Genomic DNA, 72,089 nt, shown 5'->3' on the forward strand with positions numbered 1-72,089 from the left:
ATTTTCACTAATTTTCAAATACTGTATGACATATCGACAAATAATTTTTCATAAATTGTTAGTTGCGACATATCCTTACTTGTATATTTTGGTTGAAAGGGTGCACATACAATAAATAAGAGTTTTTGCCCATCTTACATTTAGAATTATGCGTAAAGTGATATTACTCATTAACCAAACATATTAAAGACCTACGGTCTTTTTATTTAAGGTCCTTGGTTTGTGACCTTGAAATTGAGGTCAAGGTCATAGGTTAATAGGACGTTCTAGATTTTGAGCTTTACTTTAAATCCATATTAATACATCACAAAGCCATATGAACTAACATTTAAAACTGATTTTTTATATTTCTATATCAAAATAGATCTTTACTAGTGGAAAGACCTTCAATTGTTCACTGAACAATTGGTTTTTAATTATTTTTTTTTTCTTCCGCCTAATTTCTTTCTTGCGTAGTATTGATGTTTCAAAAGATGTCGCTTAGATATTTGGAATATGATATCGTATAGTTGATACGCTTTAAAAACTTACAACCACGTAACAAAATACTTTACGTTGTCAGAGTTATCTCCCCAAACACTGTTTTTCTTGTGGCCACTAATCCTTCGCAACCGTAAAAGATTACGACAAATTTATTTTGCCAAATTGCTCGTTACATCTAAAGAATAAGGATATTCATTTGGACCGAAGCTATATGGCGAGTCCATATGAGAGTTATTCCCCCTTTTTCATTTGATTCAAGTGATATGCATTTCTAACTAGTAAACCATAAGTGAAAGAGACCTAGGGTCTTCAGATTTGAGGTCCTTGGTCCAAAAAAATGAAAATTAGGTCATGGTCAAAGGTCAAGGTCATATTCGAAATCTTGATTTTGGCTTATTTTCACTCAAATCATTAATCTTATAAGATATTGACAAATTATTTTTACAAAATTGTTATTTGGGACATGTAGTAACTTATAAATTTTGGTTCAAAGGGTGCGTAGACAATAAATGAGAGTTTTAGCCCCTCTTATATTTAGAATTATGTGTAAAGTGATATTACTCATTAACCATACATATTTAAGACCTATGGTCTTTTGATTCGATGTCCTTAGTTTGTGACCTTGAAATTGAGGTCAAGGTCAAAGGTTAATAGGACGTTCTAGATTTTGACCTTTGCTTTAAATTCATATTTAAACACCATAAAGCCATAGGAACTGACATGTTGGACTGATTTTTAATACTTTAATATCAAAATAGATCTTAACTTGTGGAAAGACCTTCAATTGTTCTCTGAACAATTGGTTTTTAATTAGGTCTTTCAACCTTTTCGGTTGAAAGACCTATAGGTTTTGTTCTGATTATTATTATTTTTTTTTTTTTTCTTCCTCCTAACTTTTTTCTTGCGTATTATTGATGTTTCAAAAGATGTCGCTTAGATATTTGGAATATGATATCGTAAAGTTTATACGCTTTAAAAATTGACAAAGGCGTAACTAAAAACTTTACGTTGTGAGAGTTATTTCCCCAAACACTGTTTTTCTTGGGGCCACTACTCCTTCGCAACCGTAAAAGATAACGACGAATTTATTTTACCAAATTGCTCGTTACATCTTCAGGATTAGGATTTTAATTTTAACCGAAGCTATCCGGAAACTCCATATGAGAGTTATCCCCCCTTTTGTATATGATATAAGTGATATGCATTTCTAACTGGTAAACCATAAGTGATAGAGACCTAGGGTCTTTTGATTTAAGATCCTTGGTTCAAAAAAATTAAAATTAAGTCAAGGTCAAAGGTCAAGGTCAAATTCTAAATTTTGATTTTGGCTTATTTTCACTTATTTTCATTAACCTTATAAGATATGGACAAATTATTTTTACTAAATTGTTAGTTGCGACATGTCGTAACTTATAAATTTTGGTTAAAAGGGTGTGTAGACAAATAATTGGAGTTTTCGCCCCTCATATATTTAGAATTATGTGTAAAGTTATATTACTCATGCACCATACATATTAAGGAACTAGTGTCTTTTGATTTGAGATGTTTAGTCTATGACCTTGAAAGTGAGGTCAAGGTCATAGGATAATTGGACGTTCTGGATTTTGACCTTTGCTCGAAATTCATATTTATACATCATTTAGCCATAGGAACTGACATTTTCAACTGAATTTTAATATTTTCATATCAAAATAGATCCTTATTGGTTGAATTGTTCTCTGAACAATTGGTTTTTAATTATTATTATTTTTTTTTTTTTTTTTTTTCCGCCTAAATTTTTTCTTGCGTAGTATTGATGTTTCAAAAGATGTCGCTTAAATATTTGGAATATGATGTCGTATAGTTAATGCGCTTTAAAAATTTACAACTGCGTAACAAAATACTTTACGTTGTAAGAGTTATCTCCCCAAACACTGTTTTTCTTGTGGACACTTCTCCTTCGCAACCGTAAAAGATTACGACAAATTTATTTTACTAAATTGCTCGTTACTTCCTAAGGATTAGGATATTCATTGTATCGAAGCTATCCAGAGACTCCATATGAGAGTTATTTCCCCTTATGCATTTGATATAGGTGATATGCGTTTCTAACTGGTAAACCATCAGTGATATTGGCCTTGGGTCTTTGGATTTAAGTTCCGTGGTCAAAAAAATAAAATAAGGTCACGGTCAAAGATCAAGGTCATATTCTAAATTTTGATTTTGGCTAATTTTCTCTTATTTTCAACAACCGTGAAAGATATTGACAAATTATTTTTACTAAATTGTTAGTTGCGACAAGTTGTAACTTATAAATTTTGGTTGGAAGGGTGCGTAAACAATAAATGAGAGTTTTCGCCCATCTTATATTGAAAATCATGCCTAAAGTGATATAACTCATTAACCATAAATATTACAGACCTAGGGTCTTTTTATTTGAGGTCCTTGGTTGGTGACCTTGAAATTAAGGTCAAGGTCAAGGTTAATAGGACGTTCTAGATTTTGACCTTTGCTTTAATATCATATTTATACATTATAAAGTCATAGGAACTGACATTTTAGATTGATTTATAATATTTTGATAATAAAATAGATCTTTACTTGTGGAAAGACCTTCGATTGTTCTTTGAACAATTGGTTTTTAATTATTAGGGCTTTCCACCTTTCCGTGGAAAGACCTATAGGTTTTGTTCTGATTATTATTAGGTCTTTCCACTTTTCCGTGGAAAGACCTATTGATTTTGTTCTGATTATTATTATTTTTCTTCTTCCGCCTAAATTTTTTTCTTGCGTAGTTTTGTTGTTTCATAAGATGTCGCTTAGATATTTGAAATATGATATTGTATAGTTTATATGCTTTAAAAATTTACAACCGCGTAACAAAATACTTTACGTTGTAAGAGTTATCTCCCCAAACACTGTTTTTCTTTTGGCCATTACTCCTTCGCAACCGTAAAAGATTACGACAAATTTATTTTACTAAATTGCTCGTTATATCTTCAGGATTAGGATATTCATTTGGACCGAAGCTTTAGGGAGACTCCATATGAGAGTTATTCCCCCTTTTCCATTTAATTAAGTGATATGCATTTCTAAATGGTAAATCATAAGTGATAGAGACATAGGGTCTTTAGATTTGAGGTCATTGGTCCAAAATATTAAAAAGTAGGTCAAGGTCAAAGGTCAAGGTCATATTCTAAATTTTGATTTTGGCTTATTTTCACTTCTTTTCAAATACCGTATGACATATTGACAAATAATTGTTCATAAATTGTTAGTTGGGACATTACCTTACTTGTATATTTTGGTTGAAAGGGTGTGCATACAATAAAAGGGAGTTTTTGTCATTCTTACATTTACAATTACACGTAAAGTGGTATTACTCATTAACCAAACATATTAAAGACCTAGGGTCTTTTGATTTAAGGTCCTTGGTTTGTGACCTTGAAATCGAAGTCAGGTCATAGGTTAATAGGACGTTCTATATTTTGACCTTTGCTTTAAATCCATATAAATACATCACAAAGCCATAGGAACTAACATTTTAAACTGATTTTTCAAATTTCGATATCAAAATAGATCTTTACTAGTGGAAAGACCTTCAATTGTTCTCTGAACAATTGGTTTTCAATTTATTTTTTTTTTCTTCCGCCTAAATTTTTTTCTTGCGTAGTATTGATGTTTCAAAAGATGTCGCTTAGATATTTGGAATATGATGTCGTATAGTTTATACGCTTTAAAAATTGACAACTGCGTAACAAAATACTTTACGTTGTAAGAGTTATCTCCTCAAACACTGTTTTTCTTGTGGCCACTACTCCTTCGCAACTGTAAAAGATTACGACAAATTTATTTTACCAAATTGCTCGTTACTTCTTCAGGATTAGGATATTCATTTGGACCGAAGCTATATTGCGACTCCATATGAGAGTTATTTCCCCTTATGCATTTGATATAAGTGTAATGCGTTTCTAACTGGTAAACCATCAGTGATATAGGCCTAGGGTCTTTGGATTTAAGTTCCTTGGTCCAAAAAAATGAAAATAAGGTCAAGGTCAAAGGTCAAGGTCATATTCTAAATTTTGATTTCGGCTTATTTTCTCATATTTTCAACAACCATGAAAGATATTGACAAATTATTTTTACTAAATTGTTAGTTGCGACATGTTGTAACTTATAAATATTGGTTGGAAGGGTGTGTTAACAATAAATGAGAGTTTTTGCCCATCTTATATTTAAAATCATGCCTAAAGTGATATAACTCATTAACCATACATATTACAGATCTAGGGTCTTTTTATTTGAGGTCCTTGGTTGGTGACCATGAAATTGAGGTCAAGGTCAAAGGTTAATAGGACGTTCTAGCTTTTGACCTTTGCTTTAAATTCATATTTATACATCATAAAGTCATAGGAACTGACATTTTAGATTCATTTTTGTCGAGCCTGCAACTTTTGTTGCAGAAAGCTCGACATAGGGATAGTGATCCGGCGGCGGCGGCGTTAGCTTACTTCTTAAAAGGTTTATAATTTAGAAGATGAAAGACCTGGATGCTTCATACTTTGTATATAGATGCCTCATGTTACGAAGTTTCCGTCAGTCACATGTCCAATGTCCTTGACCTCATTTTCATGGTTCAGTGACCACTTGAAAAACAAGTTCAGAATTTTTGTAATGTTGAATTCTCTCTTATTATAAGTAATAGGATAACTATATTTGGTATGTGCATACCTTGCAAGGTCCTCATGCCCGTCAGGCAGTTTTCACTTGACCTCGACTTCATTTCATGGATCAATGAACAAGGTTAAGTTTTGGTGGTCAAGTCCATATCTCAGATACTATAAGCAATAGGGCTAATATATTTGGTGTATGGAAGGACTGCAAGGTGTACATGTCCAACTGGCAGGTGTCATCTGACCTTGACCTCATTTTCATGGTTCAGTGGTTATAGTTAAGTTTTTGTGTTTTGGTCTGTTTTTCTCATACTTTATGCAATAGGTCTACTATATTTGTTGTATGGCATGATTGTAAGGTGTACATGTCTAGTGGGCAGATCTCATCTGACCTTGACCTCATTTTCATGGTTCAGTGGTCAAAGTTAAGTTTTTAAGTTTTGGTCTTTTTTATCTAATTTTATATGCCAAAGGTAAACTATATTTGGTGTATGGAAATATATTATGATCTATATGTCAGTCCCGCAGTTTTTATTTGACCATGACCTCAAGTTTTTGTGTTTTGGTCTATTTTTCTTAAACTATAAGTAATAGGTCAACTACATTTGTTGTATGGAAGCTTTGTTAGCTGTACATGTCTGCCTGGCATGGTTCATCTGACCTTGACCTCATTTTCATGGTTCGTTGGTCTTTGTTTAGCTATCTTGGTTAATGTTAAGTTTATGTGACAGTTGTAATAAAGCTTTATACTTAGGACTATCAACATAATATCAATGATTAATAAAGAAGGCGAGACATTTCAGTGTGTGCACTCTTGTTAATATTTTGATAATAAAATAGGTCTTTACTTGTGGAAAGACCTTCAATTGTTCTTTGAACAATTGGTTTTTAATTCTCTGAACAATTGGTTTTTAGTTATATTTTTTTTTTTCTTTTGCCTTATTTTTTTTCTTGCGTAGTATTGTTGTTTCATAAGATGTCGCTTACAATTTGGAGTATGATATCACATAGTTTATTCGCTTTAAAAATTTACAACTGCATAACAAAATACTTTACGTTGTAAGAGTTATCTCCTCAAACACTGTTTTTCTTGTGGCCACTACTCCTTGGCAACTGTGAAAGATTACGACAAATTTTTTTTACCAAATTTCTTGTTACATTAGGATAAGGATTTTAATTTTGACCGAAGCTATCCGGAGTCTCCAAATGAGAGTTGTTCCCCCTTATGTATTTGATATAAGTGATTTGCATTTCTAACTGGTAAACCATAAGTGAAATTGGCCTAGGGTCTTTGGATTTGAGGTCCTTGGTCCCAAAAAATGAAAATTAGGTCAAGGTCAAAGGTCGAGGTCATATTCTAAATTTTGGTTTTGGCTAATTTTCACTTATCAAAAACTTTATATTTAACCGACAAATACTTTTACTAAATTGTTAACTTATATATTTTAGTTGAAAGGGTGTGTAAACAATAAATGGGAGTTTTCACTATCTTTTTTTAGAATTATGCTTAACGTGATATAACTCATTACCCGTACATATTCAAGACCTTGGGTCTTTTGATTTGAGATCCTAGGTCTGTGACCTTGAAATTGAGGTCAAGGTCATAGGTTAATTGGCAAATGACGTTGCATAATCAAATTCTGTTGATGTTTCATTGTCACTACACGTTGATCTGTGCATTGATGGCCAGCAACAAATCTTGTCTACTTGTATCGTTGTCGGAAGAACAGTAGAACGAGTTTCTGAAGTCATACGTTATGGTTGCAGCACATTTATGTTTTTATGTTTGCAGTATTCTTAAGGGCTAATTCAGTTCTTTGTTTTTTTTAATTTCTCAGATACTTGGCAAAATGGAGATGCAACATTTAAAATAAAAGTAAGTAAGGCAAAGGATTGATAGAACTGTTTCACGAAGCAAAAAAACTGAAACAATCTTTCAAGGGACCAAAATTTCGCTTTAAGAAATTCGTGCGACTCTAAAAATTCGGTATGTTCAATAACCACAGGTAAGTCAGATTTGGATTTTTTGTAAGGAGAAAGAAGCATGATAAGCATGAAAAGTAGTTGTAAGAGAATCAAAAACGATTTAGTAAAAAAAATCAACAAAATGAGTGTTGCGTTTCTAAAGTCGTTCAGTATATATACATTGTATATATGTAGTCACTTCGATGAAAGAATCATTCGTTTGTTGAATGGCTGTTCTTTTTAGGCACCATAATGCACCCAAGAAGGTATACACCATTTTGGGTCTTGCAAAAGAGGGACGAAAGATACCAAATGGACAGTCAAACTCATAAATCTATAATAAACTGACAACGCGTTGGCTAAAAATGAAAAAGACAAACAGACAAACAATAGTACACATGACACAACATAGAAAAGTAAGAATAAACAACACGAACCCCACCAAAAACTAGGGGTGATCTCAGGTGCTCCGGAGGGGTAAGCAGATCGTGCTCCACATGTGGCACCCGTCGTGTTGCTTATGTGATAACAAATCCGGTAAATAGTCTAATTCGGTAGGTAACAATCATGAAAGGGAAGGGGATTGTAGTTACGACGTCAGGAAAATATCCGATATCATTTATGAAACGGTTATTCCATAACGGTCAACCAACTCGTGATGGCGTCCGTAAAATTTACGAATGGATGATTTCAACTTCACCATTTAGAACTCTTGGTTTAATAGCTTCCTTGTGAACAGGAACCCTCTATCAAAAAAATCATGATAGGAAATGCAAGCACGGGAATAGCGTATCAATTGGGAGATATATGCCCCGTATGCAGATGCTGCTGGAATGTTGCTACTTAGAAATGGAAAGTTCACAATAGGAGAACTGAAATCATTTCTTTTGTCGTAAAGTTTTGTTTTCAACCGACCCTCATTGTCAATTTCTAGATGTAAGTCAAGGTATGGGGCCGACTTAAGTGTATATGTAGTATCCTTTATCTCTAGTTCGATGGGATAGATACGTTCCACATAGTCACCAAATTTTGAATTATATAGTGAAAGAACGTCATCTATATAGCGGAAAGTAAGGTTAAAGGATATTTCTAACTTCTTGTCTTTCTTCCGAAGAAGTTCCTGCATGAAGTCAACCTCATAATAATAAAGAAACAAGTCGACAAGTAGAGGGGCACAGTTTGTTCCCATTTAAATGCCGACAGTCTGTTGAAAAACACATCCTCCGAACGTAGCAAATATGTTGTCAATCAAGAAATCAAGCATCTTGATAATATCTATTTCAGAGAATTTTTTGTTGGAATCAGAGTGATCCTTTACAAAGAAGAATTTATCCCTCCCTAAGACAAGATACTTGTATCTACGTTGGTCATTCTTTTTTATGAAGCAAAGCAATACCAACTCTTTCAATTTGTCTTTTAGTTTGGAATGTGGAATACTTGTGTAGAGTAGAAAAGTCAAATGTTTTAATACTGTTACAAGATGAAAGAGAGTTAAATTGTATGTACTCTAAAAGATCTTTGGAATTTTTAAGTATCCACATCTGATTCACACCACCTCTAGAATAGGCAGTTTCACAATAAGCCTTTAATTGCTGATAACATAGATGTTAATAATTTAGAAAGAGGTTTCGTGGAGCACTTGGAAGACCCAGCAATATACCGTTGTTTGTAAGGACACTTATGTAGTTTAGGTATCCAATACAGTGATGGAAGATCCAGTTCTTCATCTTTGCAAGTTACATTACAGATTATAGTGTACACATACCCAGTGGAGAGGCAAGTAAACGTTTGCATATTAAGTATTGGTTGGCAAGGCAGACATCGTCTATTGATAAACGACTTGCACCATTCTGCAGTTGAACCGCTCTTATTTGAGGAGACGTCAGCTCTCAGAAATAAGTCTTTCAGACTTGCTAGTCTCCGGAAAAACAGGTGTATTCGGGAAAATCTTGGCTAACTTTGGGTGCTTGGAAATGATTTGCCAATTGGCACGGATCAAATGTGAATGGTCAGTAAAGGTGGGATTGCATGTAAAAAACAGCGGAAATATTTTGCTTGAGGTCATTGCGGCTGTCATGGTTAGCACGCACGCACCCCCTATCTATGTCCCATTACTTAAGTTATAACCTCGTTTGGTTGTATTTATATATATATATATATAATAGGTCAGTTGATTAGTAATCACGCTAAATAATTCTGTTAAATTACTGTTTTATATAGTAATACTTGTTTGAATGTTAAAACCGGTGCATTACGTTTGCGCGCATTGCCATTACATTTGCGCGCAAAAATCATTACGTTTATTCGATATTCAAGAGCTTGCAGCTCCTACTCAGACTTTGTAATACGTCATCAGTGTCTGAGTAGAAAGTTGATGAAACAGGGGTATGTCAAAGAACGTCTCGTTCTTTTTCTAAAAAAGTTCATCGGAAGGTACCAAGACCTTGTTGATAAATATTCCGTATCAACTTCTCAAATAATACACGATGGTCTTGGTGTATAGATTCTTCGTACTGATGTTGTTTATCATCTTAACAACGTGTTTTATAGTTCTTTCATTTGTCTTTGTTCTATTATTAATATTACTTTTACTGTTAAATGGTTTCATGTGATATCCGTTTCACGTGGCTCGGTACTTATACATCTCGTCAATGTGTTTGTATTGGCTTTCATTTTTTTGTGGTTTGTTTTGTATTTGCGACTTTTTGTATTTCTTTTGTTCTTATAACGTGACTCTGTACTTTAAAAGATCCCGTCAGTATGATATTGTTCTATTATATGTCATTATGATATATTTCTATTATGAATTACAATATACGTTGAACCACAAACGTCAAAATCATTCAATCGCGTAGTGGTATTAACTATTTTTGGATTCTTATAAATTCTATATATAACTTTTGGACTAGTTTAAATCTCGGTCTATTTCTTAAATTTATTCTTACATACTTTTGATTTTTTAACCCTGTATGCTAACATTCCCATGAAAATTTTAAAATTGTTTGTACGCACATTGAAAGACAAATTTATGTGACGTATAAAATTTTCTGACGTCAGACACTCAATAAATGTGTTCGTAGATAGTAGATGTTTTTGTGTTTTGTTAAATTGTTCCTTTTAAAATTGTTAAACGATGATGACTGATGTACCCATATTTTGACTATTATATTTATTGTGTCTGTTTATTTAACGCATCAATGTAAAAATATCGGAAATTGATGAGACTGTCATTACAAAAGTGAGAGGGTTAGCGCTATAGAACCAGGTTTAATCCACCATTTTCTACATTTGAAAATGCCTGTACCAAGTCAGGAATATGACAGTTCTTGTCCATTCGTTTTTGATGCGTTTTGTTATTTGATTTTGCCATGTGATTATGGACTTTCCCAATTGATCTTCCTCTAAGTTCAGTATTTTTGTGATTTTACTTTTTATACAACTCGTCTAAACATCAACCCAACAATGTTAGATCTGTAAATTTGCTTTCGCAAATTTTTGGATTCTCCCTCGCCGGGATTCGAACCCATGCTACTGTGATATCGTGACACCAAATCGCCTGAACTGCAGCCGTCCCGCTAGACCACACGACCACCTGGGCTCTTAAAAAGAGCTTTCGCTGGCCGTGTGTTACCTTTCCACGTCAGTTTTAATCTAGCGGCGTACTGCAGTACATGATATATAAGGCATGAAGTAATGCTAGAGTAGATCTTTTTCTGTACTTACTTCCCAGCCGGAGCCTGTACTTTGTCACTTTATACTTTAACGACAATACCGTCTTGCATTGCACAGACGCACTATCCCCTCCTCTAACTAGTTATACATCTGATGAAAATCAGTTTTTGTTGCAGGAGATGTTACCTTCTCGCATGAATTAAACAAGGACAGGTAAGCGCAATACACACAGTAACTTAAGTGTACAGGAAGGATCATCTCCTCATCTCCTCAGTATATAAACATTTATCCAGATTATGCACAGGTCAAAATAGTTAAAAAAACACACAATGAGATATATTATAGTAGCAATGTCTCTAGCAATTGTTTGCATGTATAATGAGGCAAACATTCACTTCATGTTCACTTTATTATGCGCTATTTTTTATATGTTAATAACTAAGGAATGTAAGGCAAATTTGTTTCTCATTTTCGTCCTCGTAAACGTGTTGACCCTGCGATTTTTTTTAAATGTTTGTTGAATATAACCCCATTCTACTCTTTCCAGTTAACGTCCATTTACTCCGTTTGTCGAGTAATCTGAATAAAGCATTACTTTGTCATATTGCATAAAAGCAGTATTTAGAAATACCATTACTCTCATTTTTCAATCATGGATATGTATGAGCATGTTGTTGATTACTCATTGCATTTGGGATAACTGCAACTAATAGATACATTATGATTTTAAAGTTTCTGATGATAGGATTTTATGGATTATAATGTACGTATTTAATGGAATTATACTGCAAAGCAAGTCATTATCACACACGTCAAGGACTAAAATAAGTGCCTAGGCGTGTAGAATTTTTCGCAAACTACAGTATGTTAGAAATTGTGTATTGCTGCGATTTGGAATTTAATGCACACTTATATATCTTTAATATTTCTTTACGGTTTTCAGCATACACAATCTAATTTTTTTCTCTGCATATAAAACATGTTATGCTTCAAAAATGAATTATAATACGATTGTCTGATGTATGCTTTTCTTTTATAAAACGTGATCAATTTCTCTGTGGGAGCATCAGTTGAAAACATTTATCTTTTAGAAACAAACAAAATGTTAAATTGAAAAAAAAAGTTCACCAAAAGGACTTGTGGTACCTTTTCGCATGGACTGGCTCATATACAATCAATACTAATGCACTGAAGTTTCTGTTAAAAAAAACCGCACCCGTCACGTCACTACCGTATGTTAGAAATTGTGTATTGCTGCTATTTGGAATTTAATGCACACTTATATATATTTAATATTTCTTTACGGTTTTAAGCATACACAATCTATTTTTTTCCTCTGTATATAATACATGTTATGCTTCAAAAATGAATAAAAAATGTCTCTTACGCATAGATTATTTTCGAAACACAGAATTTTTAACTGTGAATATATATCTCCCAGTTGACGAGATATTTCAGGGCTTGTGTTTCCTATACTGATTTCCTTGATAGAGAATGGTTTCTCTAAGGAAGCTACAAAACGGATAGTTCATATTGGGGAAATTGAAATTATTCCTAAGAAAATTTTACAAACGCATCACGAATTACTTTGAGTGGCCGTTATGACAGAGAACGAAGGATATGTCCCAACCGTATTAACCAAAGTCTTACCTGCATCTTCTCTAGTTTGATTTTTCGAATACGACTTACCATCAGGTTTGCATTTATATGAGCAACATGACGTGTTCTTTGTGTGTATCGGTATCGGTTTATGCTGTCGGAAAACCTGTAATCACCCCAAGGTGTCTTGAGGGTTTGGTGTAAGTCATTTCTTATTTTCCACGTTATTGTTATACTTAGAACTATTGTGTGTCTCATGACCGTGTTCTTGTTCGCCTTGGCGTTATCAGGTTGTTCCAACGTGTGGGGTTGAGTGTTCATTTGGTACTTTTGCCTTTCTTTGTCATAAGACTTTTATAACAAACCAAATTGTATCACATAATGATTTAAAAAATAGAGATCTACAATCTGCTTTGGAAATTGCACTTTATATAATGGATGTCGTTTTTTGTGTTACATCTATGTTATGATACTGTCATCTCTGCGATACAGTTCATGATTTTTTTTTATCATTTCTATATATACACACAGTTTCTGTTTCGACTTTGCAAAAACAAACACGTGTTACACTAAGCAGCGTTTAATCAAAAATCAGTTGGTCACAAAAACAGAATATAAGGGATACATATAATCAATTATGCAAGTCACAAAGTAATTATCGGGTATACAACATATATAGATATAAAAAGATGTGGTATGAGTGCCAATGAACAACTTAAAAGTAATCAATTATAAGTCAAGTTACGGTCTTCAACACGTAGCCTTGGCTCACACCGAACAACGATATATAAAGGGTCCCCAAAAAGATGCTAAATATGCTTATATTTGTTTATTATAAAACGATTGTCTGATGTATGCTTTTCTTTTATAAAACGTGATCAATTTCTCTGTGGGAGCATCAGTTGAAAACATTTATCTTTTAGAAACAAACAAAATGTTAAATTGAAAAAAAAAGTTCATCAAAAGGACTTGTTGCACCTTTTCGCATGGACTGGCTCATATACAATCAATACTAATGCACTGAAGTTTCTGTTAAAAAAAACGCACCCGTCACGTCTCTTCGTTGGTTAAACCAATGTAAAACAAAACAAAAATGGTCGGTTGGAATTGCAGCATTGGCGAAAATAAAGTGAGGATTTAAAAAAAAAGTACATTTATCTGAACCATTCAACCAAAACTTTTATTATTTTAAAATAGGTGTGTTTCTTACAGTAGTTGTTTATATACATTGAATTTTAAGCAAAATATTTATGACCTGTTACCCTCTAATTGACTTGTTACCCTCTAATTGATTTGCTACTTTTAAGAAGTAATTGTTTACATGGTTAAGTCGGTCTAGCTTGACACCTTTAAATGTCATTATAGGATAGATATATAATGAGTCACGTTTACTTTGTGTAAACCCTAAATTAGTACTATATCAAATTATTGATACATTAAATAATAAATGCGGTAAAATGCAAATAGAATCTTTTCATACATTAAAAAACTATGTTATAGAGTCATGATAATATGTACATAAAAATGTATGATTTAAAAACGAAATTAAAAAAAAACATAAATGCCTATAATAATAAGACGAGTCCTACTTAATTAATTGACTAGCACTTAACCATAATGTCTGTAAATAGAAGATAAGTAAAGATCAAGAACAAGGACAAACGTTGGGAAAAAGTGCCAACATTCGTATAAATTGAGATATATTTAACATAGTTTGCATGAACATTTTGTGTGTACCTTTTCGATAGTAAGTTTCTGGTGTCAATAAATTCAATGTAGTCCGGCGGCTACAAGCATATTTCAGACGAATTGTGCACATCCTGTTACAAGCATGAAATTGGGCATAGACCTTCCTCAACTATTGCTCTTTTATTTCAGATAATGAGGCATTTGAAAAAAATGTCTCACTTCCGGTAAAATCCAAAATGGCGGACGTCATACTTGAATCAGCCTAATATCGAAGGCTAGTATTTGAAAAGGTGTTATTATCATGCTACTAGCATAATATTTGGTACAAACCTTTGTTATGTACTACTTTTGGATATAATTTATAAATTAGATGTCTTCAAAACCCCTTCTTCCGTTTAAAATCCAACATGGCGGACATTGTACTTAAATAAGCTAATTTTTTAGGGAGGGTAATTGAAATGTGTTTTAACGTATTGCTACTATTATACCATTGTGCAGAGACCTTTCTTTGGTGCGTCTGATGAATACAATGTATAAGACATATGTCTTAAAAACCCTTACTTCCGGTAATATCCAAAATGGCGGACATAGAAATATCAATTAATTATTCAAATATTCAACTTTTTTAAAATGTAAAGAAAATGATTTTTTTTTGTGCTGGTCATTAAACTTTTGGCTTAAAGTTATCCCCAAAACCACTAATTCTATCATGTTGTAAGTTGTCAAATATAAAGTTGACACTTCCGGTAAAAATATGACGTAAATTTCAAAGATGTATCCTCAATCCATTTCTTCGATGAAGAGTTTTGGATAGATGGATTAAAACAAAATAAAATCACTATAGTACTAAAACATATTTAAAATTACTACAATTTTCGGCCAAAAATAACGATCACCACGACATGCACACATCGCAGTGCACGGGATACCCGATTTTCCACATTAAAAATGACCGCGGCATTCTTTCTTACATCCACAATGTACAAGCTTCTGACAAAATGATGAGGCCTCAAAAAGAGTTTTTTAAAAGTTATCCTCTTTGTCCCCGCCTGGAGTGGGTAGCATAAGAGCCAATCCCAAGCTCGTCTCCCTAAACACATACCTGAGTATATTGCATGATTTACATGCTTGAAAAGACTAAACCAAGTTGAGGGAATAGCCTCAAAAAGCCTTCCCTTTTGCGCAAATAGTTATTTTCTTGCTTCGTTATTCATGTTATACCCATCTGTTAAGTTTATGCGATCTTACAGTAAAACCGCGGTGATTTAGTCTGATCAATCATCATTCTTTATGTTAAAGTCACATCTTCAAATGCAATCAATGTCTCCCACATAGTCTTTTTTTCCCCTTTCAAGCAAAGAGAGAACCATATCACAACAGGTAAAGGCATGGATAACAATAAGTGTGTCAGATCACTCATTACCTAGTGCATTTGAAAGGTCATTGATAGATATTAATCCAAAGTATTTTGGCCTCCCAAACACAATCCATAGTTCGTCTACCCCTATGTCACGGAATAGCGAAACAGTAGTGACAGCATCATCATAAACGACTGTTCGACTCGTTTAAGTTGGTGTTTCACTGCATCAGACACATGCACCATGATTCTAGTGTCTGCCTCTAAATGTGAACTTGGTGCTAAACTTGAAATACATCACGTGGTGGATAAGACAGAATATCCTGACCATTTGTTGCTATAACTACCATACGCATCCAAGACTTCATCCACTCGTACTACATTCTAAATGCTTAAGTCACATCTTCAAACGCCATTAATGTCACCAACGCAGTTCCTTTTCCAGCAAACGTGTTATCTTTTAATGCCTAGTGCATTTGAAAGGTCATGGATAGATATATATCTTAAGCTTTTTCCCCTTCCAAATGCAAACCAAAGTGTGTCTGCCCCTATGTCACGAAATAGCGAAACAGCAATGACATCAGTATCGACTGTTCGAGTCATGACTCAGTTAAGTCTGTGTTTCACTGCATCAGACACATCGATCTTGATGCTAGTGTCAGTCTCGTGTAAACATGGTGCTAAAGTTGAAACATCATCAAATGGTGGATAACACTGAACATCCTGAGCATTTGTTGCTACAACTACCTTGTTCTCAAAATTGTATTGAGCAAGCTGCTGTGAATGAAAACTTAAAAGTTCTTTCTTATTGTCGTCATCTCTCAGAAAACTTTGCCAATTTGGAGGATGTTTTTAACCCTGGATTCGTCTGTGTATTCCCTTTCCCCGAAATGTTCCTCTTGCTTCTTTTAGCAGCTTTCAAACTACCAGTATTGTCTATGTTCGCATCCGACACTACATCCACTGTTGTTACAATTTCAAGGTGTTTCCGAACGAGTATGATGATTGGCTATTATGTCCTTACCTTTATAAAATATCTTGAAACTGTAACAAGAGTGGATGAAGTTTTTTGATGAGTATGGTAGTTGTAGCAACAAATGCTCAGGATATTCTATCTTATCCACCACGTGATTTATTTCAAGTGTAGCACCATGTTCACATAAAGAGACAGACACTAAAATCATGGTGCATGTGTCTGATGCAGTGAAACACGAACTTAAACGAGTCATGATTAACAGTCACTGATGATGCTGTCAATACTATTTCGCTATTCCGTGACATAGGGGCAGACTAACTATGGATTGTGTTTGGGGAGGCAAAAATCTTTGGATTAATATCTATCAATGGCCTTTCAAATGCACTAGGCAATGAGTGATCACACACACTTATTTCTGACCCATACCTCTACCGGTTGTGATACGGTTCTCTCTTTGCTTGAAAAGGAAAAAAAAAGACTGCGTGGGAGACATTGATGGTATTTGAAGATGTGACTTTAACATAAGGAATGATGATTGATCAGCCTAAATCACCGGGGTTTTAATGTAAGATCGCACAAACTTATCAGATGGAGCTAACATGATTAACGAAGCAAGAAAATCATTGTTTGCACAAAAGGGAAGGCTAATTATAAGTTAGGCTATTCCCACAACTTTTTAATATTTTCAAGCATGTAAAACGTGCAATATACTAATGCAGGTGTTTAGTGAGACGAGCTTGGGATTGGCTCTTATGCTACCCAGTCCAGGCACTAATGAATTGCGAAGGGACAAAGAGGGTCCCTTTTAAAAAAAAACTCTTTCTGAGGCCTCATCATTTTGTCAGAAGCTTGTACATTGTGGATGTAAGAAAGGATGCCGCGGTAATTTTTAATGTGGAAAATCGGGTCTCCCGTGCACTGTCTTGTGTGCATGTGGTGGTGACTGTGAATAAACATGTATTCTTGGCCAAATAGTAGTAATTTTTAAAATGTTTTAGTACTATAGTGATTTTATTTTGTTTTAATCAATCTATCCAAAACTCTACATCGAAGAAATGGATTGAGGACTCATCTTTGAAATTTACGTCATATTTTTACCGGAAGTGTTAACTTTATATTTAAACATTTACAACATGATAGAATAAGTTGTTTTGGGGATAACTTAAAGCAAAAAGATTAATGACCCGCACAAAAAAAAATCATTTCCTTTACATTTTAAAAAGAGTTGAAAATTTAAATAATAAATTGAGATATTTCTTTGTCCGCCATTTTGGATATAACCGGAAGTAAGGGTTTTTAAGACATATGTCTTATACATTGTATTCACCAGAAGCACCAAAGAAAGGTTCCTGCACAATTTGATGATAGTAGCAATACGTAAATATACATTTCAATTATCCTCCCTAAAAAATAAGCTTATTTAAGTACAATGTCCGCCGTGTTGGATTTTAGCCGGAAGTAGGGTTTCTGAAGACATCTAATCTTTTTAATTTATCCAAAAGTAGTAAAAAACCAAGGTTTGTACCAAATATTATGGTAGTACCATGATAATAACACATTTTTACACACTAGCCTTCGATATTGGGTTGATTTAAGTATGACGTCCGCCATTTTGGATTTTACCGGAAGTGAGACATTTTTTTTCAAATGCCTCCATATCTGAAATAAAAGAGTAATAGTTGAGGAAGGTCTATGCCAATTTCATGCTTGTAGCAGGATGTGCACAATTTTTCACAAAGCCGCCGTACTAATGTGAAAGACTTGAATCATATATTCTGGAAATTAGGCGGAATTCAATATATTAAACAAGTTTATCAAACATTAAAGTTTTCTTTAAACGACCGTGACATGTTATATATCTAAATATTATAATCTATTTCATTTTTATAATTAAAGCCACACCAATGCAACATATTGTGATTGACTTACACCGATACACGCCATATTTTTGATAACTGATTTATATTTAGAATTTTTTTTTGTCAGTAACAATCCTAAGAGCATAAAGAATATTTAGGTCATAAATTATCCGTTTCTTTAAAAGAAATATTTGAAGATACATTTGTCTAAAATCTTATGATTTAAATCTCAGGAATACAATATTATGATTGTGTTTGTTGAAAAAAAACCCAATTCGAAACAATTTGCACACGTTAAAAACCAGGCTGTTAAGGACCTACTTTTTACACGCTTTTTGTCCGTAAAAATGTCATCCGGGGTAATTAAATTAAACTATTTGGAGACGAAGAGCATTCTAAACATAAATTCCTAAAAAAAAGTTCAAATCTGGCTACGGTCATGTGTGCCTACGGTAACTAAAACTTAGTTAAGTAGTTTTTTTTATGTACAATATATTTACGAAATCTGACATATGTTTGATACTTTATGTCACCAAATTGCCCTTAGCCCAATGATTGGAAAAATTCATACACAATGGCATGTTTATGATTTTGCTTAAATCAGATGCGTCGTAACGAGACTCGTAAGAGGTGTCCAAAACAAACTGTTAAGATGAATACATAAAAAAATATGGAAAATATTGAAGTATACCTAGCTTAGGCTTCAATTATATTGAAATCGAAAAAAAATTTATTTATGAATTTTCGGGAAAGTTTACAAACATTATACATGTTATAGGAAAAGGCAAAATTGTCAGGTACCTTAAGTTTCAAAAATCAAAAAGTATTAAAATGTACATTTGTACCAGACAAAATCATTCAGATGTCCAGAAGATTACAATCTGTCTGGCATTAATATTTATGTTTACGAATGTTGTCCTACATACTACAATTAGGGTTTCAAACACCTTATAGTAATGCAAAACATTGAAAATGTCAAAACAGCCACATGTTGAAATTTTGTAATTTATATCTTTAAATTGAACAATAGGTCTTTTGATACATCTGCGTTTTTCAAAACAAGATTAAATGTACGTATACAATTTTGTTTGGTAAAGCTGTATAAGCCTTTACCAAAACGATTTGCATAATAGTCATCTTATGTCAAATATTTAAACATGTTCATATTCATATTGTGAAAGTGACATTACAACTGACCTTGTTTCAATTAAGTGTCAATATTTTATCGGTTTTTTTTTTGTTTTTTGTTTTATAAATATGACATTTTAATTATCTATACAAAACAGTGGCGTCGACAAATCGGATTTTGGCAACTTATACGACTAAACGCTAAACTATAAAAGAGGTGTATGAGGTAAAAAGAACAGTGTTTTGCAAATTTTGTCAGGCACGAGTTCTTCTAGATTAAGTAAAAGCCAAAATTTGACAACTGAAATTAAAAGACCGGCACTGTTGTTCCGATAATATTCTGTGGAATCTGACCCATTTCACCTTAATTAAAGAAGAAGTGCAGATAAGTCAACACTGAAAATTAGGTCATTGCATATGCGAACATAGTTGTGTATAAGGGAAATTACAATGATTTCAAAATACTCGCTACTGTAAAATAATATCTGCGGTTGAAAACTTCAATGGATTAACAATTAAATATTGAGAAGCCGTTACTTTGGTAGTTCTGTATGTTTCTGTACGTAATGTTTTTATATTGTTGACACATTTTAAGGCAATAAAATCGAGATCACTCACCGTATGTTAAGCATACAATAAAAAAAATCGGCATTAAGTATTATATCAAAATAAATATTTAGTAATTTAATATTACTAAAACTACCGGACACACATTGTAGATATTAAAGCATAATGGTATTAAAACATGTAAATAGATGGAATCAATTAATTTCCTTAAATGTTATGCACATTTACTATATCATTTCAATCGAATGGTTAAAATCGTTGGGGTTTGCCAGATCTGAGGTGGAAAAACAAAATCGTTAACAGGAAACTTTTTTTCGTAACTTGCCTAATTCACGAGATTTTGCCTTAAACAAGAGTCAACTCTTGATTATTATATCAACTATACATTATCCCTAATAACGATAAGATTAATTTTAACCAAAGTCTACATACATTCCTTAACAAATTTGATCATTTAATTTGATGCCTCCCCAGTACCAACGAAATCCACGAAAATTAACATACAATGAATAATGATAACCCTAAAAAAATGTTTTATTTGTCTAAAAACTCATCGCCTGCGTATTTTTCGTATTTAAAAAAGTTTTACATCGCATGTCGCGTGTTTATAATTTTCGTCATCATTTATCAAAACAACACCTTGTTGATATATGTTAATTAAATCTTAATATCTAAGAGTGATAACCTCTAACAAAGAGTAAATAAAGTGATAACCAGCAATTATTCTAGTGAACCTGAGAGATTTAGTGTAACTTTCTTTGATAAGGGAAAAGATATGTTAAACAACACCTATTACTTGATTTATTTCACTTGACTGGGCGGGGTTGAGGCAGTTTGTTTATTTAAGACCAGTCCATCTATAGACAGGAGTTTCGGGATAAACTCATCAATGAAGTGTCCAGTTAATCGTTCCATATCATACATGTTCTTTTGTATATGCGTTTGGTGACACTGATTGGTGATAAGACTTCAATAATGATTATACGGGAATCATCACACACATCTTCAAATAGACTGTCCTAATGCAAATTAAACAATAAGCTCCGCCCGATCAGTTAAAACAACATTAGTAATATCAACTAACATCCAGCAACTCTTATATATATATATCACTGTGTCTAAACCACACCGGCAAAATTTGTTCGGACTCGATGGTATCTAACATCCGGCACAATGACGGAACATTAATAGACAGAAGAAAGCTAGGTTTCTCCTTATTTTTTTATTTTTTTTTATGATATCGAACAATATATATACATATACAACTTTTTTCTATTGTGAGATGCAATATTTTCTACAACCGTTCTATATTAACGGAGAAATAAGTCAAAATGCATGTCAAAATGACGAATTGAGTGAACCTTGCCTCGAAATTGTTTAATTTCTCGTTAAATTGTTCACATTGTACGGAAAGAAAGGTACGGGAAGATAGATATTGACACGGAGATTGCAAATTTAGTTATTATGAGCATCTCCATAATTGTATCTCTGTGTATGGAACGAAAGAAATGGGTCATGTCAAAATGGAACAGGCCGGTTTCGTCATTGTATACAACCCGGTTTCGTCATAGATTTCAAAATGCATAACCCGGTTTGGTCAAATAAAAAAAATCATAATCGCATTACATTATAATTGATTATTTAACTTCAGCGTTCAAAAGGAGTTGTGTGGGTCGTTGGAAAACAAGTTCGTTCACCGGACAACGGCTTATTATTTATATGAGTCTCAGATTCAAATAAATAATAAGCAAAAACTTGAATTCCTACTCTTATAGAACACAAATATTTTAATTTACTTTGCATTCCGAAATTTTTTAACAGCATATTCAGATTAAAGCTCTCTAAATATGCGTTTTCTATATGAGTTATGGGAAAATATGTTGAACATGTTTAAATTTGAAATTAAAGTTTACGGTCTTAAAAATCGAAACACACTGATATGTGATTTTCTCGCACAAAAGGATGGACACCTTTATAAGTAATCTAATCATTCTATGTATGTAATCTTTTCTACAATCGTTAAAAATAAATCTTCTTAAGGATAAACGTTGATAATAAGACAACTGTATATGCATGCATAATCGACATAGAAAATGAATGTAGGATTACAACTACCATGCATTAAAATATTTTTTTTATCCCTTATTGTAACTATACTGCTATGTCCAAATTAGTATAATAGTCTCTGGTCATCGACAAAATTCAATAATAATTATTTTGTTAACATTACTAAAAAAAAAACGAGTCTGTACTGTCGCCGTTGTGTTATGATGATCGTACACTGACGTTGGTCAATATATTTTGACAATATATACGGACAGACGGATTCAGTTTATTTCAAAGTGGACGTAATTCGAACAACTTTTACATACCGCCGAGCCTAGCGAGTCGAACAATATTTTGATTAATTTTTGCGTTATAAAATCGTTAAATACAGGAATCAATATAGTTTTGGCAACCAAAGGTGGGGTCGGGGCGTGCAACCTATACGTCATCTAGATTCGCCACTTATCTTATAAAGTGTATACCGAATTAAAATATTGTAAGAAATGAGAAAACAGGGACACCCGGGAAATCGGATTATGTGAGTTGGATTATGTTTATTATAATAAATGCCGAATATCAAGTTCTTTTTATCGATTTCTATACATTTTTTTTCAAATATATATAAAAGTTATATAGCAAAAATGATAAGGCAGACAAATATACAAATAAATCGACTTGGCCGATATTCTAATAAAACTTATTGACCTTTAATTACGAGTTTTTTTACCATTTCTTTGCGTTTTTACACGCCCGTCCCAATTTTGACAGGACGTATTATTGTATACACCCGTCTGTCCGTCCGTCCGTCCGTCCTTCCATCCGTCCGTTCCTCCATCTATCAGTCATTCGGTCCGTCCGTCCGTCTGTCTGTCTATCTATCCGTCTGTCCAGCATAAACATGTCGCACCGTAACTTCAGGACAGCTTATCTTAATAAAAAAACAACAGATTATTTAAAAATGTCTATCAACATGAAAAGTTCATACAAATTCCAATCGACAACAACCCGACCATATATAGAGTAGAAAACAGCCGCAGGCCACAATGGGTCTTCAATGAAGCGAGAAACTCCCGCATCCGGTGGCGTCCTTTAGCTGGCCCCTTAATAAATATTTATACTAGTTCAGTGATAGTGGACTTCATAGTAAACTGCGAATACATGTATATTTATTATATTTAAGGGATAATTTTAACTATGATACAAGTTGTCAGCGACAACACTTTTACTCAGTCCATTCCCGAATCACACGCTTGTAATTCCATGGTTGTCTTTGGTTGCTTTATACCATATGCGTTTTGAACATAAAATAGGCAGGTAGTATTCTTGTTTGAATTATTTTACATTTATAATTTAGGGCCAAGTTATAGCTTGCTTTCATGCAGTTTGTGTGTTTTTCTCATTGTTTAAGGCATACGCTGACCTAAACTTGATTAATTCAACATAATTTTTGTGTCTAAAAGAAAGTTGTCTCATTGTCAATGTTTATGGGATAAGTGGTTACCGTCACTTCTTCTTAATAAGACTTAGATATAAATGACGGTCATGTTTTGCAAACCAACTTTTATTCACATTGAAAATACAAAACTGTCAGATATTGTTTTCGAAAGTTATCTTGAAGTTTCAATTGAATTTGAACTGTACAAAAAATTAATTTGAACTGTAAAAATAATGTGAAAAACATGCCTATGAAAATAAATGTGCCTACCAGAAACGGGGAGAAAGTTACAAATCTCACTGCTATGTTATGGATGCTTAAGTGTGAAAACTCTCTTTAGTGCGCAAGTAACACAGTATATATAGTACCAGAAAATCTGACAGGACTGCATGCATGATTAATATGAGCAGAACAGTATAGACTATAGTCGGTTTGGGACTGTTCGTCAATGATTGAATGCATAAATGTATTAATAATTGATAGTAAATATTTTAAACTAAGTGTATATAATATATTATAATAAATTAATATTATGGCACAATCAAAATACATCCTTTTATTTTTCATCTTTAGATACTAATATTATAAACAAAGAAAATATAATAATGTTACAAAATAATTAGATACCAGTGTTTGCTATTCAGTATTTATATTCCATTTAAAATTAGTTTGAAGTTAAGTGAAATCAGGGTCATACGCCTTTCATCAGGAAAATGTGTATTATCATAATTAACTATGTCCAAAAGTGCCCGTTAAAATAGATTTTAACAGGCCAAGTTTACTTTACAATAAATATATATTTAAATTCTCGAAAGACAATGTTCAGATCCGTGCCAAAGTTTCTTTTCATAAATTGTTTGTTAAAAAAAAACAAAAAAACCGGGTGATATATATAGACGAAACCGGGTGATTGTGTAGTAACAACATTGACGAAGCTTTTTTGACTTAGATTAATTTAATTCTTAAATTTGACAGCAATACAACAAAAAACAAAATGACCTGGGATTTAGTAAGCTTAGTATACATTTAAGATAGCTGCATAGTTTGATGAAAATCCAAGTTGATTTGAAAAAGTTATTAAAAAAATTAAAGTGTACTATCTCTATTTTGTCCGAATTGCAAATCTTAGCTTTTTTTACCAAGATTACTTTAATTCTTAAATTTTACAGCAATACAACAAAAAACTAAATGAAATGGGATTCAGTAAGCTTGATATATATGTAAGATAGCTGCATAGTTTGATGCAAATCCAAGTTGATTTGAAAAAAGTTATTAAAAAAATTAAAGTGTACTATCTCTATTTTGTCCGAATTGCAAATCCTAGCTTTTTTTTACCAAGATTACTTTAATTCTTAAATTTTACAGCAATACAACAAAAAACTAAATGAAATGGGTATTAGTAAGCTTGATATATATGTAAGATAGCTGTATAGTTTGATGCAAATCCAAGTTAATTTGAAAAAGTTATTAAAAAAATTAAAGTGTACTATCTCTATTTTGTCCGAATTTCAAATCCTAGCTTTTTATACCAAGATTATTTAAATTTTTAAATTTTACAACAATACAACAAAATACTAAATGAAATGAGATTCAGTAAGCTTGATATAAATGTAAGATAGCTGCATAGTTTGATGAAAATCCAAGTTGATTTGAAAAAGTTATTAAAAAAATTAAAGTGTACTATCTCTATTTTGTCCGAATTGCAAATTCTAGCTTTTTATACCAAGATTACTTTAATTCTTAAATTTGACAGCAATACAACAAAAAACTAAATGAAATGGGATTCAGTAAGCTTGATATATATGAAAGATAGCTGCATAGTTTGATGCAAATCCAAGTTGATTTGAAAAAGTTATTAAAAAAATTAAAGTGTACTATCTCTATTTTGTCCGAATTGCAAATCCTAGCTTTTTTTACCAAAATTACTTTAATTCTTAAATTTTACAGCAATACAACAAAAAACTAAATGAAATGGGATTCAGTAAGCTTGATATATATCTAAGATATCTGCATAGTTTGATGAAAATCCAAGTTGATTTGAAAAAGTTATAAAAAAAATTAAAGATGCCTATCTGAATTTTTCTATAATAATTTTTTTTTTACATATTGTAAAATTAAATTCTTTCATTTCACAGCAATAAATCAAACTACCTAATAAGCTTGAATTTTGTAAGATCAATATTTAATTTAGTTAGATGGGCTGATTTACACCAGTCAAAACTAAATTTGAAGGTCAAGACTAGTCGAGACAGGTCGAGACTGGTTGAGACTGAGTCGAGACTAGTCGAGACAGGTCGAGACTAGTCAAGACAGGTCGAGCCTTGGTCAAGACCATTTCAGACTACACAAAGATCATCAAGTACTGAATCAGACTAATTAAGTAAAGTCGAGACCTAGTCGAGTACACTTAAGTACAGTTAAGTACAGTCGAGACAATGTCGAGACTAGTCGAGTAAAATGTGTGCTCGATTTTACTGGTCGAGCACAAAAACTGGTCAATTCAGACTCTGAGGAGTTTGTAGTGTAAGAAAAACAGACCAAAACACAAAAACTTAACTATAACCACTGAACCATGAAAATGAGGTCAAGGTCAGATGACATCTGCCAGTTGGACATGTACACCTTACAATCCTTCCATACACCGAATATACTAGACCTATTGCTTATAGTATCTGAGATATGGACTTGACCACGAAAACTAAACCTTGTTCACTGATCCATGAAATGAGGTCGAGGTCAAGTGTTGAAGTGAAAACTGTCTGACAGACATGAGGACCTTGCAAGGTACGCACATACCAAATATAGTTATCCAATTACTTATAATAAGAGAAAATTTAACATTACAAAAAATCTTAACTTTTTTTTCAAGTAGTCACTGAACCATGAAAATGAGGTCAAGGACATTGGACATGTGACTGACAGAAAGTTCGTAACATGAGGCATCTATATACAAAGTATGAAGCATCCAGGTCTTCTACCTTCTAAAATATAAAGCTTTTGAGAAGTGAGCTTACACCGCCGCCGCCGCCGTAGCCGCCGGATCACTATCCCTATGTCGAGCTTTCTGCAACAAAAGTTGCAGGCTCGACAAAAACTATGTAACAAAAATTGTTAAAAAAAGTGTTTGGAATTTCCCTTTTGGGGTACCATTTTGGGGTATTTCCATAAGAGCGTAGTCCAGGCGGTAAAACATTGACATATTAAGGAATTAGAAAGGGAAAATGAACTTAATTGATAACATTTGATAACCATGTTATATAAATAACCAATTTGAAGACATAAAAGTTTAAATTCATAAAAGTTTGACCATTGTTACTTTACGTTGTCATGGTCGTGACGTGACGTTGTTGATGACGGGGGCTTATAGGTTAGTTGGGGTCATTGACGTATAAAGCTAATACGTTTATACGTATAGCTTTATCTGTATAGTAAAATAGCTGATTGCAGTATAATATCATATTCAAATTCAATATTAGGACAATATCAGCAAAATATATTTCAGATATTGAAACTAAAACTGTAAAAAAATAAAAATATTAGGACTATAAAGCATCTCAATTTTTTTTTATTTGGTCAATGGTATAAGGGAGATAACTCCAATTGATGTAATTTAAAAATGTACTTAAATTTATTAGAACAATATCAACCAATCAAATTGCGAGAAATTACTCTAAATCAGGATAATGTTTTTGTGGTTATACCTTATACTTTATATTGATTAATATAAATTAAAAACAAATTAATTATGAAATGCAATAACTTATATATATGATCATGAATATTCGTAAAGAGTACACACAAGCTGTAAATTACTAAACATTATAAAGTATGTACAGAAGTCAAACTATAACTATGAGTCGATTCAAACACTAAAGAAAATAATTATTCTGTCCCACATTAAACCAAGAACATTTGTAAGTTCAATTATCTCCCTTGAAATATTTCAGACATAGATTATACTTAGTCATATTCATATCATAGTCCAAATGTGTAAAGTTTCATCAGTATCAGTCCATTTGTTCAGGATAAGTTGCTCTTCGAAGGCATATGGACAAACAGACATAAGGTGATATATTTTTTGTTGGGGATTTTACAACAAAATGAAAAGACCCAATTTGCATACACATATTGGCATGTCATGCATTAGCTCTTTGTGAATACTGTTGTAGATACCTTGCTTTAGGTGCCTTTACTGATACAAGTTGATTAAAACTTTCATTGGCTTGTGTTGATCCTAAATCAGTTATGGATTCACTCCTACTTATCATCTTTCTGACTAAGCTGTTTAACTCCTCCTTTAATCCATCAGATGTCAGTGGTTTCCCGTTTGGCAGACTTTTGTACCTAAATTCAAATAAAAAATCAATACTGCAAGTATGACAATTAGTTTATGTAGAGTTTAAAAGTGGCTCTAAAGAGCCTGTGTTGCTCACCTTGGTCCAATGTGCATAATCAACAAAGGACACTCCAAAAACTTTTCAAACAATATATGAAAAAATTTCTGTTTTGTTGATATTTATTAATGATTGTTTAGTCTATTTAGTTTCTCTCTATCTTTCATAGTATATTAACCATATTTGACTTGTTATTTGACTGGCTCATCATTTTTTTTTTAAATTCAGATTTCTATTATAATTTATCATTATTTACAGCAAATGCAAAAATGGAAAAATGGTCCCTATGGGCAATAACCCTAAATAGAAGATGTCAAACTATTTCCTTCATTGCCTCATATTAGATCTTGTATTGCTGATAATCCTCAATAATATTATAGGGTTAGTTGCATGAATGTTGTAGGGTTATTGCATGAATATTGGGGAATATTGTCCCGAGTAGAATTTTTTATTGCACGAGCTTGCGAGTGCAATATTTGTTCTACGAGGGACAATATTTCACAATATTCATGCAATAACTCTTTTATTGTATAGCAATATAATATTTGAAAATAAAAATTGGTTTAAACTAATATTTTGTCGTTGATGACGTTATGAATTTTTAAGATTTATTGCACTAGTGCAATAATGGAATTTATTGCACGCTAACTTTTGGTTACTTTCTGTGGGAAATATTATATTGCTATACAATAAAATGAGTTATTGTGCTTACTTGAAATTTTCAGGATTTGTGTTATATGTGTTATATGTACACCAGTCAACATCTTCACATTTTTCATGACTACCAAATACATGTGGCACAATTCTTTCCAGATTACATTTGATGTCATCTTCTGTCTCTCCTCCTTTTATTGCATACATAAAACATCTCAAAATGTACTGCCTGGTTTCATCTTTCTGTAACTCCCTGTAACTGCAATATAAATTATTAAATAAATGTGCATGCATAGAACATTAAACTGCAAGTTGCAATAACTCTTTAAAAATTATGCATATCAATGAAAATAATGTAAGTATAATAAAAAGGGGCATTTTTAAAGCTCAAAATGTCAAAGTCTGGATGTTGGAATATATAAATTTTTATCAAAGAAGCCCAAGAATTAAATTTTTTTATTGAATAACAAAAAATCAATTTTGGACCTTTTGGACTTCAATGTGGACCAGTTAGACAACAAAATATCAATAATCTAAATCCATGGTTAGATTCAGCATATTAAAGAACCCCATTTATTTAATTTCTGTTTAATTTTGGACCCCAATTTGGTGCATCTTAAAAACAGGGACCATAATTTAAAATCTATTGACATGTTCAGATTCAGCATATATAAAAGTATCCCTAGAATCAAAACTTCCAAAATCAATTCCAACCATCCTTTTGTTGTCATTAATGTTGTTTGCAATATCTGATAGATTTCTATTCACTTATAAATACTAAAATTATTGTGCAAAAACCAAATATGTTCAGACGACTACAACAACTTAAGGTGGTACCCAACACTTTCACTGAAATTAATTTGGCTCTTTTAATTTTCATAAAATTTTGACAAAGTATTTACGGCCCTTTAATGACAAAAATATAAAAAAAAATTAAAAATTTGAACCAACCATTTAATCATAAAAAATACATTGGTTATATAGCAGTTTGACAAACACTAATTTTGATCAATGAGAAGCTTGATATATCCTTTCCAACACAACGTAATTAAAACGTTCAGCTGATTTTACAGAGTTGTCTCCCTGTAGTATCAGGTACCACCTTAATATCAAATACGCTTATCTAGCCAAAAAATGTTTTTGCGGTCACATAAAAATCTAAATTTGTACATACAAAACTTTTTTTTAAACCACATGTCTGTATTTTTAAAGGTTTGTTCTTTGCTGTTTTTTTTCCAAAATTATTGATTAACAGAAGTATATACCTTTTAGAAATATTATGCAAGCTTGTAGATATTCCCTTTTTGACATGGTTCTGGTCGTCCTTTTTTGAAATGTTGTCAAACTCAACTTGTAGTCTTGCTGTTGTTGATGCATCATTATCTGCATGCACAACTGAAACAGAACTTGAGAATATACATAAAGGACTAAAATTTAGGACCAGAAAAAAATTGGCAATTGAAATTTTCATTAAACATGACAAACATACCATATGGGCTTTACTCATTGTTGAAGGCCGTACCGTGACCTATAGTTGTTAATGTATGTGTCATTTTGGTCTTTTTGTGGGTCATTTGCAATCATACCACATCTTCTTCATGGTTCATGGTTCATTCTGACCTAACTTAATGTTGAATTTGTATAAAACATTCAATAGAACACCATTTCCTAACACACATAGACTTAGGAAATCTAGAGATGATCTTATGTAATTGCAACTGCATATTATAATAATAGTTGATGTAGTTTTTGATTGACCTAGAAATGACCTACTGGAACATGCTTAAGTTAGCTTATCAAAGATGTGAACCTGAATGGCATTGTCAAAATCACAAAGGCAACACTTTAGTGTAACACCTTTTGGCTTCATCATATAACAGAACTGTAATGATGCTTTATTGTAAAGATATTATTAACCTTTGATTTCACATCCATCATCTTTCAACCTGTGAGCCATTGTAACAGCCATGTCCGCCTCCATAGCTTTACTTGATCCATGCCAATTCAAATGGCAGTCATGGTCTGGAACAGTTTCTTTCCTGGATTGGTGGTACTCACAGGTCTTACATGCTTTACTACGTAATTCAAAAGACAGTACTTTCCCAGATTCTTTTCCAATGAAGGTTGAGTGTCCTGTAGAAAGTTTAAATGTAATTATTATCCCGTACAGAAATTGCTAACAAAAGCACATGAGTTTCACATGTGAAGCACATGAGATGCACGTAAGAATTGTATGCAAATAAGTTTGCTCACATGTGCAGTTAGATAGTTTATATGTGCACAAAAAAATTCCAGAACTGATTATTATAGTCCATTCTTATGTTGTACTGTAATACCACTGTTCCAGGTTAGGGTAGGGTCAGGATCCTGATAACACGTTTAACCCACCACATTATGTATGTATCATGTCTGCCCAAGCCTGTAATTCAGTGGTTATCATTGCTTATGTGTTACATATTTGTTTTTCATTCATTTTTTTAAATGAATAAGGCCATTATTTTATTAGTTTGATTTTTTTTACATTGTCATTTCAGGGCATTTTAGAACTGACTATGTGGTATAAGCTTTACTCATTGTTGAAGGCTGTAGGGTGACCAATAGATGTTAATTTCTATTTTTTTTTAGTCTGTTATGGAGAGTTGTCTAATTGGCAATCATACCACATCTTCCTATATATTTTCTCAAACTCATTGCATTAATAAATCAGACATAACATATACAGTAACAAAAAAAAACACCATATTTAATTACTTTGTTTTGTTTCAATAAACTGGAGGTTTAAGAGTAAATTATTGCTTGATTGCTTTGATTTTTTAAGTTTGGTTTCAACTGGTTTTACTGAAAACATCATTCTTACCAGTATTACTATTGTAATTCCACCCAGAGCCTCTCTTCTGCCAACCACCATCAAAACTAGCTTCAACCTATCAAAATATAATTTTATTTCTAGTATTATATATATATATATATTATATCTGCCTGCATGTAAATATAATTTGAAAGAAAGTGTATCTATAGACAGACTGTAAGTCAGGGTAAATTTAATGACCATTTTATTCTTTTTATTCTTGTATAAAACATTCAATAGAACACCATTTCCTAACACACATAGACATAGGAAATCTAGAGATGATCTTATGTAATTGCAACTGCATATTATAATAATAGTTGATGTACTTTGATGTAGTTTTTTTGTGCACATATAAATATTTTATTCTTCCTAATTTTTTAAAAATTAATTGGTAGAAAGTTTTTTTAATGTAAAATGTTTGATTTATATAGCTATGGGAAGATGTGGTATGAGTGCCAATGAGACTTGTAACTCTCCATCCAAACAACGATTTATAAAAGTTTAAAAAAAATAAAATATACATGTATATATGAATCAATATACATGTATATGGTATATATTGGATATTTGTAGGAATAAAATATCTTAATAAAAAAGAGTAATTAAAATCAATTTTATAGTCTATATAAACTATATATATTAGAACAGGAACATCAAATCAGGTATATAAGTGCATACAATGTATCATAAAGGAATTCTGACTAATTTTCATAAAGTGTCCATATTTTATACCCTTTGGTCTATAGTTTTGCAGTCAATATATATATATTATATAGTAAGCTAACATGCATGAAACCTGACTGAAAACAGTTGTTAAAAGTTTGATCTTCTGTTATGCTGTAAAACAATGGTTTGGATTGGCAGAAAATACATTAAACCCAAAAATGATGTTACACACCATGTTTCATTAAAATAAAAATTGTTTTTCTTCATTTCAAGGCATAAATTTATATTTATTAAACTTACATTATTATTGGTACTCTGTGCTTTTTCTTCTTCCTGTGCAGTTCTGCATGATGTGTTTGCAACTTCCCCAATCTGCTTACTTAACTCCTTCTCCTTCTTCCTCAGAGTGTTTTCACTGATAGATGGCAAATTACATTCAGCTAGAAAGTTTTGTAGATGGGTAGGCCCTATTCCTGCATGTATCATTCCTGAAACACATAAAGATAGTAAGAAAAAAGATATATTAAAAATGCATGTAATTTTCTCTAAACAAAGTTTTAGGTTAAGGTATGAGACATTTTTGAAGGTTTTTGAATATATTATAAATAGACATTTGGTGATTAATATACTTTTTGCACTGGATTTGTCATAAGAACAATTTAAGAAAAGAATAGGGTTGTCTGCATGTGCATGGTGTATACATTATTGTACATTTAGTTTCTGCTTTAATGATGGCATTGTGGTATTTGTATAAATCATTTGTATTCATGGTTAATGTTTGAAAAGAAATACATTTCATTTACCAAATCAAAGACATATTTTCTTAGTTAACCATGATTTAAAAATGTAATAAAAAAATATAGGGGCCTGGTCCCTCCTATTATATAATAAAAAAATGATGCATTCTTTAAAGGGATCACTGTAGCATAACTGGAACACATGCCTCCTCTTACTGGAGCCTTAGGGGGGTGGGGTGGGGGAGGGCTTATAAAATTTATACAACTTACAAGTACAATACATGAGTCTACAATAGAATAGAATATTTTTATTTCCCAAATTACAGGGCCCATAAAGGGCATTAAATCAGATACTATGTATCTTAAATCTGTATGAAGTACAAAGGGACTCTCTATTACTAGCTACATTTATGGAAGATTCTAGCTAAACTTGATTAGGTTTTTTATGCTAAAAATTGTATTTTTTTCTAAATGTAAACCTACCTAATGCTGCTTTTGTGTTGATGTCATAACTGCCTGTTGGTCCTCTTTTTCCTGTCTGGACATCAGTGACTGTTGCACAAAGATCACATCGAATCATGATAATTCCACTTAAACCAAACAGCTTTTCTCCTACTGTATTTGACAGGTGAAGAGGGGACTTGCAGATACAGCAATACATTCCCACTGCGAGGAGATCTAATTCAACTATCCTCCTCCCCAAACCCCAAGACTGTTGTTTCCCATAAAGTGGGTCAGTGAATTCAGCCTCTGCTGCTATATCTGTGTGGTTATGAAAGTAGTTGGAGTGGTCATTGAATACTCCAACTACCTCAGGGTCCTTCTGCTTTAATTCATTTGACCATTTAAAAAAATTTGACCTCTTATTCTTTTTAACACTAGCTTTACCAAATTTGCCTGTTACATCTCTTTCCTGGTTCATTTAAGCAAAAATTTTAAACTATATATAGATTGGAATAGTACAACAATAGCCTGATCGTCTGCTCTTAGCAACAAGTAAACATTCTGATCTGGATCTTTAAAAGTCTTGCATATTGCAATGTTATTTTAAAACGCTGCAATGAATTAGACCAAAGCACAAGAGTTATCTTTCTTAGGCGTTCTGTACCCCCTTAAACTTAATTCACGTTGCATTAATCTTATAAGATTATACAAACGAAAAGAAACACAAAAAAAACAAACAATAATCTAATTAAAGACCTTTTCATGAGAAACTACGCTACAAGAGCAAACGTTGATTAGGTCATCAGAAGGTTGATAAGCTTTTGCTCTAGTCATTGCACTACAGATTTACCTGGTATAATATTATGGAAATAAACTGACTCGATACGTACTTTCTTGCACGATACTAAAGAGGAATATCTCAATTTGTAAAGTATAAAATTGCAATTACATAACTGCTTCGTGTACTACATCAATGTACAACTATGTTTACCTTAACGTGTTTGTAAATTTAAGGTTCGCAAATGACCATCAGTATTAAGAAATCAAAGATAATGCAGTTATATTGTATATATATTGTGTTTTTTTTTAATCAAAATATCATTTCAGAGAAGCAAAGCAAAAAAGGGTTTTTATTTTAGAAAGCCTTAAATATTTTGATATTAATGGGAATTACGCTTAAATTTAATACTCCCAAAGCAATATATCATTTTGCTTGCGCTAGAAATAAGGATACAGTGTACGTTTTACAATGCGAGCGAAACACTAGATTACGTAGAAGTAAACAATTAAAGTCATCGCACGGCTTTCAACAATGAGCAAATCCCTTATCGAATAAAAAGCTAAATCTTGCAGACTTGTTTCTCTATTATTAAGAGACTTACTTTATACAAGAACATCGTACGAAGAAATAAAAGAAGTTAGTAGTATCCTTCAACTTTACCTTGCGCTATATTGATGATTTTCTCTGACCGAATAATGCAAAATTTGGTTACTATGTTGAAGGCTTCTATCCCTTAGAGCTAGCAATAAAGGATACAAAAAAAGTTCCCAATTGTGAACTTTAAATTTCTCTGTGGCAACATTCCAGTAGCACCTGCATACATGTACGAGTGGTCATCTCCAAATTGATACGATATTTCCGTGTATTTACTATCATTGTTTCCTTGTAAGAGGGTTACTGCTAACAAGGAAGCAATTTAACAAAGGTTTCAAAATGGTGAAGTTAAAATTAGGAGATAACTGTATTGTATTTTAAGCTCCGACGGCATTAATTGGGGATTTGATGGTCGCAAATTAAGTTTACTGGTGACGCACCAGCGGAGACAGTAAACGGGTATTTGCGAACATCATATCCCAAATTGATGCCGTCGGAGCTTAAAATACAATATTGTTATCTCCATTCTAATGAAACTGACAGAAAACAACGTTAAAACATGTATTTAAAATCTGTGATATGCCGTCTGCGCTTGCGCGTACGTCCCATAGCATCAATTGTCAATTGATGCCATGTAAGAAGGTGACGTTATCCAATCAAAATGAACGTTACAAACGTTGCATTAGAATTATTCCTTTTGTAAATTGTACGAACACCATCAAGATTTGGTTGACCATTATGGGATATCAGTTTCACAGATGATAGCAGATATGTTCCTTATGTCGTAGCTACAATCCCACCCCCTTTCACGAATATGACCTACCAATTTATACTTAATACCGGATAGTACTCGAATGAGTAACACTACAAGTGCCACGTGTGGAGCAGGTTCTGTTTACCTTTTCCGGATCACATGATCATGAGATCACCCCCTTTACTTTATTGGGTTAGTGTTGCTTAGTTTGTTTTGTCTATGTTATATGTTTGTGTACTAAACTTTGTCTGTTTGTCTTTTTTTTAAACCATGACGGTGTCAGTTTATTTTTGGTTTATGAATTTCAATGTCCCTTTTGTATTTGTCGCCCCTCTATTGTCAGTTCTTTGTAGTTTTTTACTCTTTGAATAAGCTGCTTTTTATCAATCTTATAGAACAGACAATTGTACATATCAAATAGGATTGAATGAAATACGAACACTTATAGTTGTACAAATATCGGAATTTGATGGGATTGTCATGAAAGTGAGACGTAAAGCGCTGTAAAAAAAGGTTTAATCCACCATTTCTACATTTGAAAATGCCTGTACCAAGTCAGGAATATGACAGTTGTTGTCCATTCGTCTGATGTGTTTTATCTCTAGATTTTGCCATATCATTAGGGACTTTCCGTTTTGAGTTTTGAGTTCAATATTTTTATGATTTTACTTTTTACAAACAATAATGGAGGTGTTCAAAGATTATAAGCGTATATATCTAAATCTACAGAGTAGCGTTACGGGAGATGATTCAGATATCTTTTTGACTGCACTTAATCTTTCCTTTTAGATTATATTAATTTTGTTTATCTTCCTTGACATATTTTTGATTTGTTTTATAGTGATTATGATTATAACAAAATGTTGACTGCCGTACCCCTGTTGTGACATTTTTACTACCTATTATGACTGTTTGTTTTGTGTATTTGATTAGGGACTTTCCTATATGAATTTTCGTTGGAGATTATGTTTTGTGAATAGGTGTCTCATAATCTATTATGCCCCATCTTTTAATTTTTACTTTTAATTTTTATAAAAGAAAAATTAGATTTGTTATACAAACAAAATATTTATTCAAGTACATCATTCAAAGTAACACTATATTTTAAGTAGAACACATCTATTAAGTTGAAAAATGAGGATAGTCCGAAGACTCTTAGGATTTAATGTCTCTTAAGGCACTTGAACTAATTCATATATTGTTGAACAACGTGACAAAATATACTATAAAGTTGTAAAGCCATGCATTTCTATAAACACGGAAGTAATATTCAATACTTCACGCATTGGTTCTTTGTTTCACATTGGGAGACAAATTGAAAAAAGTGACGTTATCATTGGAAATGGGCGACCAAGTTGAACTTGTAAACATTTTTCAGACTGAACATTTTCAAAGTAGTGATCATTTTCGGGAAACTGTTTTGAATAATAAACTTTCTGAATTTCATAAGGCGAGTAGAAAAAGGGATAAATTAATTCTAGCCTTTATTATTGTGCAGTTATTTTGTGTTTTACTAGCAGTAGCTGTCAATTTTGTATATTTGAATGGTAAGTATATTTCTAAACGTATTTGTTATTTCAGAAACCTTTTTTTGAATTTGTTCATACCAGTATCAAAGTAACTTATATAGATGTTCATTATTGCCTGACGATCTACGTAAAGATTCATAGACATACACAAGAAAATAAAACATCAAAAATTGGCAGAACAGTCACTGTGTCATCGAAATTTTACGTTTTAACATACTTTTAGTATTATTATTATAAAATCATATATTTCGACGGTCAAGGTTGTAAGAGAAGGCAGAGATGTCTGTCCTGTGGCAGAAACTGATTGAGTCCAAAAAAAAACTTAAAGTTCAAAATCGTTCATAGGTCTTTTGATGGGCACTAGCTGTCAAATTCATGTTCCAAGATTAAACTCAAATTCTCGTATTTATTTATAATAAAGTTAAACAAACAATTGACAGGACATGCGCTCGATAAAATGTTTCGTATGTATTATAGTCTTGCCATTTAAACAACTATCGAGTTGATCACTGAAGACCTTCGGTGGTCATATAAGCGATATATGCGATATACAAATAAATATACATATAACTAAAAGGCAAACTTGTGCAATCGGATTTTTCTTTTTCTATATCTGTTTGAGTTCATTTTAGATTTTAAATATATATGATAATCACTTGTAAGTGAATAATTCATCATCAATATTTTCGCATGTTTTGACAAAATTGAACCATACTGGCCGGTAATAGCGAATTATTATTTCAATATTTCACTTTCATTTATTATTGAACAAAAACAATTGTTTTATATATCTTGAATCTAGTGCCCCTTTAATACCATTTTTTCCATATACAATTATATATTTTCTTAACTGTAACAAATTCTACAAATGTAAAGCAATCAAACAAGTTAATTGTTGTTCGGTCATTTGTTGAACAACTTTTTATATTGTGCTTCTTCGTTTAGATATTTTCTTAAATTATCTATTATTAATAATAATCTATTCCAGATAAAATAAAAAACAGTGTGAGACTAGAAAAGCAGATACAAGTATTGACAAGTAATACTTCGAAACTTACAAGTTTAGACAAACAATTATCATGTAAGTTAATATAAACTACAAGTTCAGACAAACCCCGCCACATCATTTATGTATGTGCCTGTCCAAGGTCAGGAGCCTGTAATTCAGTGGTTGTTGTTTGTTTACGTGTCACATAAATATGTTTTTCGTTCATTTTTTTTTTTATAAATAAGGCCGTTAGTTTTCTCCTTTGAATTGTTTTACATTGTCATATCGGGGCCTTTTATAGCTGACAATGCGGTATGGTCTTTGCTCATTGCTGAAGGCCGTACGGTGTCCTACAGTTGTTAATGTCTGTGTCATTTTGGTTTCTTGTGGACAGTTTTCTCATTGGCAATCATATCACATCTTTTTTTTTTTTATAAACAAGGTCAAATATTATGTAAGTTAATATAAACTACAAGTTCAGACAATCAAGGTCAATTATCATGTAAATTCATATAAACTATAGGTCATACAAACAAGGTCATTTAGCATGGAAGCTAATATAAACTACAAGTTTAGACAAACAAAGTCAATTATCATGTAGATTAATATAAACTACAAGTTCTGATAAACAAGGGCATTTAGCATCTACACAGGCAAAATTTGATTACATCAATTTCACATAAATCTCACATGAAATTCACATGAAAAATTTCACGTGTGAATCACCTCATCCGAGCTTATACATGAAATTCGTTTGAAAATTTGATGTAAAATTTTTCATATTAGTGGGAGATATTATGGACATAATTGTGCAAATCGTGATACAAGCATGAAATTTGGTATAAAGGTTAACCAAATGATAAATTTTCAAGATGGCCACCACACATATTGGAAATGACGTCATTACAAATTAGCCATTATTTGTTAATCCTTTGAAAGGTGTGTTATATGTAAAATCCAATGTTAGATTTGATAAAAAGCATATAACAGTTTATAAATTACGACTAGACGATACATTAATGAAACTTTGGATGACTTCCGGTTTCAAAATGCCGGCAAAAATGTCAAAAATTTCGATTTTTATACTTTCAAGCAATGTCACAAAGGATGTTAACCCTTGAAAGATGTGTTATAGGTATACTGCAATGTAAGTTATGATAAAACGTTAACAACAGCTCCTTGGTACGACAAAACAACACATAAATGAAGAAAAATAGTGATTTCCGGTTCCAAATTGGAGGCAAATACGTAGAAAATATTTTAATGATCTTCATCAACTTAACAAGTAATAACACTCTTTCTTAAGTTAAAATGCCTAGTTTGGTTAGAAAGACAGGTTGCTCGTCTTATAATTATCTGACAGTTGCCTATACAACAACCCGTACAAGGAAGGCCAGAACAGTAGCATATGCGGTCACAAACACAGCTGGATATTTGTTTCCGCATTTCAAAAGTTCCTGACACGAGGATGCAACGGCAGTCAAAGAAGTCCATTTTGGTTTCCAACTGTCATTGATTCTTTCTTTCATCCAACCCCAGTGTTCATGACTTGGTACATTTACCTGTCGAATACATGAATCAGGCTGAACCCAAACAACTCCCTCTTTATTTACTTCTCTTTTGATGTGCTCTGGAAAAGAACAATTCACATCGTGCCTCACTTCATGCTTAAGCCAAAAAAAAAGTCCTTTACATCTGGAAAACCTTCCATTGTTAGCCAAGGTGACCTCTTCCCTTGCCCACGACAATTCCACAAAGTGTCATATCCACTGAATGCATGGACAAAAGGAAGGGCAGTTACACAGGGACCAAACGCATGTGATATGTCACGTACAGGAAGCCATCAAAAATCTTTATTCCTTCCATAACCTATCCACAATGTGTTCTAACTAGTTTTGCTATTGCTGCAATTCTTGATACTATTGCATCTGTGTCAGTACTACACTTCTCATTATCATGCCGAATAGGGACACACATTCGTGTATCTGCTTCTTCATGATTACAAGGGGTAGATAGGAAGTATCCTTATTAAAATTGCAAAGAATATTTTCACCATGAGTAACATACACATTTTTATTAGTCTCTTAAGAAACTTGAAAAATTTCGTTTCGTTGTCATCTTCACAGAGAAAACTACTCCAAACCATTGGTGTTCTACCAGAACCAACACCTTTCCATCTGGCACAAAAAAATCTTGCCTTTGTCTTGTCACAGCCTTTAAATTATTCATTTAATAAACATCAAATACAATGTCTACTCTTGAATACTTATCGATGCAAGATTATATGTAAGGAAGTATGACATTATTTGCATAATCATCAACTATATTTGCCCAACTTTGTGACCTGGAATGAACCATTGCTGCCACACCGACGATAAATGCGTCCGAATTTGGATCAGCAAATCGCAGAATGTTTCAAGTAAACCCATTTGCAGCGATTTAATACCACTATTTCAAGAAACATCATGCGATAAAGACGGAGGAGCAGTTTTGTTTTTATGGATAAAGAAATATTCCAAGTAAAAGTGTCTACTGTGACAAGAAATGAAAAGTCTAGAAAAGTTTCCCAATCATTTTCAAGGTTTCTCTAGTTATGTTTTTGACAAAGACGTTTCCAGTGTCAATTTGCGGCCAAAATAGGAAGTTGTTATTTTTTATTCGGTTATAAAAAGCAGGTTCTCCTTCGTTTTGCATTTGGTTCAAAAGATCTTCGTATTGTTTGGACCAATATCTTGGAGTTTATTTACATATCTTACCTGTTCAACAATTTCCTAAATGGAGTATTTTTGTAGAGTCTTCATTAGGTCGTTCATCTGTTAAAGAATGACCCAAACCACAAGATCTTCCAAATTTATTCTCTAGTATACTGACTCCATACATCCACTTGCTTAAATGGGATCTTCGGTTAATCCTAAAGCACCATTATCGCCCTTCACATCGAGCATAATATTAAAATCAGAAGAAGTTCTTATTTTATAATTGAACGCCAGGTATGAAACTGTGGTCGAGATGACTCTATTTCTTTACACCAGTCTTTAAAATCATTGAACGTCACAGAGCCATGACATAATTATATATTCTGAGTTTAGCTTTCATAATCCGAAATTAACAGTTCAAGCAAAATACATGCAGTTATCTGATGCGCCTATCTAGTCCTAGGTACATTTGAACATACATAAAAAGAATCTGCCGTTCTTGGTGTTGCAATATTGGCTTTAGTAAGACAACATGCCCATCCCCTATCACTCAAACTATTACCCCGAGTTTTATAACAAGTCATTTCAATGTGCAATCCACCAAACATGACGACAAACTTATCTTTTCCGTACAAATCAGGCCATTCCCAGTGAATATGCTTAGGCATTTCCAAAAGTGGCTGATCTGCAATTGATGTTTCTGATTCACCACATTTTCGCCTTATCCATCGAATACCCGAGAATTGCCTGGTAGTGCATATATACAAATCACTCTTGATGTCTATAAATAGTTTGCACATGCGCAAAAGTGTTAAACACGTGTGTATCATAACCTTGCAAAATGTTATTAAACCAATTCATAATATCATTAGAAATCCAAAAACACTAAATATATAGTAAATAGTTCAAATGATTTTGAAAGAATTTTGTAATATTTTCGCGTATGCGCAAATACTGGAAATGTCAAATATTCATTTTTAATAAATATATGATGTAAGGAAGGTAGCCGCCAAAACCTGATGATTGTTTTTTACCAAAAGAAAATTTTTCCAGAAAAATCAATATTTTCAAACTGAAGAAAACAGCCATTTTAGAAAATGGCTGTGGCCATCTTCAAAAAAATATTTTTTTTAATGGCCAGCAGCTATTTCTTAAAAAGTATATATTAATGATGCTTTGTGGTCATTTTCATGCTTGTATCACCATTTGCGCTGTTCCCTCGATTTTGCTTGCTAATATCTTCAACTATATGAATTTGACAAGACATCTACAACCCAAAAAATTGATATTTTCATGATTTGCATTAAATTTCAAAATTTAGATATTATTTGAATTACTCTATTTTAAAAATTCATGTGATTTTGACATGAACAAAATTTACGTGATTTTCATGTGAAATTCGCATGAGTTTCACATGATATTCACGTGAAACTCACAAAAAAAACAAAAAAAAACTCGTTTGAGGTGAAATTCATTTGAGATTCACATAAATGAAATTCACGTGAAATTCATGTAAGTGAAAAAATTTGCCTGTGTAGGTAAATATAAACTACAAGTTTAAACAAAGGTCAATTGTCATATAAGCTAATGTGAACTTATATGAAATAATTATCTTCAATGTTTCAGTACGAAGATAACTGAAAATTTTCTCGGCAACTTCAGACAAAAAGCAATATATCATTAAAAACACACATGTGATACCGATTATCTGGCTAATGTCACATGTTTTTGGATCAGCAAATCAATGTAAAGATTGAAACAAAACTTTCAGCGAACTCAATATAAATGCAATTATAAAAAGATAAAACGCAGACCCATAAGGGATAACACTGTTCCGCAGATATTTCTATTATTTTCTTACAGTTTTGGTAATATGCTGTCTCTTTGACGATAAGCCCATACATCGTATAATTTGAAAATAATAAGGCCTCACCATTTTCATAACATTCATATAATACATTTCTTTTTATTCAAGATAACAGTGATATGAAAGACCTAATTAAGGGTGATAAAGACTCCAGAGGAAACGTAGGCAATCCGGGTGTTGGTAGTAATCAAGGCAATACTGGTAAAAAAGAAGTGAAAGGTGAAAGAGGTGAGACTGGACTGAGAGGACCAATTGGCGCATCTGGCATTAAAGGCGAAAAAGGAAACAATGGTTTGATAGGAACAAACGGTCAAATTGGAGATAAAGGTACAATTGGTGAAAAGGGGCCACGAGGGATAAATGGTCGAAAAGGAGAAAAAGGCATAAAAGGCGAAAAGGGACCAATCGGAGAAAAAGGCGTATCAGGCGAAAAGGGACCAAATGGAGATAACGGAATAATTGGAGAAAAGGGATCAACAGGGATAAGAGGACCAATGGGAGATAAAGGCATAACAGGTGAAAAGGGACCAATGGGGGATAAAGGAACAGTTGGTGAAAGGGGACTAACAGGAATTAGAGGACCATTGGGAGATAAGGGCAAAAAAGGAACAGTTGGAGATAAAGGCCAAAATGGTGCAAAAGGTATAGACGCAGACAAAGGAACAGCTGGTGCTAAAGGTACAGAGGGTCAAAAAGGTTCAAAAGGCGAGATGGGATCACCTGGTATTATTGGTCCTACAGGAAACAAAGGTGAAAATGGCGCAAAGGGAGTCACTGGTGTTAAAGGTCTTATGGGAGAAAATGGACTACCTGGCTTAAAAGGGGAACATGGCGAAAACGGTATCAATGGAAACAAGGGAACTACAGGACAGAAAGGTGCTATTGGCGACAATGGACAAAAAGGTACAATTATACACAAATCAATAAAGGCTTAGCACATTCAAATTGACATATTTGTACTTAAGACAAAGTTAAGTATAAAGTGTATTGATAATGATTAGAATAGTAGAAACCACTTTTGATACCTATAAATATCACGAAAACATTTGATGATGGTTTTCAAGCCGAACGTTCACATTTGTGATGAACATGAGAACCAAAAGGCACCTATCAATTTCGCTAGCGGCAGTGTCCAGTAAAATTACAAATATATTGAAATTCGAGGAAAATTCAAAACGAAAAGATCTTAATCAAATGGCAAAATAAGATAAAACACATCATACGAACTAATAACAACTGTCATATTCCTGACTTGGTACAGGCATTTTCTGATATAAAAAAAAAATGATTGAACCTGGTTTTAAAGGCCAACCTCTCGATCCCTTGTGTGACAATCGCGTCAAATTTTATTATATTGACAACGATGTGTGGACAAAACAGACATAATAGGTAAAATTTGCAAAATAGGGTTACAGTAGTCATCACAATGTGACGATCTCAATCAAATTAAAACCAAACAAATATTTAACAAAGAAGCAAATAAAAGCATATATCAAATAATTGTATACTTTTCTTACCAGTTATCAAAGGTACAAGGCTTTTAATTTGATACGCCACACGCGTTTAACCTATATTATTACTCATCTGTGAAGCTCAGATCAAAAAAGATATAAAACCAAACAAGTACAAATTTGAAGGGCATTCAAGACCCCAAATTCAAAAACGTTGTACCAAATACGTCAAAGGTTATCTCTGCCTGGAATACGAAAATCCTTAGTATTATGAAAAAAACATACTTTTGATACCCTGGCTTGTTGAAATATGTTGAATGTTTCGGACGTTGATTTCATCCATTTGAACCAGAATTCCATTTAGTTGACAAAATTGACAGCTATCCATAAACAGATAAAACGAAAAACAACTGTATTGTTAAAGTCATTTTCCGAAGAAAAAAAACCCACGACAACATAGTAAACTAATGACTAAGCAAATAGAAACAAATAGACACAAATCATTTATTCATTACGGATAATAAATCAACCCATCATAGCTATCAGGATTGTGTGTTTGCGGAAGACACATATTTCGTTTTAAAAAGACTCATCAGTGACGCTCGATTATACAAAAAAAATGTCAAGAAGGCAAAACAATGTACATAGTTGATGGGCATTGAAGACTCCAAATATCAAAACGTTGTATCAAATACGTCAAAGGTTATCTATGCCTGGAATACGAAAATCCTTAGTATTATGAAAAAATCATGCTTTTGATGCCCTGGCTTGTTGAAATATGTTGCATGTTTCGAACGCTGATTTCATCCATTTGAACCAGAATAAAGTTAATGGATTGCATATGTGAAAGACACAGTTTTCTTCAATGTATGGTACGAATTCATCATTTAACATATCTGGATTGTAGGAGCAGGCGGAGAAAAGGGTGAAATGGGAAAGTCCGGGGAACCAGGTATGTCCTTGATAAATACAATGTTTAAGATCTTTAAACGTTTATATCAATACTTTGTTCGATGAGTGGTTCAGAATTAATCTTCATTTAAATGCATGCAAAGGAACAGACCGAAAACAGCACAATTTACACATTTATCTAAAAGCATAAACAGAAGCAGTTGTGTTACTGGTGCGTTATTTTATGTTACTCAATTGTAGGAGCAATCGGCGAAAAGAACTATTTAACATTTGCGATTTCGGGTCCTTTTATAGCTGATTATGAGGTGTGGGCATTGCTCATCATGCTCATTGTTGAAGACCGTACGATAATTTATAGCTGTTAACTTCCGTGTAATTTGTTTCTCGTGGAGAGTTGTCTCGTTGGCAGTCATACCAGTATTTCTTTTTTATCACTTTCAGATGCATTAAATAGTTATTACTATACGTGTAGGTTGCATTTCTGAAAATATTGACAATGCAATTTCCCATAGGAACTCCTTTTACGACAAAAACTGTACCACTTTTACTATGAAGTTTTGAATTTTTTTATCCTAGAATTGAAAGTTCATATGCATCACAATTTTTTTCAAAGGTCAAAATATAGGGCTGTGCGGCATATTTTAAACGTTTATATGCCCTGAACTTGAGTTTAAACTAACACTAATTTTTCTAACTACCCCCACATCTAATGAAAGGTTACCACAGATTTCAATTTTAACAATATGCACATGTTTATTTACTGGTAACATTCCCAAGTTATGTCTCTGTGAGATGGAACACATAGAGCATAACTGGGAACCAGTATGTAAACAAAATTAATTTTCTATGAATATGCAAGTTCTCCCCAAAAGAGGCGTGTTTTCAGAAACAGCTGTATTGACAAAGTGCAACCTGTAAGCATCACAGTTTAATTACGAATATATGTTTTCACAGCTAAGAAAATGACCTGTGGATCTGGTTGGGGGCAGTTTATGGGAAGTTGTTATAACTTTCAACTGAATTCAAGAAAGACTTGGAATGATGCAAAAGTAAGTTTAATGGAATAAATATAAAAAAAACATTGTAAAAATTTAACATGTTTAATGTCTACCTTTTTTAAAAGCCACCCATCCTCATGGACAACATTTGATAGTGGATATGGTAAGGGTCGGTTGCTATTACTTTCAATTGTATTAGAAAAAGAAATAGAATGAAGGAAAAGGAAGTTTGAATACATTATAAACCAATACACAATATGAAGTCTCCTTTTTTTAGCATTCATCACCAGGGACAACATTTGAAATCTATTTTTTACAGTTATATAGATCTGATAGTGTCAGTTGTTATAACTTTCAATTGAATTTAAAAAAAAAACATGGAATGAAACAAAAGTAAGTTTGAATGCAATATATATCAATATAAAATATGTAATCTCAATTTTTGTAAGGCATTCATCTCCAAGAACAACATTTGAAATCTTATTGAAATGAATAATTAAAAAGCTAGCATTATCGTTTTGATATAAAGGTCGTGTTCTCTCATTCCACAATTCAAACTTTGATTCAAATATTATCACTTAACTAGTATATATTTGTTTAGGGGCCAGCTGAAGGACGCCTCCGGGTGCGGGAATTTCTCGCTACATTGAAGACCTCTTAGTGACCTACTGCTGTTGGTTTTTTTCCTACGGTCGGGTTGTTGTCTCTTTGACACATTCCCCATCCCCATTTCCATTCTCAATTTTATTTGATGGTTGCTTTAGAAACACATGTCCCATAAATTATGAAATAAAAGATCTGAGAGACATAGTTATGTCTGTTTTATATGTTGACTGATATCTATAAAGAAAAGACACAATTTTACTACCAAAAAGATGATTACTTATGTTTAACAGTAAATGTGATTTTTCTGGAGCTTGCGTTATACAAGGAAACTATGAAACAATGGATTTTTGAGTTGGATAGTCTGTTTAATATCATCAATTTTATTTAACAAATAAACACCAAACAAACAAACAAACAACAACATGGATGACAAAGACTTGAATTTGATATACAGTTAAAAACTGATACAGAACCTCATAGATTTCAGACAAACATGTCGAATCTCAACAAACTCCCATGTGTTTCTGAATGGTAGGCAGTTTCCACTACAAATGTTCATGTTATTTTATTTTAAGTTATGTCAACATATAATCAGACTAATTTTTATATATGCTTTATCTTAATTGTTTAAGACAGACTGTCAGAGGAAAGGAGGATTCCTTGTAAAAATTGAGGATTTTGTTGAGAACTGGTTTTTGAAATCATTTGTCAATGGTAAGTTTATCACAAATTATCAATATCCTCCGAGGGGCCTCGGTAGCCGAGTGGTCTAATTATTTACTACTGTAATCACTAGCGAGTCAACACTGAAGTTGTGAGTACGAACCCCGCTCGTGCTGGTGTACTCGACTCCAATCTTAATTAATTGCAAATGTCGGTGGTTTATCCCGGGCACTCCGACTTCCTATACCAATAACAGCCACGGCCACGAAATATCCTAAATGCGGTGCTAAAAAATCAAAACTTCAAATCAAAAATCAATATCCTTCGTACGAACAAAAGCATGTAATTTTTGTTATCATTAAAATGATATTTGTCTTTTTATGTTAACTTTGTGTATAGTCATTTTGTAAATTCTTCCCTCGCAAGGAACACATTTTATAATTGCTGACATCACTATGTATGTTAGCAGCGCCGTGTTAGCATGACTGCATAAGGACTATTTATTCCTAAAGGAAACATCCACCTCCATGATATTAGCAATTTTGTATTTCTACAACACTGTAATCGTTGCTGTAACATTAACTAAGCATTCCCTACAAGCCTCTGAACCATCGGAAATTCGCATTTTATAGATAAATAACTTTGAAATAAGTTTCTTTCTTATAAATTTTAAAGTAAGATGTCGAAAACGTATTCCCAATGGAGTAGCTTTACGAGGGACCGTATTGACCCTAAATACATTGAAGCTATATATAATAGCAAAACAAAATAACTCAACAAAATATCTCATAAATATCTGACAAATACAAATCCAGCAAATTATATCCCATTAGAAACTTCATAACGTCAAACAATTTTGAGTTTGTTCTCTAATCGACAAATGCCACAGAGAAGAACCACTATATTTATTATTTGAATGTGTATCTCACCAACTTGCATCTTTTTATAACAAATTTATTTGGGACGGAGGGTGTGGTTAATGATCTTCAGAAGAATACAAAACATACAACTACATAAAAACTAATAATGTACCTGAAAAACTAGACACATATCATACTAGTGACAATGTTAACATTATATATCTCAGGTTCAACAACTCAATGTTCATCTCTTTATCGAACATCTCGATTTTGAACAGTTAAATATATATACCTTTTCATCGAAAATCTCGAGTTCTAACCGTTGAATATATACATATGTTTTCATGGAACATCTCGGGTTTTAACAGTTAAATGTATATCTCTTCATCATCATTTGATTTTTAACAGTAAAATATATATATCCTTTCATTAAACATCTCGGGTTTTAACAGCTAAATGTAGATCCCTGCATCGCACATGTTATCGAGGGCATGGTATTTTAACTTTGTTTAATTGTATTTCAGGCGGAAGTGTATGGATTGGAGCACATGATTCAACTCGAGAATCTCGTTTTATATGGGTGTCTGACAATACGCCGGTTACATTTACTGATTGGAGTACTAACCAGCCGGATAATTGGAGAAATGGTGAAGACTGTGTTCATTTTCATAGTTCGACAAATAAATGGAATGACGCCGGATGTTTGCACAAAATGGGATACATTTGTGAAAAACATTAAATGCAAATACAATTAGATGCTATAGACAGAAGATAGTTGAATTTATAGAAAGTTGTTCATTATGTATATGCCTCATGATACTACTGTATTTTCCTTCGTTTTTTCTTCTCTTTAAAACGAAATACTTATCATTGATCAGTAAAATTTGAGATCAGATATAATTCAAATTCAAATGTTCCAAACAAAAACATGAGATATCCCCCTCCTTGTCCTTGTCCTTCACCATCTCCTCCTCGTCGTCGTTTAAGCAATGTTAAGTATGGGGTTTCTAGGAAGTCATGTAGAGAAGACATATTTGAAACAGTAATCATGCTGCATAAATCAATCTTAAGTGTACTGCTGCACTATTTTATATGCGCATTGTGTATGATTGGGACATCACAGTAAGAGAGTTACAAACGAAACACAATTAGACTTCAATTTTGCTGTTAGATTTGTTTAACTCTAGTAATCTGCGGGCCCTATACAGCTTGCTGCTTAGTTTGAGCCAGTTGAGTTACACACTTTTACAAGGATGGAGTGTTGTCTCATTGACACTCATATCCCATCTTCTTATTTCTATATACAATTTAACACTTGTTCATTAGAATTCACAATCAGTCAGGGTACAAACAGAAAACTGAAGTATAAGGTCATAACTACAAGCCAAATTTCATTCCCCCAAGCAAATGTAAATTGATTTTATATTTTTTTCTTGTTTTGTACTGTTTCACCTCTGTCTCAAGTAAAGGAAAGGGTTTGGTGACATGAAATATTTTAAACCCTGCATTCCTGAAGTGCTTGTCCCAAGTTTGTTGGTTCATGTCAGGGACTGTTAAAGCCGACTTTAAGGTATTGTTTTTTTCGAATTATTGAAGGCTGTTTTTTTTTTTTTTTATAATTACTTACATCCATTGCGATGGAACTTTGGTGGATAGGTGTCTTATTGCCTGTCTAATTTATTTTTATATTGTAGTATACTATACAATATATCGAACAGACCAGGTCCCTTTTTTATTTCTAATTAATGTGTTACATTGAAACCTGTTTAAACCAAACCTTTTTGGAACTTAAGATTGTGTTCGGTTTTGGCCGATATGCAGTTTTATCAGGTTCACAACGCATATAATTTAATAATAATTTAATATAACGGTTCTTTAAAACATGTTTGGTTTATACAGGTTCTCGGCTTATGCAGGATTCTGTGTAGCCAGGTTTTACTGTATTAAGAGGGTGTCCATGAAAAAACTAGGCAGTGGATGGCACATGACATATTTTGTTTTAAAAAAAATTTCATCTATTTCTTATCACAAATTCATTCTTTCTCAAAGTTACATTTTGTTTTTTTATTAACTACAACAAATAAAGAGAACAAAAATACATAGAAAGCACTGAAAATTCATTAAAAAGGGGAGATAGCTCCTCATTTTGTACAACATTTTGTTGCATTGTTAGTGAACTTTAAAATCATTTTCTGAGCCATCCACTGTTGATTCAAAATATCTTTGACATATATAACCTTTGTATGATTATAAACATTACATTGGAACCTAAAATCTAGTGGGAAAAAATTATGTTGTGTCACCCATATCATAGGATTTTAAAAACAAAGTATGGGATAATCTACTTCGAATTTTTCTGTTTTTCATCAAAGTAATAATAGTTCTGATAATTTTAAATTTCAAATAGTTCTCATATTTAGTAAGTAGAACATTGAGTCACCCGACACATATGCAATACAGTGGTTGCGGTGTTTATAAAAAAGTTTGTTGTGAAAGCCGTCAAAACTAACAAGCATTCTTAGATATCATTGGAAAAAACGTGACTACCTTCTGAGAAATATGTGTCTCTGACCTAACACAAAAAGGGTGGAAAAAAGTTAAAAGATAATCATGACACACTAACTTGTCTTTATCCTACATACAGCAAACATCGGAGTCAAACATACATTTTTATTGAATGAAATATGCCAAAGAGTCAATGTTTACTAAAGAAAAAAGGAAAATCACAAAATTACTGAACTCCGAGGAAAATGCAAAAAGAAAAGTCCCTAATCAATTGGCAATATCAAACACATTAACCGAATGGATAACAATGTCATATTCCTGATTTGGTACAGGCATTGTCTTATGCCGAAAATGGTGGATTGAACCTGGTTTATAGCTTGTTAAACCTTTGACTTGTATGACAGTCTAATAAAATTCCATTATATTAAACAAAACAAACAGACATTATATGGGAAAATGTCAAAAATAGCGGTACAGCAGTCAACGTTGTGTGATAATCTTAATCAGAAGGGGAATATAACTAACGACCTATGGGAGTAACACTAGAAGTCCTAGTTGATGTTAATAATTGGGTTCGAAGAGTTGGTGCGTACAAGGGTTGAAATTATATTTGTTTGGCAGGATATTGCTTTTATTAATAAAGTGTATGCCATTATATAATACCATACTCAAATCGAAACAAATTTAGTAGATACAAATATAGCTATCAGCTTAATTTTGAAAGAGAGGAGATTCGGGTGATTTATTACCCATAATGCAGAGGAAAAAATCTAAATTTGAAATATTTGTCTGATAGAATCGAATCAAATTGTAATCAGTCGTTGTATATTAAACTATAAAGCAATCACATATGAAGACTCATTATTGATGTGCAAACTTTGCTAAACATATCAATGCAGTATACACCTTCGAGTGGAGTAAATATTTATCGATATCACCATGAAATTACCTATAACCATATTAGACATATAATTGTAGGTTCCCTCTGAAAATACACTTCAACTACTTTCAACTATTTCCTCAATCGTTTTGTTTTTAACCTTATAAAGTAGATACTTTGCAATTTGCACGTTGATGGGAAATATCAAAGTCTGAATAAAACAGGGGTAATTACTGTATGATATGTAACACGTGTATGTTATTATATTAAACGCTTCAAATTTCAGAAGTTATGATGAATCTAAGGTTCTAACTCACTATTTCAAATTTGACCCCTGTTTATTCTTGTATATTCCGTCTGGTCAGATAGTGTTTTACTCGTTTTAGAAAATACACATCTTTGTTGTTCATTAGTTGTGTATAAGCGTTCCTTATTAAGAGGAATCCAAAATATGCAAACCTAACATATTTAAACAGTTATAATTAAAAAATAATTCATGGGGGCTTGAATATATCGTGATTTTACCACGGGTTGGCCCTTTATGCAAAATATTTTAGCCTGAGCGATAACGAGGGGTAAAATATCTGCATAAAGGGACAACCCGTGGTAAAATCTAGATATATTCAAGCCCCCCATGAATTATTCGATTCTGATAGGACAAATACGGCATTTTATTTGGATCGAACCGCTCTAGTTGAAGGCATTATTTGCCGTTCCCATAAATAAACGCACTATTAATTTGACGTAAAAGAACGAAGCCAACTGAATATAAAGTGACATGCTTAAACTATTTTAAATAACATATTAAGATAGGTTTGGATGAATTTAAATGATAATTTTACTTAAATGTGTTATATGTTTACATAAATGGCTTATATAACACAATATAGCATTGTTTGTTTATATTTCCTTGTTGTGATGATTTTCTGTTTCAGAAGCGTGTAGTTTCCCGTAATATGCTTATATTCTGACGTCAACGTTCTATGACGTCGGGTAGCTCATTCATAAAAAAGCATATGACGTGGCAGTACGATGGGAACAGCCCAAACAATATATTCATATTTTACCACGGGGTTGTACTTAAAGCGTTTGGAGGACGTCATGTTAGAATGTAAGCTTACTTCGAAATGAAATATTGTTGATTGGTTATTTTTGTTGGTACTTATTTTTAAACATTTCGGAAAAATTATAGTTTTGTAGATATTTGATTTCGTGGTTTACAAAGAGTAAGTTTTCAGATGCATTGAACATTTTAATTTAGGTTTCCCTGATATAAAAAAAATCATAAAATCATTCAAAATTGGTATCCCTTCCATTATTATACCGGTAGAAATCACAATTAAGCAAATTCGAAAAGTCTCTCAATTAACGATTATTTCATGTATTAGCCACATTGAAAACATTTTGAACTTTCAGTCACTATCACTCGAAACGCTCTTGTGCAAATGCGAAATGCCAATTTCAATGTTCATGGCACGTGCTCTGAAATAATCAACATTCAGTGAGGTCAAAACAATTATGTGTTATTCGATTAGCATTTCACTTATCAACTACTAGTAAATGTCTGACGAAATGTCATAAATTTATTGCAGCATCTTGTTTTACGTTTATTTAGTATTGTGAACACTCAACTAGTGGACATTTTTATTTAGGGCCAGCTGAGGCCCACTTTCAGTTGTGAGGACCAATTGGTGACTTTGGCTGTTTTCTGCTCGTTGGTCAGGTTGTTGTCTCTTTGACATATTCCCCATTTCCATTCTCAATTTTATGTTGAAAATAATATACTCTCGAGAACTAGTTGGTGTATATCATTCGTTTTGATATGACCGCGTGGCATGAGGTTTCTTCTATTTGGAGTATAACGGATCATAACCTCTAAGTTTGTTGGTGTCTCAAAGTCAGAAGAACATGTCTTATAAGGGTAAATTGATATGTATATTGAAAACAATGCTGTAATGTTAATCGAAATCTTGAATTTTTGGAATTATAAAATCCATTTAAAATCAATGTTGGAGTGTGGGATTCTTATTTCACTGAAAAACAGGTCAAGGTAAAATCTAATAATATCATTCCGATTACTAAACATCTTGAACATTGATTAAATATGATATCTTTAATAAGAGACACTTGTATCTTAAAACTAAACATGCACCTTGTGAACAGCACGTACTCTATTATGAAATAAATACAAGTATTCATTGTTGACAGTCATTTTTTCTTTATCGCAAGAAAAAAAACTTTTGTTAGATTTATTTCTATTTGTTCCTTTTGTTTATCTTATAGAATCATGTTAAGTATTAGTTTAGTTTGTCTTCGTTAGTAATAAAAGACAAATAGATCATACCTTGTTCTGTTATACATACTATATTTGCCCACAAAATTCAACTATTTACACGGGATATTCAATAATAAACTAATCGAACTAGCGGAATACTTTCCAAAACACTAAATGAACAATGTTCACTCTTTCGTGTGTTAAGTTGAGGTTATTTTGTATATTCATCTACACCACCATTTTCGGAAATTGTTTTGTAAGAATCAGTTTGGACCACAATATTGTGGTCAACATTTAAGAATGTGTTGTTTTGGTCCACAACAGTAAACGAGATCAATCTTTTGTTAAATTTTTCTTTCGATGTTAATCCTTTTTTTCGGGTCAATAGTTATCAAAGGTACTAGGATTATAATTAAGTACGCCAGACGCGCGTTTCGTCTACATTAAGACTCATCAGTGACGCTCATATCAAAATATTTATAAAGCCAAACAAGTACGAAGTTGAAGAGCATTGAGGATCCAAAATTACAAAAAGTTTTGCCAAATACGGCTAAGGTAATCTATGCCTGGGATAAGAAAATCGTTAGTTTTTCGAAATATTCAATGTTTTGTAAATAGGAAATTTAAAAAAATTACCACATTAATGATATTCATGTCAACACCGAAGTGTTGACTACTGGGCTGCTGATTCCCCCAGGGACGAAACGTCCACCAACAGTGGCATCGACCCAGTGGTGTAAATAGTTATCAAAGGTACCAGGATTATAATTTAGTACGCCAGACGCGCGTTTCGTCTACATTAAGACTCATCAGTGACATCCATTGATTTAACGATAGACATCTTTTGGTAATCATTTCATTATGAAGTCATAGCCAGCTAAACCTTCAGACTATTTGAATTTGAGCCATTGAAAACATGCAATGTTATGCGACTGACATAAAAGTGAGAGTTTTGCTTGCTATAAAACTAGGTTTAATCCACCATTGTCTACCATAAGAAAATGCCTGTATCAAGTCGTTGTTTGACGGTTGTTATCCATTCAGTTGAAGTATTTGAGCTTTTAATTATGACATTTGCTTAGGGAATTTCCTTATCTCATTGGTGCAAACTCTACCTTTTTTCGTAAGAGGTGTCTCTTGAGTCATCAAATGTATTTTAGCCCAAAATTAGAATAACTAAGACATATATCAACGTAATAATCAGTATATGTTGCTTTTATATAGAAAATGTATAACACTCAATGATATTAAACAGTTCAGAAAAGTAAATATATATATACCGGTATTTTTTTTTATCAAGGTTGAACTTAACAAATGATTAACTACTGTCAGATAATTCAAAGAATTTGGTTACTAAAGAAACCATTACATACTAGAATGTGAACCTTCAACTTTATCACAAATATAATAAAATGTCTTTGAACATGAATTATCGTTCCATTTGTATTCTACATCAGAATTCAGACATGCGCAGTCTTCTTTGTTATTAGAGTTGTTTGGTTCACCAGGATACCAGTCAGTATATGTAAGTGATGTATTGTCAGGCGCGTAGCTACGTTTACGTCAAAACGCCCGGGCGTACACTTGAATTTTGGTAAAAAAAATATTTTAATCTCAATAAATTAAAAAGATCTAATTTTAAAGCACATCAGTCTTGTAAATCTTTCTTCAGTAGCTTGCAATTGCGAATAAAAGTGACGAAATTTACTTTTTATCAAATAGAACCCTATTATATATTTCTTCATTTTCTGCCAGTCAAAGTCTAAATCTACTGGGAATTCATCTTACCTTTCTTTTGTTCAAAGCAATGTATAATCATCTGAGATTCGATATGTGCTTTGAATTTAAGCCGAGCATGTGGCAATTATGACGCGTAGAAAAGAAATAGTGAATCTATATTTTGTCGGCGGCGTCAACGTTTAGGTTCAATATGTGGTGAAATTGTTTTTAATATCTGCAATTTTGTCAAACCTTCATGAAATTTTACGAAAGTTAGCAGAAGTTTTTTTATTCTCAAAATATACAGTTTGTGGTTAAAGTTTGTTACACTTCAATTACTTTATCAAACCTCCATCAAATTTTATGAAACATTGGCCAAAGCTTTTTTGTGATTTATGTCTAAAGCAACATTTTGAGAGTATTGTTTATTCATTTTTCAATTGACATACGGACTTATATTTTAGCAATTAACACCAATGACCAATAGATTCCAGATCAACACAATGAATACATTAAACATAAAAGATTGAAAAAATAGTCTCTTTTCAACTCGCTACATGTATTGATAAGTTTTTAATGACAGAAATGGGTCTCCCCCTTCTCGAACCGGCCGTGTTATCATCTGGATCCGATTGACGCTCTTAAAGTGAAACCCCTCGCTTAGGTTGGGGCGTACACTTAAAAATTGCCTAGCTACGCCACTGATTGTCAACTTCCCAAACAAAACGTCCCTCTCGTACAAAATCGTGTGCTCCAATCCAAACGTCACCTGCAGACTTATCTTAAAACAAACAGAATACTAACAGAACTGTCGTAATACAAATATGAGAACCAAGTATGAAAATAGAAGAAAAGATGAAATAATTTGGTTTATATAACTTCGTTTTAATTTGCGTTTTTAACGTTTGTAATTTGAGCGGTACTAAAAAAAATTTAATTTAACGCATGTCTGACGTACACATTATGAGGAGTTGTTTTCATATGTTGCGTCTTCGTCTTGTAAATTATCGTTTTTTCCTTTAAAAAATATTCTTCGTTTGCTCATATTAATTAATTATCATCATATATATCGAACATAAAAATATTGATTTACCTTAATTCGGTTTAAACTTTAAAATTTGCACACCAATCTCCTCAACCGCGAGTTAACAATATATTTAAGCCATTGTTTTGTTTTAAAATATATTGAGATTATGAGAAAAATATGCCATTTTTTCTGAAAGTTCTTAACCCAGTGCATTTTTGTGCCTGTCCCAACTGGTCTTAATTAGTCCTTTATCATATGAAACTTTAGTTCAATTATATGTTGGAATCTTTTGTAGGACATCAATTTTAAACATATTATTTTTGGGAAATCCTCCCATGTTATGGCAATCAATTTACAAATACATTTATTAAATTTTGTTTATAGGCAGGAAAAAAGGTTACGAAGTATGTCATTTATGATGTCAATTGCAATAAAAGTAATCGAACCTAATTAGCAAACATATTTTGTTTTTTTGAAAATAAACAACAAATATTTTTCCATCATATTTTGTTTTTATTTTGGTATATCTTTAAGAAGTGTAAACAAAATAACATCCAATTTCAATACAAGAGAAAGGCAGATAAAGCTTACATTTATTTTGAACGAAAAAAAGTAATATAACAAAAATACCGATCGATCTTCGGAATATATTAAAATCGGAAAGTTCCGATTCCAATGGCCAAAGAGAGAACTCAATCATTAGGCGAATTATTAACAACTGACTTGGTACAGGAAATGTATGAATGGGCGACGTGGACGAACTTGGCGAGTTGGCGAAGTAAGCGAAGAAGGAATTGAAATCTGAAAAATCTTACATTTTTCTTCCCATTTCTAACAAATCATGCACATGTATTTAGGTCGCGTATCTTGCGTTCTCGTCTCATCTTCACATTTTTATCAGTAAGTTTGCTTATGTTTGACTATCTTTACCTTTGCGTCATTCCCTGTCTCCTTTGTTTGGAATTGAAAGAAGGAACAATTAATCACATATTTTTATTAACGCATTTCGTTGTTTCTTCTTCGTGTAAATTTGAATATTTAGGCTTTGGTTTTATATACTTAATTCATCTTTGATTGGAAACAACTTAACAATACAAAAGTGTAAAAATGTGAAACCTGAGTTGGTCAGAGAAGATTATACTATTCGATGCATATAAACTAATATCATTACTATGTGTTATTTAGGTAAACGGATGTAAATGATCAGATATATTGTAAATTTCACAAATTTGAAAAGTAGAAATATGATGAAGTATGGACAATGTGTCCTACATACATCCCATGTTATACATGTTATATTTTATTTTAAACTGTATTCCTGTCATGTGCTTTTGTCATTTTAGCTTTAACATTGGCATAAACGTGGAATGTTTGGCTAATCATAAAACCAGATTCCATCCACTATTTGTTCATTAAATGTCCTGTACTAAGTCGGGACTATGGCAATTTTCATCTAATAGTTTGTTTTTATATATGTATGTTGCATAGCGTTTGATTTTGCTGCACTTCGGTGTTTCTATTGATCTGTTGTTTTTCTTTTATAGTGGATGTGTTTCCATCGATTACAGTTTGTAACCGGGATTTATTTTTTTCTAATCGGTTTATGACGTTTTAAAAGCGGTATACTACTGTTGCCTTTATTTATCGGGTCAAAATGGTAAACAAATTAATGGTCATCCGAACACGAAAGGGCAAATCATTTAAAATATGAAATCAATATTTCTCCAGAAGAGGTGCGGTTTTTTAAATTTTTTTTCTAAAATTAACTTTGAAAAGTTACTGATGTATTATTGACTCGCATCTTTTAATTCTGTCTTTAGTTTGAAGAGTTTCTGATGTGTTAATGACTCGCATCTATTCCTTCTGTCTTTAGTTTGAAAAGTTACTGATCTATTATTGACTCGCATCTATTAATTCTGCCTTTAGTTTGAAACGTTACTGGAGTTTGCCTGTGCATGTGTTGAGCATGTGAAGTTAGAAAAAAAACGAAATGTTGTAAAATAGTATCAACGAAACAATAAAGCCACCATAAATTATAAAAAAGAAGATGTGGTACGATTGCCGATGAGACAACTATCTACAAAAGTCCAAATTGACACAGACATTAACAACTATAGGGCAACGTACGGTCTTCAACAGTGAACAAAGCCCATACCGCGTAGTCACCTATAAAAGGCCTCGATAAGACAATGTAAAGCAATTCAAACGAGAAAAACTAACAGCCTCATTTATGTAAAAAAAAAAATGAACGAAATACAAATATATAACACATAAACAAACGACAACCACTGAATTTACAGGCTCCTGACTTGGAACAGGCGCATACATAAATAATGTGGCGGGGTTAGACATGTTAGCGGGATCCCACCCCTCCCCTAACCAGGGACAGTAGTATAACGAGTCGTCTTTTAAAAAAAAAAACCTATTAACATTGACAGGCAATACCCATATAGGTCCGTCAACATCATTAAACAAATAACCGAGGGATATCATGGTTACTTATGTATCTATCAAAAGAGAAATACAATTAACCATAAGCAATACGAAGATATGGTTTTATTACAAAGGAAAGTATAACCGTTTATGTGATCGATCCGACGAGCTGTATTAAAAACAAATGGACCGTCTTTGCACTGTCAACATGAATTTTACCGTTTGTTCGTCGCGTCTGGCGTATTAAATTATAGTTCTGGTACCTTTGGTAGCTATTGACACTACTGGGTCGATGTAGCTACTGCTGTACGTTTCGTCCCTATGGTATCACCAGCTTAGAAATCAGAACTTCGGTATTGACATGAATATCAATTATATTGTCATTTTTTTATAAATTGCCTGTTAACAAAACTTTGAATTTTTGGACGAAATAACCAGTTTCTTATCCCATGATTAGATTACCAAACCAGCATTTGGCACATATTTTCGGGATTTTTGGTCCTAAATGCTGATGAGTCTTATGCAGACGAAACGCACCTCTGGCGTACTTAATTATAATCCTAATACCTTTTATATAACTATTTATCGATGCTTGTCGACTGATTTGTGTCACTTTAATATCAATTTTTGTATTGTTGACCACATATTGCATTATGACAAATACCACTGAACATGAAATAAGCATCTACTAATATGAAGGCACTTTGCTACATGTTGTTGACTTTTTGTTTCAATGTATACGCACTAGATAGTCAATGTTCTATGTTAATACTTTATTAACATCTGCTTGTTTCGCATTCATTTTTGTTTCACTCTTACAAGAAAAGACTACCTTATAGCTGTATTTAGCAAAACTTCAAGAAAGGAGTATGGTCCTCAATGCTCTTCAACTTCGTTCTTTGTTTGACGTTGATGACTTTTTCATAAGAGCGTCACTGATTAAATTTTGTGTAGACGAAATCCGCATTTGACTTTATCTCAACATTTCAATCCTGGTATCTATGATGAGTTTATTAACTATCCAAACTGAATAACGACTGTGGTTTCTATTGGTTTCCATTAAATTAGTCTTTAGTTGACTATGTTGCGCTTTTTTTTTTAAATTATGGTAACTCTACAGTTGTTTTTCGCTTGATCTGTTTATTGATAGCTGCGGGTTGTGTCAGATTAAAGTCATATGAAACTTTAAATAAAATGGAATATGATGCATATGTTTTTGTAAGTACATATCCCTTTTTCTCAATAAAATTCTATACTTTGTCTATATTGAGAAGAAATTTACTCTAATTGTTAACTTCCAGTAACGGTTTCCGTATGCAGTGAATTCAGCGTGACCTTTCTTGCAAAAAATCGGTGATTGCAATACGCGTAGATCTGTCTTTTAAATAAACTGTTATGTTATTTTACATGTAATATACATCCTCAATATTCATGCTTCTTTGTTGACTATTTACTTAAAGGACACAATCGATTAATCACGGTTTCAAAACACGAACACTAATTAGCTGCCATATTTTTAAATCATAACATTGGACCGGAAAAGTTTTCTTTTTACAATAATACGAAATGGATGGGTAAAAATGATGAAATTGTGCACAGAATACAAAGTTTATGACATACACATGCATTGGTTTAAGAATAGCTAGGATAAACATTATTTTTCACCCGCCACTCGTTTCATTTGACTTTAATGAACTTAGGCTTTTTAAGCTTCAGTATTTTGTTTTAGTTTAATTTCGAATACTGTGGTTTAGATTTTTTTCTTTTTTTTTTCTTCGTTTTTACAAAGATAACATTATTCGAAAGAAAAACAGAACTGCGTTTTTAAATTCTTTTTCTATTTTATCATAGGTTTCACGACAGATAATATCAAACATGCGCTCCATAAGTAAAATACTTTAATTATCTCCCTTCTCTTTTTTTTTTTTTGCTATCTTTATTCTACCATAGATGTTAGTACACAAAAACCAGTGACAAAAACACATCGAAAAAGTGAGTAAATAATTTATATGTTTGGGTTTATTGTTTTGCACAACTGATGACATGTTTTCAAAGCATAATCAAATTAACTACAAACAGTGCCACCGAAACACATACATATTTATTTTGTGAATTTTACTGTTCTTGCTAAATTGAAATATAAAACGTGTAAAATAAGTTTACATCACACTATAGCGATTTCTACAAAATTTCACATTAAGTTTAATTGCTGTCAGTTGATAACAATGTATTTCAATAAGAATACAGTTGAAGAAATACATAATTAAATAATGAAATATATAGATTTATAGGTTTATAGCTGCATGACCTATTAAAACAAAATATATGGAATACATAGATAACATCTATAATTTGTTTTCAATTAAAAAATTATATCAAACGGAGAATGAAAAAGTGAGAAACATTAAAATAAGAATGATATAGATATAGACACAATGAAACAAAAGGATTTATATAAAAAAGGAATCAAGAATATTTTGTTTAGATTGTTTAAACAAAAATGACATATGTGTGGTTTTCTTCGGAAATAAATGGTTCTGCGGATGTTTCAGATAATAACATTTGGTACTGAACTGGTTTCCGTTCTGTAACTTTAAATTTGTCTCAACTAAATGGCATTAAATAAATACACAATGCTTATTAGCACAAACTTAAATCAAGTTCAATTTTGTGCAGGGTCACTTTAACTGTTTTGAGTAAAGCCCCTTTATCACGTTATATGAATGCAGGGGCATAATAAGTGTCCAATGGACTTTGATGAAATCCCTTACTTTCAGAATTATACTGAATATAAAAAAGAAGATGTGGTATGATTGCCAATGAGACAACTGTCCACAAGAGACCAAAATGACACATACATTAACAATGAGCAAAGCCCATACCGCATAGTCAGGTATAAAAGGCTCCGATAAACAGCTTTCGGTTTGGTTTTTCAATCTGATTACTTAGACTTTTTAGTTTTCTAGGTTGTGTTGTGAAAATGTATGTAACAATTCAAGAATATGACAGTTGTTTTTCGCTTGATCTATTGATTTGTAGCTGAAGTTGAACTTTCATTTACTTTTTGAATCCTTTTGGATTTTCTTTCTTATAAGTATTTTTTCATATACTTAATCTATGTATACTGTTGATATTATATATAAATGACTTGCAAATTAGCAGTCTCCACTATTACATTGTATGTACTTTAAACAGAAAAAAGGAAATGCAACAAAAATTTGCCACACCTATCATGCCTATTGAGAAATAGCATGATTCGAAAAAGAGAGAACACGCGATATCAAATTCTGCAAACGTTTTATTACTGGTTTACCGACAGATAATTTTAAACAGGCTCTCCATAAGTAAATTACTGTTATTATCTCCCTTTGCGTTTATATCTTTTGCTCTAAATTTACATCATCCGACCTTAATATTTGAATAAGTAAGTACACGATTTAAATATGTTCATGTGTATCATGTTACACAACTAATGGCAGGGTTTTAACATAATCAAAACTACAAACAATGCTTCCGAAACATAAATACATATTTGCTTTGAAAATTTTACTGTTTTAATAAATACCAACACTAGTTATCTTTTAAATTATAATTGTAATTGTTCTACAATTTTACAAAATCTAAGCCCGACCATAAGTCTAATGGTTTCATATAATATTAATAATTGATGATAATAATAATATTAATAATAATAATAATAATAATAATAATAATAATAATAATATTTAATAATAATAATAATAATAATAATAATAATAATAATAATAATAATAATAATAATAATAATAATAATAATAATAATAATAATAATAATAATAATAATAATAATAATAATTATTATTATTATTATAAAATAAATAACAAAAACCCTAGTTTTTGTCCATCTGATGAGTTAAGCCTTTCAACTGATTTTTAGAGGTCGTTCTTATGTTGTACTGTTATACCACTGTCCCAGGTTAGGAGAAGGGTTGGGATCCCGCTGACATTGTTAACTCCGCCACACATGAATGTGCCTGTCCCAAGGCAGGACCCTGAAATTTAGTGGTTTTCGTTTGTTTATGTGTTACATATTTGTTGTTCGTTCATTTTTTTATATAAATAAGGCCTTATTTATATAAAAAAATGAACGAAGAACAAATATGTAACACATAATCAAACGAAAACCACTAAATTACAGGGAACGAAGAACAAATATGTAACACATAAACAAACGCAAACCACTAAATTACAGGGTCTTGCCTTGGGACAGGCACATTCATTAATAATGTGGCGGAGTTTTTCCGTTTCAATTGTTTGAGATCGTCATTTCTGGACCTTTTATAGCTGACTATGCGGGTTCGGCTTTGCTTATTGTTGAAGGCGGTACGGTTACCTGTAGTTGTTTATTTCTGTGTCATTTTGGTCTTTTGTGGACAGTTGTCCCATTAGCAATTATACCACATCTTCTTTTTCATAGGTCTTATCTGTTTGTTTCATTAAAGAATGCACCAACAACTTATTCGCTACACTTGTTCTATCTAGATGAAGGTGACGATTTGTAACTGCTTCAATAATGCACATATTTTTTTATTTTTTTTTTATGAGATAGGGCTCGAAGATTGAGAAAGAAAAAATAATGATCATTGATAGACACAAAAAAACACAATTTTATAAAAAATGGATAATCCATTATTCGTATTTATCCATCTTTTCTAAAAACTTATTGACGTTTGCTAAATAACTTAAAGTATATTTACAGCTATTAAAAATGAAATTATTAATTTATGTTTATTTTCTTTTATTAAAACTCTAGGCCACACAACAAAAAATATAACGGGCAAGAAGGGACAAAACAAAGAAAATGACTGATTACAAAAATACAGTGGGTTTAATGAATGTGTCCCCTGGTCATAATCAAGATCACTGTATAAAGAAAGACCCGAGATGCAATAATGGAAGCAAAAATTGTACTTGCCAACTGTGTGGTAAAGGATTAAAAAGGGAAAAAAAGATTGAGAATAAGTGTCAATTGTGTGGTAAAGAAGGGAAAAAACTTGAAAAATCCGAGAATACTTGTAAAGGATGGAACCGGGAAGAAAAGTCCGAAGAACATAAAAAAATCCACTCGTGCGAAAAAACGTTAAAATGCGATATGTGTAACAACGACTTAAATCAAATACCTATCTCACAGTCGCACACGCCAAAACAAACTCAGTCCGATGATACACCTTTTAACTGTTATGTATGTGGTAAAGATTTCAATCAACAATATCACCTACGGATGCATATCAGAATACACACTGGTGATAAACATTTCAACTGTTATGTATGTGGTAAAGATTTCAATCAACAATGTCATCTACGTTTGCATATGAGAATACACACTGGTGATAAACATTTCAACTGTGATATATGTAGTAAAGGTTTTAGTCAAAAACAATACTTAAAAGCACACATGTGTATACACAATGATAATAAACCTTTTAACTGTGACGTCTGTGGTAAAGAGTTTAGACAATCTGGCCACTTAAAAACACACATGTGTATACACAATGATAAACCTTATAACTGTGACGTCTGTGGTGAAGACTTTAGACGACTTAGACAATTTAAGAAACACAAGAGAACGCATACTGGTGATAAATTATATAACTGTGATGTATGTGGGAAAGGATTCAGTAATCGATATAATTTTATGACGCATATCAGAATTCATACTGGTGATAAACCTTTTATCTGTGATGTTTGTAGAAAATGTTTTAGTTCTAAGCAGTACTTAAACTCGCACATGCGTATACATACTGGAGATAAACGTTTTAACTGTGACATATGCGATAGAAGGTTTGGTCAAAATAGTGACTTAAAGAAACATATGAGAACTCATACTGGTGTCAAACCATATGTGTGTGATGTGTGTTGTAAAGAATTTACTCGACGTGATATCTTAAATGTACATATGAGAACACATGAGTTTAAAAAACCTAAAAAATGTAATGTATGTGATGAAGTTTTTCCTCAAAAGGAGGATTTACTAATACACATGGGATCGCATACTGCCAAAAAACCATATACATGCAAAGTATGTAGCAAATGCTTTAGTAGTAAACACCAGTTAAAAGTACATACGAGAATACACACCGGTGATAAACCTTATAAGTGTGATGTGTGTAGTAAACGGTTTGGACAACTACCGTCTCTACGGACGCATATGAAAATACACACTGGAGATAAACACTACTACTGTGATACATGTGGTAGAAGATTTCGTCTCAGTAGTGACTTAAAAAAACATACGAGAACACATACTGGTGAAAAACCGTATCTATGCTATGTATGTGGTAAAGGATTTAGTCGGACTGATACCTTACATGACCATATGAGAACGCACACAGGTGAAAAACCGTATAGCTGCGATGTATGTGATGAGAAATTTGGTCATAGGTCAGAATTACGGATGCATATGAGAACGCACTGACAAATCTTAAACATGTATTATCTGACTATTGCATTGTGAAAAGTTTAATTAGAAACCTAAAATAGATAAATGAGATCCTTAGTCAAGACATAGCAAACAAGGCAGCTGACTATATATGAAATATATTGATTATTAAATGAGGGGGGCAATACTTTTTTATATTAACCTGTTTTTGCCTTTTTTCAAGGTGTTGTTAACTGTTATTTGAGATCATTTAAAGCTGTTAACAGTTTTCAACCCACTTTGTTAACTGTTATCAGCATTTTTTGCATTTTTTGTTATTAATAATTGTTTTTGCCAAAATCGAGGTGTTGTTAACATGTTAACGGACCCCCTATTTCCCCCTCTTTAATCTGGCATACTGCAAACATTTACATTTTTGGCTTCGTCGTGCATTGTTCTAGACAAAGTCATTAAGGAGTTCGATTGCTGTAGTTTTGAATTTGTTTGCAAAACATGACAAAGTTAAAAAAAGACATTTATCTGCAAATATCAAAAATGGGATTTATAAAAAGTTGATAGCTATTTTACAGCACTGAAACCTTCATGAGTTTCCTTATTGAACACTGTTGAATGCAATCTATTTACCATGTTTACTAAAATGAAAGATTATTCCTACCAATTGTTTCAAAAATATTGGCAAAACATACATGACATATCTTGTCTTTAATGATAAATAATATAAATAATGTTCAATCGCTAAAAGAATTAAAAAAAAAATACAAGACTTTTATTTGCAAAACATTCTAGTTGAAAACAGGGGTCATGTTTAACAAAATTATTTTAAGATCATTTTTTTTTATTAGAAATATACAAATAAATAAAAGCAACAGTAGTATACTGCTATTCAAACTCATAAATCCATGGACAAAAAACAAAATCGGGGTAACAAACTAAAACTGAACAATATTTGACAGTTTTAGGTTTTTGCATTTTCATGTCATATTATTTCAGAGCAAACATTTAAGCATTCCCGTGCTTGCATTTCCTATCATGATTTTCTTGATAGGAAGCTATTAAACCAAGCGTTCAAAATTGTGAAGTTAAAATCATCCCTTCGTAAATTTTACGGACGCCATCATGAGTTGGTTGACCGTTATGGAATAACCGTTTCTCAAATGATATCGGATATGCACCTTACGTCGTAACTACAATATCCTTCCCTTTCATTAATGTGACCTATTAAATTAGACTATTTTCCGGATTTGTTATCACATAAGCAACACAACCGGTGCCACCTGTGGAGCAGGATCTACCCCTCCGGAGCACCTGCGTTGTCAGTTTACTTTCGATTTATGAGTTTGACTGTCCATTTGGTATCTTTCGTCCATCGTTAAACACTTCCATCATCACGCTTACATGTATTACAGTGAAACCTGGCGAAACCGAACCTCTTCATTCATATTTTGAATAAAATGATTAAATAGAATAATCATTATGATTATGTAATATTGCTTATTATATTCCTTGTATGTTCCGGACAACTCAGAAGTATGTCGCAGGAATACCATTCGTCAAAACTCGGTTGATTCCGTACCTCATAACGGATAGAAGGAAATTAGCGGAGTCACCCGAGGATTGCCGATTGGCATGAATATTTTACATTTGATACATGGAAGTACAATTGTAACACGCAATCTAAAATAAAAAGAATAAATGTGTTGTTAAAATAAAGAAACGTATGAGCTTAACGTTTATTTAGAATCTAATTTAAGACAGATCTTAGTTTTCATTAGCCTCAAATTTATACAATTATACATCAATAATGTATTTATATTTTAAGGCCTCAAATTGATACAATTATACAAAAATAATGTATTTATTACTCAATGTATTCTGTTTGAATATTATTAAAACTACATTTATTATGAATTTGAAACTGCTATATATTCATGATATGCATGTACTTCAAACTTGTAGCATATTGAACATTGTAGTTTATCAGCTAATCATTATTCTGTTATATTTAGGCCACACTTAAGAATAATTCAGTTTGTCCAAACCCAACCCAAAGATAGAACTCGTACCACTGGGAAGTCCTACCATTAAAAATATATTTAAAAAATATGAATGTTTTATGTTTTTTTTTTTGTAAACTTAATAAAAATAAAGTTAAATTACTTGACTTAAGAGGTATTGAGTGAAAGTAAAGTACATATTCATCATTTAACACCATTTAAATGCATTTAAATAAGTTGGTTCGAGTTAGCAGTGGTACGAGTTTGCATTGGTACGAGTTTTTATTTAGTGGTACGAGTTTACATTGGTACGAGTTTACAATGGTACGGGATAACTATAATTCGAATCAGTGAGTAGGTAGGTAGGTAGTCATTTATTTTTATTATTATTTTTAACAAAGAGAAATTAAATCGTTAAATGTTTTTTAGTCTCCATTCCTTTTTGATTAAAAACCACTTGATCACATGATGACAATAAAAGATTTGAAGTAGGCAGCTATTTTTGGGGTAGGTAGGGTTAGGCAAAACAAAACATCTTTTTATTATGGCCTTACTTAAAAAAATATTTGTTGATTCCAGTTGATAAAGAGGCCACTGATGGGCCTTTCCTTGGTTGTTTCGTTATGTCTGACATGGTTAGGGACCTTTCTGTGAACATTACCTTTCGGCTGTAGAGATAAAGGGAACATATCATCAGGATCAGCCAATTTAACTATTATAACAATAGTCATTAAATTTCATTATAATCAGAATTTGACACTTAGTGTAAATATTTATGGATTTAAATCGTTAAATTAGTAATGTGCAAATGTTTAAACTTACAATGATTGAAGTTTCATACTCATCTGCTCATGAGAACTTAGATAATTAAAAATCAGATGTATATGGTTGGATATATCTCATTTTATGTTTTATGACTATCAATATGTGACATTTAATGTACAAAAGACAATCCGTGTACCAAGTCAGGAATATGACAGTTGTTAATTATTCAATCGTTTTTTATTATTTCTTTTTATATATGAGATATGTACTTTTGATAAGATTTTCGAGTACCTTCAAAAGAGGAAATATACCAGAAGGACAGTGAAACTCATAAGTCGAAAATAAACTGACAACGGCTGGCTAAAAATGAAAGAAGACAAACGATAGAACACATGACACAACATGGAAAACTAAAGAATAAGCAAAACGAACCCCACAAAAACTAGGGGTGATGTCAGGGTAAGCAGATCCTGCTCCACATGTGGCACCTGTCGTGTTGCTCATGTTATAACAAATCCGGTATATCTCATTCTCTTTTAAGTGAGGATCATTATACATCATATATTAGTTATACTCTATAAAAGATTACTTCTCCACGTTTTTCATGAGGTAAAGGTTTCTCATTCTGTAGTTTTTGATACTGTGTTACGTTGATCAGTTTATTGGTCGTTTTTCTTCTTCCTTTTTTTTAGCTCACCTGGCCCAAAGGGCCAAGTGAGCTTTTCTCATCACTTGGCGTCCGTCGTCCGTCGTCCGTCGTCGTCTGTCGTCCTTCGTCGTCTGTCGTCCGTCGTCGTTAACTTTTACAAAAATCTTCTCCTCTGAAACTACTGGCCAAAATTAAACTAAACTTGGCCACAATCATCATTGGGGTATCTAGTTTAAAATATGTGTGGCGTGACCCGGCCAACCAACCAAGATGGCCGCCATGGCTAAAAATAGAACAAAGGGGTAAAATGCAGTTTTTGGCTAATTACTCAAAAACCAAAGCATTTAGAGCAAATCTGACATGAAATAAATTTGTTTATCAGGTGAAGATCTATCTGCCCTCAAATTTTCAGATGAATTCAATAACCCGTTGTTGGGTTGCTGCCCCTGAATTGGTAATTTTAGGGAATTTTTGCTGTTTTTGGTTATTATCTTGAATATTATTATAGTGGAGATAAACTGTAAAACAGCAATAATGTTCAGCAAAGTAACATTTACAAATTAGTCAATAAGACCAAAATGGTCAATTGACCCCTTTAGGAGGTATTGACTTTTATAGTCAATTTTTAACCATTTTTCGTAAATCTTACTAATCTTACAAAAATCTTCTTCTCTGAAACTACTTGGCCAAAATAATCCAAACTTGGCCACAATCATCTTTGGGGTATCTAGTTTTAAAAATGTGTGGCGTGACCTGGCCAACCTACCAAGATGGTCGCCATGGCTAAAAATAGAACATAGGGGGAAAATGCAGTTTTTGGCTTATAACTCAAAAACAAAAGCATTTAAAGCAAAGCTGACATGGAGTACAAGTGTTTATCAGATCAAGATCTATCTGCCCTGAAATTTTCAGATGAATCAGACAACTGTTTGTTGGGTTGCTGCCCCTGAATTGGTAATTTCAAGGAAATTTTGCCGTTTTTGGTTATTATCTTGAATATTATTATAGATAGAGATAAACTGTAAACCGCAATAATGTTCAACAAAGTAAGATCTACAAATAAGTCAACATGACCAAAATGGTCATTTGATCTCTTGAGGAGTTATTGCCCTTTATAGTCATTTTTTACAATTTTTTCGTAAATTTTTGTAATCTTTTACAAAAATCTTCTCTTCTGAAACTATTGGGTCAAATTTGTCAATTTCGAATTCCAAAAATTATTTATATATAGTTATAGTCCCCTTTCACAGGTAATAATTATATGCATGTGTCAGAGGCGGATCCAGACATTTAAAAAAGGTGTGTGTGTGTGTTCTTGTATGACCTCCTCGGTTACTTATATACTTTTTACGCAAGTTTACAAATTGACTTAGACTCTCAATTTGAAATTTTACCTGTATGTATCAGTAGTAAAGATACTGACAAAGATGTGACCAAGCAGATTAAGAATTATTTCGATGATCAGAAACTAAGGAACACAAAACAAAAAAAAAGTTTCATACCAGTATTATGAAGCTATCCAAATTTGTTTATATGAAAAACTACATGCAAAATAGAAGAAAAAATAAAAAATTCAAGGAAAAAGAATTAAATGCAAAAAGATATTCCAGAAAAGATAAAAATTATAGAAAAACTGAAGCAGATAAAAAAAAGTCTCAGAGAGATGAATCTGATATAAGGCAGATAGAGAGACAAAGAGAACTTTCTTCTTCAAGAGAGCCTAGAAAGAATGAAGATTTAAAAAATAAACAGAACTGGCTGCTAAAAGAAAGGCTAGAAAAAATGAAGATTTCAATAAAAGAGAACTTACTGCTAAAAGAAAAGTTAGAAAGGATGAAAATTATAGAAGGGCTGAAGCGGAAAGTAAGAAGTCTCAAAGAGATAATTCTGATATAAGACAGATGGAAAGACAAAGAGAACTTGCTTCTAAAAGAGAGGCTAGAAAAAATGAAGATTTCAATAAAAGAGAACTTGCTGCTAAAAGAAAATTTAGAAAGGATGAACATTATAGAAGGGCTGAAGCAGAAAGTAAGAAGTCTCAAAGAGATAATTCTGATATAAGACAGATAGAAAGACAAAGAGAACTTGCTTCTAAAAGAGAGGCTAGAAAGGATGAAAATTATAGAAGGGCTGAAGCAGAAAGTAAGAAGTCTCAAAGAGATAATTCAGATATAAGACAGATGGAAAGACAAAGAGAACTTGCTTCTAAAAAAGAGACTAGAAAGAATGAAGATTTCAAAAGAAACGAAACAGAAAAGAGAAAAAATTGCCAGACAAGACTACAGAAAACACGAGTCTGAACGAGACTTCCACAGAAAAAAAGAATATAAGTCAAATCCAGAAAATTTAGGAAATGAGCGTTTGAAGAAACAAAGTTCTAGACAGAAAAACCTAGATATAGACAGATGTTATGAAAAGACAGTCAAAAGTACTTAAAGAAAAAACATTGATTTTACAAATCATCAAAAAGACCTAAAAAAAAATCAGGGTATAACCCTTGATGCTTGCATAAGAAATTTTAAAACAAAAATAAATCAAGGTCCTACATATATATGTACTTCATGTCATCAAACTTGGTTCTGTGATTATGTAGTAAATTCTAAAACTGTCAAAACGAACACTCCTGCTAACATGACTCATTGTTTTACTAATTTTAAATCTGTACAGCACATAGAATGGATATGCCACATTTGTCTAAATGCAATTAAAAGAGGAAAAATGCCTCGTTTTGCAATTGCAAATAAAATGGGATTTCCTAAAAAACCAAAAGAATTAAATTTGTATCCTTTAGAAGAGAGACTATTATCACTAAGGATTCCTTTTATGCAGCTTCGACAGTTGCCTAGAGGTGGACAGTTATCAGGCAATGTTATAAATGTACCTGTTGAAGTTCAACCTAAAATAAATTCTCTTCCACATACAATAGAGAAATCAGGTACAATATCAGTCAAATTGATGAAAAAGCTTGAATTCAAAAAATGTGATTTAAGTGAAGATGTCAGACCATTTGCTGTCATTTGTGCATTACATTTTTTTTTTTAGAACAAGTGACTTGTACAAGTCTTCTGGGATTGAAATAAATGATGATTGGATTACAGAAATAGCAAAAATAACTGAAGAAGAAACACAAAAGGAAAACAATAGTACAGAACAAGAGGATAACCAAGATGAAAATGATTCAGACGATGACTCCGATCATTTCAGTGAAGTAGATGAAAGTGAAATGCATGTTGGAAACACAGATACACTGTTAGATCACATTCAAGACGACAATCCACTATGTGATACAGGTTTAACTTTTGCTCCTGGTGAAGGTCAACGACCAATTAGTCTCTACAGTGATCCTGATGCAGAGTACTTATCTTTTCCAACTATATTTTGTGGTCAAAGGAGGCCAGATAACAAAGACAGGTCTGTTTCTGTTCACTATACTGATATTGTTAAATGGGAACTAAGTTCCATGGATAGGAGAGTAGCACAGTCTGTACCAAACATTTTTTTTAAGTTAAAGAAAATTCAGTTAAAAACATAAGTGATAAGGTCAATCTTGC

General features: G+C 32.4%; 5 protein-coding genes across 7 annotated transcripts; 4 read left to right on the forward strand and 1 right to left on the reverse strand.

Annotated features, from left to right (window-relative positions):
* Positions 1 to 28,563: 28,563 nt before the first annotated feature.
* On the reverse strand, positions 28,564 to 33,792 carry LOC139495271 (uncharacterized; the record flags this gene model as incomplete). The annotated part of the gene is made up of 6 exons (XM_071283546.1): positions 33,214 to 33,792; positions 32,294 to 32,481; positions 31,334 to 31,400; positions 30,394 to 30,609; positions 29,742 to 29,871; positions 28,564 to 28,735 (listed from the first exon to the last, which is right to left on the reverse strand). Coding segments are annotated over exons 1-6 (1,212 nt in total), but the record flags the coding sequence as incomplete, so codon positions are not given.
* A 2,699-nt stretch (positions 33,793 to 36,491) lies between these two features.
* Positions 36,492 to 48,650, forward strand: LOC139495272 (macrophage receptor MARCO-like). Of its 2 annotated transcripts, XM_071283547.1 has the most exons (7): positions 36,492 to 36,850; positions 37,821 to 37,913; positions 42,492 to 43,286; positions 44,742 to 44,786; positions 45,701 to 45,795; positions 46,983 to 47,064; positions 48,398 to 48,650. In XM_071283547.1, the coding sequence occupies exons 1-7, from the start codon at positions 36,646 to 36,648 to the stop codon at positions 48,610 to 48,612; spliced, it is 1,530 nt and encodes a 509-aa protein (XP_071139648.1). In that variant the 5' UTR covers positions 36,492 to 36,645; the 3' UTR covers positions 48,613 to 48,650. The 2 variants fall into 2 exon arrangements, with proteins under 2 accessions (XP_071139648.1, XP_071139649.1); XM_071283548.1 differs by lacking the exon at positions 37,821 to 37,913 and having other exon boundaries at positions 36,514 to 36,850.
* Positions 48,651 to 60,646: 11,996 nt separating this feature from the next.
* On the forward strand, positions 60,647 to 65,433 carry LOC139495278 (zinc finger protein 235-like). 2 transcript variants are annotated; one of them, XM_071283573.1, is made up of 2 exons: positions 60,647 to 60,704; positions 63,505 to 65,433. In XM_071283573.1, the coding sequence occupies exon 2, from the start codon at positions 63,553 to 63,555 to the stop codon at positions 65,164 to 65,166; it is 1,614 nt and encodes a 537-aa protein (XP_071139674.1). In that variant the 5' UTR covers positions 60,647 to 60,704; positions 63,505 to 63,552; the 3' UTR covers positions 65,167 to 65,433. The 2 variants fall into 2 exon arrangements, with proteins under 2 accessions (XP_071139674.1, XP_071139675.1); XM_071283574.1 differs by lacking the exon at positions 60,647 to 60,704 and adding an exon at positions 62,054 to 62,136.
* A 4,650-nt stretch (positions 65,434 to 70,083) lies between these two features.
* LOC139494061 (coiled-coil domain-containing protein 148-like) lies at positions 70,084 to 70,434 on the forward strand. Its single transcript, XM_071282229.1, has one exon. The coding sequence runs from the start codon at positions 70,084 to 70,086 to the stop codon at positions 70,432 to 70,434; it is 351 nt and encodes a 116-aa protein (XP_071138330.1).
* Positions 70,435 to 70,439: 5 nt separating this feature from the next.
* LOC139494062 (uncharacterized) lies at positions 70,440 to 70,838 on the forward strand. The gene has a single exon (XM_071282231.1). It carries the CDS (start codon positions 70,440 to 70,442, stop codon positions 70,836 to 70,838), a length of 399 nt encoding a protein of 132 aa, XP_071138332.1.
* Positions 70,839 to 72,089: the final 1,251 nt, after the last annotated feature.

This window comes from Mytilus edulis, chromosome 11, assembly GCF_963676685.1.
Source record: "Mytilus edulis chromosome 11, xbMytEdul2.2, whole genome shotgun sequence".
Taxonomy (NCBI): domain Eukaryota; kingdom Metazoa; phylum Mollusca; class Bivalvia; order Mytilida; family Mytilidae; genus Mytilus; species Mytilus edulis.

Excerpts from the sequence above, each read along its gene's own strand:
- LOC139495278 (XM_071283573.1), top strand. The coding sequence starts at position 63,553 with ATGACTGATTACAAAAATACAGTGGGTTTAATGAATGTGTCCCCTGGT.
- LOC139494062 (XM_071282231.1), top strand. The coding sequence starts at position 70,440 with ATGGAAAGACAAAGAGAACTTGCTTCTAAAAGAGAGGCTAGAAAAAAT.
- LOC139494061 (XM_071282229.1), top strand. The coding sequence starts at position 70,084 with ATGCAAAATAGAAGAAAAAATAAAAAATTCAAGGAAAAAGAATTAAAT.
- LOC139495272 (XM_071283547.1), top strand. The coding sequence starts at position 36,646 with ATGGGCGACCAAGTTGAACTTGTAAACATTTTTCAGACTGAACATTTT. Across the intron at positions 45,796-46,982 it reads AGACTTGGAATGATGCAAAA|ACAGACTGTCAGAGGAAAGG; the intron begins GTAAGTTTAATG and ends TAATTGTTTAAG. Across the intron at positions 47,065-48,397 it reads TTTGAAATCATTTGTCAATG|GCGGAAGTGTATGGATTGGA; the intron begins GTAAGTTTATCA and ends ATTGTATTTCAG.